The 66,795-nt window shown below is 54.8% G+C and overlaps 4 protein-coding genes and 1 long non-coding RNA gene across 7 annotated transcripts in view; 1 reads left to right on the top strand and 4 right to left on the bottom strand.

The window, feature by feature from the left end:
- FIGLA (folliculogenesis specific bHLH transcription factor) overlaps positions 1 to 1,800 on the bottom strand; it is a 2,853-nt gene extending 1,053 nt beyond the window's left edge. Inside the window, exons 1-2 of the mRNA XM_071417614.1 lie at positions 1,162 to 1,800; positions 476 to 610 (exon numbers count right to left, since the gene is read on the bottom strand). Coding sequence (XP_071273715.1) covers positions 476 to 610; positions 1,162 to 1,800 — 774 coding nt within the window. The remainder of the gene's footprint in view (positions 1 to 475; positions 611 to 1,161) is intronic.
- A 10,950-nt stretch (positions 1,801 to 12,750) lies between these two features.
- Positions 12,751 to 37,737, top strand: LOC139585200 (hexokinase-2). 2 transcript variants are annotated; one of them, XM_071417763.1, is made up of 18 exons: positions 12,751 to 12,962; positions 20,573 to 20,735; positions 25,490 to 25,638; positions 25,746 to 25,865; positions 26,817 to 26,912; positions 27,028 to 27,127; positions 27,495 to 27,678; positions 27,935 to 28,090; positions 28,184 to 28,417; positions 28,784 to 29,088; positions 29,634 to 29,782; positions 30,598 to 30,717; positions 30,805 to 30,900; positions 31,665 to 31,764; positions 31,898 to 32,081; positions 32,324 to 32,479; positions 32,904 to 33,137; positions 33,946 to 37,737. In XM_071417763.1, exons 1-18 carry the CDS (start codon positions 12,900 to 12,902, stop codon positions 34,088 to 34,090), a joined length of 2,754 nt encoding a protein of 917 aa, XP_071273864.1. In that variant the 5' UTR covers positions 12,751 to 12,899; the 3' UTR covers positions 34,091 to 37,737. The 2 variants fall into 2 exon arrangements, with proteins under 2 accessions (XP_071273864.1, XP_071273865.1); XM_071417764.1 differs by lacking the exons at positions 12,751 to 12,962; positions 20,573 to 20,735; positions 25,490 to 25,638; ... (4 more) ...; positions 27,935 to 28,090; positions 28,184 to 28,417 and adding an exon at positions 28,445 to 28,528.
- Positions 25,368 to 28,830, bottom strand: LOC139585237 (uncharacterized). Its single transcript, XR_011676989.1, has 2 exons — positions 28,602 to 28,830; positions 25,368 to 28,555 (listed from the first exon to the last, which is right to left on the bottom strand). It is a non-coding gene; the product is annotated as an uncharacterized lncRNA (long non-coding RNA).
- A 598-nt stretch (positions 37,738 to 38,335) lies between the features above and the next one.
- Positions 38,336 to 53,486, bottom strand: GMCL1 (germ cell-less 1, spermatogenesis associated). 2 transcript variants are annotated; one of them, XM_071417806.1, is made up of 14 exons: positions 53,189 to 53,486; positions 52,709 to 52,832; positions 50,005 to 50,101; positions 49,205 to 49,302; positions 48,614 to 48,726; positions 48,072 to 48,137; positions 47,822 to 47,906; positions 47,557 to 47,647; positions 47,208 to 47,348; positions 45,002 to 45,071; positions 41,788 to 41,863; positions 40,916 to 41,061; positions 40,695 to 40,782; positions 38,336 to 39,637 (listed from the first exon to the last, which is right to left on the bottom strand). In XM_071417806.1, the coding sequence occupies exons 1-14, from the start codon at positions 53,362 to 53,364 to the stop codon at positions 39,509 to 39,511; spliced, it is 1,500 nt and encodes a 499-aa protein (XP_071273907.1). In that variant the 5' UTR covers positions 53,365 to 53,486; the 3' UTR covers positions 38,336 to 39,508. The 2 variants fall into 2 exon arrangements, with proteins under 2 accessions (XP_071273907.1, XP_071273908.1); XM_071417807.1 differs by lacking the exons at positions 52,709 to 52,832; positions 53,189 to 53,486 and adding an exon at positions 50,592 to 50,731.
- An 832-nt stretch (positions 53,487 to 54,318) lies between these two features.
- Positions 54,319 to 65,635, bottom strand: ANXA4 (annexin A4). The gene is made up of 13 exons (XM_071417817.1): positions 65,552 to 65,635; positions 62,144 to 62,197; positions 60,979 to 61,054; positions 60,507 to 60,601; positions 60,135 to 60,248; positions 59,897 to 59,987; positions 58,994 to 59,073; positions 58,470 to 58,526; positions 57,978 to 58,071; positions 57,418 to 57,513; positions 56,930 to 56,988; positions 56,035 to 56,157; positions 54,319 to 55,778 (listed from the first exon to the last, which is right to left on the bottom strand). The coding sequence occupies exons 2-13, from the start codon at positions 62,144 to 62,146 to the stop codon at positions 55,719 to 55,721; spliced, it is 948 nt and encodes a 315-aa protein (XP_071273918.1). The 5' UTR covers positions 62,147 to 62,197; positions 65,552 to 65,635; the 3' UTR covers positions 54,319 to 55,718.
- Between the last annotated feature and the right edge of the window lie 1,160 nt (positions 65,636 to 66,795).

Genomic DNA, 66,795 nt, shown 5'->3' with positions numbered 1-66,795 from the left:
CAGGTTTAGGGCCAGGTTTGGGGGCTCACCTGCAGCACCCCCCGCAGCAGCCGGATGTTTCGGGGGTTCAGGGGCAGGTTTAGGGTCAGGTTTGGGGTCTCACCTGCAGCAGCCGGATGTTTTGGGGGTTCAGGGGCAGGTTTAGGGTCGGGTTTGGGGTCTCACCTGCAGCAGCCGGATGTTTTGGGGGTTCAGGGGCAGGTTTAGGGTCGGGTTTGGGGTCTCACCTGCAGCAGCCGGATGTTTTGGGGGTTCAGGGGCAGGTTTAGGGTCGGGTTTGGGGTCTCACCTGCAGCAGCCGGATGTTTTGGGGGTTCAGGGGCAGGTTTAGGGTCGGGTTTGGGGTCTCACCTGCAGCAGCCGGATGTTTTGGGGGTTCAGGGGCAGGTTCAGGGGCAGGTTCAGGGTCTCACCTACAGCAGCCAGATGTTTCGGGGGTTCAGGGGCAGGTTTAGGGTCGGGTTTGGGGGCTCACCTGCAGCACCCCCCGCAGCAGCCGGATGTACTCCGCCGCCGCCCGCAGCGTGTCCGCCTTGCTGGGCCGGCGGTCCCGCGGCACCAGCGGCACCAGGGAGCGCAGCTGGGAGAAGCCACTGTTGAGGTTCCGGATCTGCGGGGCACAGAGGGACCCGGTCAGAGACCCCAAAGGGGCTCCAAAGGGAGCCCAGAGACCCCCAGGTTACACCTGGATCCCCCAGGCCCAAACTGGGCTCTCTCAAGATTAAACTGGGACCACCCCCAGGGTTCAACTGGGCTCAGCAGGATCAAACCAGACCCACCCATAACCAAAATTGGGGTTCCCCCCCATATTAAATCCCACTCCAGGACTGAACTGCCCCGAAGGATTAAAGTGGGTCCCTCACAGAATCAAACTGGGACCTTTAAACCAGGATTAAACTGGGCTCACCAGGACTAAACATGACCCCCCTCCCCAAATTAAACAGAGACCTCAGAATTAAACCGACCCCAGGACTAAACCAACCCACACAGAATTAAACCAGGCCCTCCTAAAACTCACCTGGGCCCCCCAGGATTAAACCCACCCCAAAAGCAAAGTCCCCCTGTGGCAGCGCCAGTGTCCCCTGGGTGTCCCCCCGATGTGACCCCACCCCGGGCTGTGCTTTGGGGGCTCAGCAGGGTTTGGGTTTTTGGGTGCCTCACCCTCTCCCTCTCCTTGGCGTTGGCCGCCTGCCGCCGCTCCAGCACCTCGGCCGGGTCCCCGGTGGGCTCGTAGCCGCCGTCGGGGCCGCGGCGCAGGCGGACGATGGGGGCCGGCTGGGGCAGGGGCCCGAAGCGCTGCTGCAGGAGCGCCCCCAGCAGCTCGGGGGGCGGCGTGGGCTGCGGGACCCCCGGCGGCTCTGGTGGCTTCGAGACCCCCGAGGGCTCCGGGACCCCCGACGCTTCCAAGGGCTCCGGGATCCCCGGGGGCTCCGGGTCCCCTGAGGGCTCCAGGACCCCTGAGGGCTCCAATGGCTCCAGGTCCCCTGAGGGCTGTGAGACCCCCGAGGGCTCCAATGGCTCCAGGACCCCTGAGGGCTCCAGGACCCCCGGTGGATCTGAGTCCCTTGAGGGCTGTGAGACCCCCAGAGGCTCCAGGGTCCCTGAGGGCTCCAATGGCCTCGGGACCCCCGAGGGCTCTGGGACCCCCGGCGGCTCTGATGGCTTTGAGACCCCTGAAGGCTCCAATGGCTCCAGGACCCCCAGAGGATCCAGGTCCCCTGAGGGCTGTAAAACCCCCGGAGGCTCCAGGGTCCCTGAGGGCTCCAATGGCTCCAGGACCCCCGAGGGCTCTGGGTCCATTGAGGGCTGTGAGACCCCTGAAGGTTCCAGGACCCCCGGCCACCGCCCCCCAGCTCTGTCGGGCTCTCCCACCCCACAAAGGGAACCAAAGCTGCACCCCCTGAGCTGATGCTCAAAAGGGCCCTGAAATACCCGGGGCTAACAAGGCACAGGTGGGACCCATCTGGGCCTGACGAGCTCGGGCTGTGCCCGGGCTCCCTCACCCATTGTCCCTGCCTGTACCCCCCAAATCCTGATCCCTGCCTGTGCCTCAGTTTCCCCATCCACCACCCCAAAATCCCAATCTCTTGCTGTGCCTCAGTTTCCCTGCTCACCACCACAAAATCATAATCTCTTGCTGTGCCTCAGTTTCCCCACTCACCATCCCAACCTGGTACCCACAAAGCCCTGAACCCAAAAAAGGCCCCAAAAGCGCTCTGAGGGATATTTGGGACCGTGATATTTGGGGATATTTTGGGGTCCTGGCACCGAGGGGCACCTGGATAGTTGGGTTTGAGAGATTTCGTGTGCTCCTAAAGCCGCTTTTGGGTGGGAAAGCAGAAAAAAGAGGTTTGATGACAGCGGCCCTGGCTCGGTAGGTGGCAGTGTCAGCCCCTGAGATGCCGCAAAACGCGGCGAGGCTGGAAATAAAATGGTAAAATCGCCCTTTTTTGTCCAAAAAAACTCAGTTCACTTCGGGTTATCGGCCGTGGGGGGATCCTCGTCCCAGCACCGGGGTGGATTTCCCGACCCTGAGCCCTCCGAGGGGCTCAGCCCGCGGTTCCCGGGGGCTCTGGGGCTGCCCTGCCTCAGTTTCCCCACACCTGGGCACCATCCCCAGCTGCTCCGGGATCCCGGAGCTTCCTTCTGTGCCCATTAGGAGAGTGAGAGTGCAGAGCAAACTCCAAAAAAACCCCAAATGACCCTAAAATGAGAGGCACCTGGAAGTTAATGGAAGTTTTCCCTAAGAACTTAGAAAAAACCCAATTTCCTTCTCTTTAATGCCCCTTAATGAGCTTCCCTGTCCCGCAGCAGGCTCGGGATAATCCCATTATTCCTGCCCCGATCTGGGCGCAATTCTGGTGCCTGACAAATTAATCTGAGGGCAGGGAGGTGCAAAGTCACCCCAAAAATGTGCCCGTGCCCAGCTGCTCACCTGGGATCACCCCTGGGAGCTTCTGGGGTGTGGGAAAAGCTGGGAAACGCTCCCGGTTCAACAGAGGGGGATTAAATATTGAAGGGAAAATGAGGGGATTAAATATTGAGGGAAATGGGGTTTGCAGGGGTCACGGTTTTGGGGGTCACAACAATCAGAATTGGGGGTTATTTGGCATCATAGTTTTAAGGGGGTCACAATTATTGGGATTTGGGTTTATTGGGGGACACACTTATTAGGGGTCACTGTTAATAGGGTTTGGGGTTATTGGGGGTTTTAGGGGTTCCAATAGGGGTTCCAATAAGGGTTACATTTTTAGGGGTTACAATCATTAACATTTGGGGTTATTAAGGGACACACTTATTAGGGGTCACTGTTAATAGGGTTTGGGGTTATTAGGGGTTTTAGGGGTTACAGTTTTAGGGGTTACAATAGGGATTACAATTGGGGTTACATTTTTAGGGGTTACAATAATTAGCATTTGGGGTGATTAGGGATCATGGTTTTAAGGGCCCACATTTTTAAGGGTCCCTATTTTTGGGGGTCACTGTTATTAGGAGCCTCATTTTCAGGGGTTCTGCGTTTTAGGGTGACAGTTATGAGGGACAGGGTGATGAGGGGATCCTGCTTAGGGAAAGGAGCTGGGAAAAGGCTGAACCCCGGTGAAACGCCAGCCCAGAACCTGAACGCTGCTCCCCGCCCCTCCAAACCCAATTTCCCTCCCATTTCCCCTCTCCGAGCTCGGGCAGGGCTGGGAGCAGCTCCCCCCCTCCATCCCCGGATGCTCCCCAAATGCGGGGGTCTCAGCCCCCCACCCCAGCGGCCCCTCTGACACCGAGGCTGGGCAGGGCAGGGAAGGTGCCAGGGAAGGTGCCAGGGAAGGTGCCAGGGCTAATCTGGGCCCGGGGCAGCTGTTGGCACGGGATTAAACCCAATCTTTCCTGGCACGGTCCCAAATGCCCCGGGAGAGTTCCGTGCCTGCCAGGGCTGCCAGCCTCGTGCCAGCCTCGTGGTGCCCAGATAAAATAATGAAATATTTTATGGGGAGTGAAATATTCCAAGGGTCTCCCAACTGTCTCGGGAGGGTTTGGTGCCAGCCTCGTGCCAGCCTCGTGGTGCCCGGATGAAATGATGAAATATTTTATGGGGAGTGAATTATTCCAGAGGGGGTTTATGGAGATGTGGCAACGCCTGTGGCACTTCCACCTCTCCATCCTGCTCCTCCCAGGTATCCCGGGGACATCCTTGTGCAGAGATTATTGATCTCCCCCTTGTGCAGGGATTATTGGTCCCCCCCTTGTGCAGGGATTATTGATCCCCTCTTGTGCAGGGATTATTGATCCCCCCCTTGTGCAGGGATTATTGACTCCCCCCCTTGTGCAGGGATTATTGATCTCCCCCTTGTGCAGGGATTACTGATCCCCTCCTTGTGCAGGGATTATTGATCCCCCCCTTGTGCAGGGATGATTTATCCCCTCCTTGTGCAGGGATTATTGATCCCCCCCTTGTGCAGGGATTATTGACTCCCCCCCCTTGTGCAGGGATTATTTTTCCCCCGTTTGTCCGAAGGGCCGGGGGTGGGAGTTGTCCCCGCCGCCCACCGCGATTCCCGGGGGTCCCGGGCCGGTCTCCCCCCGCCGTGCCCGGGTTATGCCTCAGGAGGGGGCACAATAAAGGGATTTATTGGCACCGGGGATTCGGGCATCTCTTGGATCCCCTCCACCCCACCCCTCATCCCGGGGGATATCAAACAACCCTGGCTTGGTTAAATGCAAATATCCGCTAAAACCCCGCTGGGGCTGGCTCAGTCCGGGGCGAGGGCGATGCCCGGCGCTCCTCTCCCGGCGCGGTTCGCTGGTTTCTCCCTCCTGGAGGCTCCCCGGAGGGAAGGGGATGCGGGGGAACAAAGGTGGCTCTGTCCGTGCGGTGAAGGGGCCTTTGTGCGAGCTGCGGCGGCGCGGGGAGGATCCCAGCCCGGAGCTGCCCGAGTTTCCCGTCCCAGGAGGGGAATTTTGGGGGATAGAAGAAGTTTCCGTGGGATGGAGGCGCTGCCAAAGCCCCGGCATGAGGCAGGTGGATGGGGGGAAAGCTCGGGGTGGGGGTCCCTGTGCCAGGGTCTGGGTGAGCCCTGGGCTGTCACTGGTGACCGTGGGATGGGATAATGGGATGGGATAATGGGATGGGATAATGGGATGGGATGGGATAATGGGATGGGATCAGGATGGAGTCCAAGTGGGAACAGGAACCCAGACAGAAATGGGATGGCAGGGATGGGGATGGGAGAAGGTTTGGGATGGGATGGAGATGAAGATGGAGATGGGGACAGAGCAGGGATGAGGATGGGCGCGGGATTGGGGCAGGGATTGGGGCAGGAATGAGGATGGGAGAAGGTTTGGGATGGGATGGAGATGAAGATGCAGATGGGGACAGGGTGGGGATGAGGATGGGCGTGGGATTGGGGCAGAGATGAGAAAGGGACAGGGATCAGGATGGGAACAGGGACAGGGATGAGGATGGGGATGGGACCAAGGCTGGAGCTCAGCTCTGCCCTGCCCCACCAGCTCGCACAGCACCCGACCAAGGGCTGGGGCTGAGCTCAGCACCTGGACAACGATTTAGGTCTGGTCTTAACCTTTAGCCCATCCAGGCGGTTCCTAAATCCAGCCTGGAGCCTGCTGCTCCCAAATCCGAGCTTTACCCTTCTCTCCAGCCCATGCCTCTCTCTGATGGGAAAACCAGGGGCTGCAGCTCCATCCTCCTCCTCCTCCCTGCCAGCAATTCCTGCCTTTCCCATCCCAGACAACCCCCCAGCACGGGCTGCTGGTGCTGCTGGGCCCTCTGGGCTGGATAATCTCCGTCAGAATGAATAAATGAATCGACCTTAACCCTCTGTGCCCTGCAGCTCCTCTCCAGCAGCAGGGACGGGGCCCTGCGTGCCCACTGTCACGTAGGGATGGACCCACGGAGCCACGCGCCGGAGGAGGAGCCAGGCAGCTCCTTTCCCCCTCTTTCCCCCTCTTTGCCCTCTCTTTTGCCCCTCTTTTGTCCCCCATCCGGGTTTTTGGGATTCTCGGGGCTCTCGGAGCTCCTCCTGAGCGCCGGGAGCCGCCGTGGCAGATGCTGCGGATCCCCATTAAGCCCTTTGCCGGGTCAGAGCCTCGGGGGAGGCCACGTGTGCCCGTCCCACGTGTGCCCTCACACGCAGCACACATTTGCACACGCATGAGGAGGCTGCAGCAAGGCTCAGCAGCGGCCTCGTTCCGCCCCAGGGCTCCCAGCCCCTCCACATCCATCCCACCCCTGCTCCTGGGGGCTTCTCCATTTATTGCCTCCTCTGAGAGGGAGCAGAGGGGGCTCCTCAGTCGAGAGGGCTCCTCAGTCGAGAGGGTTCCTCAGTCGAGAGGGTTCCTCAGTCGAGAGGGTTCCTCAGTCGAGCCCTGCTCTGGAATTGGGGCTGGGGGCAGGCGGGGTCGCCCTGCAGGACAGAGCGATGCTCGGTCCATGATCTGGCTGCTCCTCCTCGCCGTGCCCAGGGGTGCCAAGCAGAGGGGTCTGGGGCAGAGGGGCGCCCCGTGGGGCTGCCAGGGTGGGGCAGCGGCAGCCCAGCCCCTCGGCAGAGCATCCCAGCCCAGACAGCTCCGTCAGGGCCGTCCCAGGGCTCCGGGATTACAGCGCTGCTGCTCAAATCCCGTCTCCATCCGCGCCGTGCCCAGCCAATGACCTCGGCGCTGGCACGCAGGGCCTTCCTCCGCGGGGATCAGAGGTGATAAAGCCCTCCCAGACCCTGCTCGGCGCGGCTCTGTCTCAGCAAACCACCGTGGGTGCCACCAGGATGGCGTCCACGCTCGCGGAGAACGGGATGGACGAGGAGAGCTTCGCCCAGGTAAGGGATTTGCACCCTGGACTTGGGATGGGGAGGGAATTTGTGCTCACTGTGCCTGGCTGGGATCTGCGGTGGGTGAAGCACAAAGGGGTGAGAGGGGAGCAGCTGAGGGTGTCAAGGGATCGAGGGAATGACTGATGGCAGGGTGGAGGGGAGTTCCTCAAATCCCCGGCCTCCACCAGGTGGGATAACACCGGAGCAAGGTGGGATGGAATATTTGGGGTGGTTTTCTGCCTGGCAGAGTGAATTGGTGGAAATGCATGTGGCTGGGGTCTCTGAGCCGTGATCATCGTGCCAGGGAGCGAGGGACGTGCCTGTGCTGAGCAGGGATCCCGGGAGAGCCCAGCTCTGCTCCCACATCCCAGGAGAGCTCTGGGCTGGGCTCAGGAATCGCTCTGGCCTTGGGGACTGGGGGGTTTCAACCCTTCCCTGCCCCAGCAGCGCTGTGGCTTTGGGCTGGGATTTGGGGGTCAGGAGGGGGCTCCCAGCCCCTCTCCCCCTGTTCCCTGTGCCTCCCCCAGCCCCGAGGATGGGCTGGCAGCCACATCCACCCGCACGTGGCTCTGCCACGCTGCCGTGGGCACTGCCAGCGCAGCACGGGGCAAGGGTGGCATTCCATCACAGCTGTACCTTCCCCAAATCTGGGGGGAGGATCTCACCTTCCCCATGGGGTGGGCAGGATCTCTCAGGGCTGGGGCAAGCTGGAGGCGTCTGTGGCACAGGAGCACCAGGGTCCAGCTTGCTCACACCCCCAGCGCTGGGAGGAAGGATGAGGGTGCCCTGGGCAGAGGTGGGGAAAAGACCCTGGCACCCTGCGCGTGTGCCTGCCCCAGTTTGGTGGCACCAGGGACGTGGCGTGTCCCACGCCGTGGGACGTGGCAGTGCCCACGGAAAGAGCCCCAGGGAGGCAGGAGAAACCTCCCCTTTCCGCTGGGATTGGGAAAGTGCTGCACACGGGAGCTGCTCATGCCAGCGCTGGCTGACTCAGGGTCCCGTGTCCTGACCGGGACTTTTGACCTCGGAGCTGTGCCAGGTCTGGTGGCACCTGGCACGGCCCCTCTGGGGTGCAGGATGGTGCTCAGCCCTCCCTGCCTTTGGCCCTGGTGGCTTTTGGGGACACCTTTTCTCCTGCCACAGCTCCTGCCAGCTCCAGCATCCAGGCTTTGGGTGCTGGACTGGGACTTTTGGGACTTTCCTGGGACTTTTGGGCCCTTCCTGGGATGTTGGGGACTTTCCTGGGATGTTGAGGACCTTGCTGGGGTGTTGGGGACCTTGCTGGGGTGTTGGGGACAGTGCGGCTCCTGGGAATGGAAGGGGCCAGACATCTCCTCCCGCTGTGGTGTCACGAGGCCGATCCCGTGGAACATCCAATGGATCAGGAGATGTTTGATGGAGCTGGAGGGCTCCTGCACAGCTGCATGAGCTGGCACTGCCCCGAGGGAGGTCTGGTCAGGCCAAGGTCATCTTCACAGTGTGGTGAACAGGACGTGCAGGGCAGGAGCTGGGAGTGCAGGGGGAAAAGGGGATGTGCCAGAGTGGAGGGTCCCCCTCCAGAGGGGGCTGCTTGGGGTGGAGGTGACCCCGAGGCTGGGGTCACCATTACCAGGGGAGAGTGACCACCACGAGGGGACAGCGGCCACAATCCAGGAATGGTGGCAGATGGTTGTCACTGATAGAGAGTGACTGTCACTAAAGGAGGGTGGCCAGCCCCACTGCAGGATGGCCATGGCCATGGAAGGTGACATCACCTGCAGTCCCCCCCTGGCACAGGTCTGGTGACCCCCATGCCCACCCACCCTGGGTGCCACCACCCAGCCAAAGCCCCTTTGGGTGCCTGCTGTCCTGGCTGGTGGCCCTGGTGGCTTTGGGGGTCACACGGGGCTGGGGGAGCAGGGGAAGAGCTGGAGCAGTGTGTCAGTGACACGTGAGGACGCTAAAATTAGGCGGCTCCAGCTAATCTAATTTAATCTCCCCTTTTCCGCCCGTTCCCTGGGGATTAGCCCCAGCAGTGGGGTGGGCAGCCAGGCTGTGGGGCAGCCCAGCCTGGGCACACCCGGGGGAACCCCCCGGCTCTTTTGGGGTGAGGTGTGTGGGGGACAGGGGTTTGGGATGGGCCGGGAACGGCACCAGCACCATGAGATCTGCGGAGGGATGGATGAAGGATGGATCCCAAAGCCAACCCTCACCTCCCTCTGCCTTCATGGGGCAGCTGGGGCTGGGTGAGCCCCGTCCCTGCTGGAGAGGCTGGGGAGAGGCTGGGGAGAGGCTGGGGAGAGGCTCAGCCCGGGGTCACGCGCTCGCTCGTCCTGCGGCTGCCCAAGGAAGGGAGAAAAGTTCTCCGACCGGTTTTGCGCTGCCGGCCCCGTGCAGGGCTGGGGCCAGCCCAGCTCCGGAGGCTTCCGGTGCGTTGGGTGACAGGGCAAAGTCACCAGCTGGTCACCGGTGTCACAGCGGGTTTGTGGGCGCCCCTGCAGCCAATGAAACCTCGTTGGGAAGTATGTGGAGCAGCGCTGCAGCCGTGGTGAATCACGAGGCAGGTGATGCCAGATGAGCTCACGCCTCTCCTGGAGCAGCTCCAGGCCCAGCCCAGCTGCCCCGTGCTGGTTCCCCGTTCCTCTGGAGCCACCCGTGCCTCAGTTTCCCCAGCATGAACGTGGGTTATGGGCTCCCGAGGGTGTCCTGGGGGTCCCCAGGAGCAGCAGCAGCCCGTGGGATGGGGGCTTGCCTGGTCCCAGGGCTCCAGGCTGCTCCGGCCCTGCTCTGGCCGCTGGGCACGGCTCTTCCTCCCGCTCCACGCTGTTATTACTGCACCACTCGTCCTTGAGGAATCACATTCGAGAAATTAGAGCCGGTTCCAGCTCCAATCCCTGCAATCAGCAGCTTCCTTTACCCCAGGAACGCGGCGTTAAATGCCGATGGATTATTACGAGCCCATGTGGAGCTGGGGTGCCTCGAAAGGATTCCCATTGGGAGCTTTATTCCATGAAAAGAATTCCAAAACCAACTGAAAAACCTCAAATTAAAAAAAAAAAAAAAATTTACTTTATTTAGAGAAGCTGGTTGAGCAGAGCCCAGCTCCTCCTGTCCTTCCTTGACTAGGGCGTTATCTGGGGAATCAATGGGGTGTTGGGGACTATTTTCCCTGAATAAACTGATTTTACGGGACAGAAGGATGAGACAGGTCCCTCATTTTGCACAGACAGTCCCTCCCTTCATCCAGCCAGGCTGGCAGCAGATGGGGAAGGCGGACAGATGTGTCCAGCTATTTTTAGGCTCAAACGCTGCTTTAATTTCAACATGACCACGGAGAATTTGCCTTTTCAGGGGTAAAAAAAAAAAAAAAAAAGCTGGATCAGAGGGTGAATTGAAATGTAGGGCCAGTGACAGAGATTAATGGAATATCCTGGGTTGGAAGAGATCCACAAGGATCATTGAGTCCAAACGCTGAAATGCATCGGGTCATGATCTGGGGGTTGAGCTGACAGATTCTTGGTGGGTCTGGCAGGACTGGATCCTGCAGGAAAAGGTGTCTGGTGGCAGCGTTGCCTCGTCCCTGGCTCGGGTTGCTTCTCCCCCTCTTTCCTTTGAAAAAAGGAGTTACAATTCCCTGAGCAGAAACACCAAAACGATGTAAATGGCCGCGTGGAGAGGGCTCCGGAGAGGGGGAAGAGCCGGAGCTGCTCGGGCCGGGTTGGGAAAGCGGCGGGAGCGGGCAGACGGGTTGGGTAACTCCTGCCCCAGGGCTGCCGGGACCGGCTCTGCCGGCAGCGGCGAGCGGAGCCGCTCCGGAGGGCCAGGACGTGCCGCGGCCCTCGTAGGGCTCGGGGCCACCGACGCTGGCTGCGGCCGGGGAATCCCGGATGGAGCAGGGATGGAGCTGGGATGGAACCGGGGATGGTGCAGGGATAGAGCAGGGAAGGAGCTGGGATGGAGCTGGGATGGAGCAGGAATAGAGCTGGGATGGTGCAGGGATGGAGCAGGGATGGAGCAGGGATAGAGGAAGGATGGAGCAGGGATGGAGCTGGGATGGAGCAGGGATAGAGCAGGGATGGAGCAGGGATGGAGCAGGGATGGAGCCGGGAGGGAGCAGGGATGGAGCCGGGATGGAGCTGGGATGGAGCAGGGATGGAGCCGGGGATGGAGCAGGGATAGAGGAAGGATGGAGCAGGGATGGAGCTGGGATGGAGCAGGGATGGAGCCGGGATGGAGCTGGGATAGAGCAGGGAAGGAGCAGGGATGGAGCAGGGATGGAGCAGGGATGGAGCAGGGAAGGAGCAGGGATGGAGCCGGGATGGAGCTGGGATGGAGCAGGGATGGAGCTGGGATGGAGCTGGGATGGAGCAGGGATGGTGCAGGGATGGAGCTGGGATGGAGCTGGGATGGAGCTGGGATGGAGCTGGGATGGAGCCGGGATGGAGCTGGGATGGAGGTGAGATGGAGCTGGGATGGAGCCGGGGATGGTGCAGGCAGAGCCCAGCCGCAGGGCCCTCCCGAGCGACGCTTCCCAAGGTTTTGGGGAGCAGGGGCACCCCCGCCGTCCGTGGCCGCGCACGGGGAGCGGGACACGCGGGCGGAGCGGCAGCGCCACGGGCCGCGCATGATGGATGCGACCTGACGGGTGCACAGGGCCGAGCACGTTCACACGCATGTGACAGGGACAGGGACAGCGCCGGGCACACCGGGCGGGGCGGCGGCGGCGGGCACGGGCTGCGGGGACGGACACGGACACACGGACACACGGACAGAGCCATGGACACACGGACACAGCCACGGACACACGGACACAGCCACGGACACACGGACACAGCCACGGACGCACACACGGACTGCGGGCATGGACAGACACACGGACATGCACACAGGCTGCAGCACACGTGTGATACACCCCGAGCCCCCCATTAGACCCCACTGGACACGCTCACTGCACCAGGGCACCAGCCACGCACCCCGCCCCGCCCCGTGCAGCTCCCCAGTACAAACCAGTGCCCCCCAGTGCCCTCCCAGTTCACCCTTCCACTGCACCCACACCGCAATGCACCGCCCAGTGCACCGCCCAATGCACCGCCCAGCGCACTCCCAGTGCACTCCCAGTGCATTCCCAGTGCATTCCCAATGCACTCCCAGTGCACTCGCAGTCCATTCCCAGTGCACTCCCAGTGCACTCCCAGTGCATTCCCAATGCACTCCCAGTCCATTCCCAATGCACTCCCAGTGCATTCCCAGTGGATTCCCTGCCCCTTCTGTACCCACCCCAATGCACCCCTCCAGTGCACTCCCAGTGTCCCCCCAGTATCACACCAGTGTGCCCCACCAGTGTCCCCCCAGTATCACCCCAATGTCCCTCCCACTGTCACCCCAATGCACCCCCAGTGTCCCCCCCAGTATCACCCCATGGTGCCCCCATTATCACCCCATTGTCTCCCCCAGTGTCCCACCACTATTACCCTAATGTCCCCCCAGTATCACCACAATGTCCCCCCACTGATCCCCTGGTGTCCCCCCATTATCCCCCCATTGTCCCCCCGCTGTCCTCCCAGTGCCCTTCCCCAGTATCACCCCACTGCACCGCCGGTGTCCCCCCATTATCCCCCCATTATGCCCCCATGGTCCCCCCATTGTCCCCCCATTATGCCCCCATGGTCCCCCCATTGTCCCCCCGGGGGACAATGCCACTGCACCCTCGGTGTCCCTCCAGTATCACCCCATTATCCCCTCCATTGTCCCCTCCGGTGTCCCCCCATTGTCTCCCCATTGATCCCCCATTGTCCCCTCCGGTGTCCCCCCATTGATCCCCCATTGTCCCCCCGGTGCCCCCTCACCCCCCCGCGCCGGTGCCAGGCCCCGCCCCCCGCGCGCGCCGGGCACACACCCTCGCCTTTGGGCCAATGGGGGCGCGGCGGCGCGGCCACGTCACGGGAGCGGGGGAAGCTCCTCAATGAGCGCGATTGGCGCGGGGAGCGCGCGGCGCTGCCGGGGCCGCTCCGCTCCGACCGCTCCGAGCCGAGCCGAGCCGAGCCGTGCCGAGCCGAGCCGAGCCGAGCCGAGCCGTGCCGAGCCGTGCCGTGCCGTGCCGCTCCCGCCATGATCGCATCGCACCTCCTCGCTTACTTCTTCACCGAGCTCAACCATGACCAGGCGCAGAAGGTGAGGGGGGGTCCCGTGGGGAGCGGGAAGAGTGGAGAGGGGAGAGGTGAAAAGGGGAAAGTGACGAGGAAAAAGGGGAAAAAAAAAAGAGGGGAAGAGGACAAAATGGGGGGAGAGAAAAAGGGAAGAAAAAGAAAGGAGGGGTAAAAGTAAAAACCAAAAAAAGAGGGGTAAAAGTAAAAACAAAAAAAAAAAGGAGGGAAAAGAAGGGAAGAGTGAAGAGAGAGAAAGAAGAGAGAAAGAAAAGGGAAGGAAAGTGAAAAGGGGAATAAGTGGGGAAGGAAGGAGGATGAGGAAAAAAAGTTAAAAAAATTAGTAAAAGGAAGGAAAAAAAAAAGAAAAAAGCAGAAAAGGAATAAAGGAGAGGAAAGGAGTAGATAGAGCAAAAAGAAAGGGGGAAAGTGGAAAAAAAGAAGGGAAGGCGAAATGGAAAAAAAAAAAAACCAACAACAAAAAAAGGAGAAGAAAACCGAAAAAACTTTTCAAAAGGGAAGAGGAGGCGAGATAAGCGGGCGGCGGAGGGGAAGCGGGGCCGGGCGGGCGGAGGCCCCGGCGCTGCCCGGCCGGGGCCGCGTGCGGTACGTGCCGGGGACCCCGCGTGGCCGGGCGGCGAGGGGGAGGAGGAGGAGGAACGGGAGGAAGGGGAGGAACGGGGGGGTCTCCGCGCCTGTCCCTGCCCGCCGCAGCCGGGACCCCGCGGCCGCCCCGCGCTCCACGTGTCGCCGTTCCCGCCGAGCATCCCCGGCAGCGGCTCCTCCGCTCCCCGCCGGGCCGGGGCACCGGGGCACACACCGAGCCGGGGCACACATCGAGCCGGGCACACACCGAGCCGGGCACACACCGAGCCGGGGCACCGAGCCGGGCACACACCGAGCCGGGCACACACCGGGCCGGGGCACCCAACCGGGGCACCGAGCCGGGACATGCACGGAGCCGGGGCACCGAGCCCCGCGGGCAGCGGGGTCAGCCCGGGCCACCAGCCCGGAGGTGGCACTTGTCCCTAGGGTCCCCTTCCCCACGCGGTGTCCCCAAGGCGCACGTGTGCCCCCGTCCCCGCACTGACAGGGGTGGAAAACGCCCTTTCGTGTCCCGTTCCTTTCGTTTTGGGGGTTCTGGATCCTGGATTTGGGGGTGCTGGATCCTGGATTTGGGGGTGCTGGATCCTTGCTCTGGGGTTCTGGATTTGGGGGTTCTGGATCCCGGATTTGGGGTGCTGGATCCTTGCTCTGGGGTCCGGAGCTCCCCGAGCCCGTTCCCACAGTGGCAGCCCTTGGGATGTTGTTGGTCACCCCCCGTCCCGGAGCTCAGGCACAGGAAAAGCTCGGGTGTTCCTGCTCTCCATGGCCCCGGCCTTTGTCTGGCCAGGACAGCGCTTAGGCCGGGCTTAATAAATTATTCCCGGAGGAGAAATGCTGGGTGGGAGGCTCAGGCCGCTCCTGCAGCGCTCTGCTGGCATCTGGGTATAGGGCAGAGAGGAGCTGCCTGTGATTCCCCGCTCCGGGATTTGCTGGTCCGAGAGTGCGAGGCGGTCGGGATTTGCAAAAATCGCCGTAAAAAAAAAAAAAAAAACCCGAGGGAAATGCTTGGAGAGACAGACCCGGGATAACCCTGGAGATGCTGCTCGCGGGGAAGTGAAACTTGCCACGTTGGCCCTTCAGCGGGGTGAGATCGGAAGGAAACCGAGGCAGAACTTTTAAAAAGAAAAAGAAAAAAGCCAAAAAAAAAAAAAAAAAACCACCCAAAAAACAAAACGAACAAAAAAAAAAAAAAACCCCCCAAAAAAACAACAACAAAAAAAAAACCCACCAAAAAAACCAAACCAAACAAAAAAAAAACCAACCCCAAAAAAGCCCAAAAAACCCCCAAACAAACAAACAAAAAAATCACCCCAAAGCAAAAACAAAAAACCGAAAAAAAAAACCCCACAAAAAAAAACCAACCAGACCCAACCCCAAGCTAAACAAAGTGCAGGGAAAAGTTCCCAGGGCAAAGCGATCCGCAAGGAAATACGGGCTCGGCTTCTCCCTGCTCTCGCCGCTGGCCCCGGGGTTGTGCAACAGCCACATCCAGGGTAGGGACGGGGTTGTGTTGTGTAACCCTGGCAGAAATAGGCCAGCGGCGCAGCTCACGCCTTCCTTATCGGGAATGGCTGGGAATGGTGCAGGGGCAAAGCCGGGATGGGGAATTCTCCTTCCCTACCCCCTGCGAGAAGCCTCAGGAACCGGCTCCGCGCCCCTCGCGCCGCCCAAACCCCAGTTAAAAAAGGTTGAGATGGGAGGGAGGGAGAGAAAAAAAAATATCCGTGAGCTGGGGATGCAGTGGGACACGGCACTGCCCTCCTGGCCGCCTCCACAACTGGATTTTCTGGGATATTTTTAAACAAATTCCCGTGAATCCTCCCGTGAGGCGAAGCTGGGGGAGAGGGGGGAGAAGCCAGCTGTCTGCCCTGGCTGCTTCCACCGGGGCTGGAGAAATCACTCCTGCCTTATAGAGAGCTCCCCAGGCAAAGGGAGAAGCCAGGGAGTCCCCAGCACAGGGGGTGAAATCCTTGGAAAGCTGCAATTTGTTTGGTTGGTCTTCTTATCAACTCCCTGTATCTGGGACAAAAGACTGTAGGTGGTAGCCTGGGATGTGTTTTCCCTTTGGGTCAGGGAGAAAAGGAGCTCAGCTGGGGTAGAAAAGTGCCTTTTCCAATGGCTGTGGTTTGTGTCCACCTCAAGGCCTTGAAAATAGCCTCAAAAATGGGATTTTTTTCCCCATTCTTGCCACGGAGCAGCTTTACCTGCTCTGTCACCTGTCTGGGGGCATATTCCCTCCCTCCCCAGCTCCTGCCCTTTTCCTGCCTGCAAAGTGAGTTGTCCAGACTTATCTAAGCCCCAAGGGATTGTGCAAACTTTAATTAACCTCGGCAGCGTCCTTTGAGATCCCAGCTTGAAAGTTTGCCGCCGCTGCCCTGGGATGTGCCAGCTCACCCCGGCCTTCCTCATCCTCATCCTCATCCTCGTCACTGGGAGGGGGGGGCTGAGCCTCTCCTCTCCCCCATCCCTCCTTCAAAAGGAGAAAAAATGGGGATGGAATTGATTTTCCTGCATTTGGAAAGCAGGGGCAGGTTTTTAGTTAGTTTTTTAGGTGTTTTTTTTTAATTTTTTTTTTTTTTTTTAATTTATTATTCCTTTGCCCAGGGATTAGTTTTACCCAGCTGATTCCTCCCTGCCGGCTGCCTCTGTGGGTGTGGGAGGGGCACCTTTGGCAAATTCCTGGAAAACCGACCCAGCATCTTCCCCCGAGGCTGCCCAGGCCGGGGCAGGAGCCAGGCCAGGCCAGCTCGTCCCACCTTGGGGGAGCCACCCTGGGAGCCACCAGAGCTCCCCAGCCTCAGCTTCCCCTGCACAGGGGACGCTCCCACCATCCCAGGGGGGCCCTGGGGCCAGCGAGGCATCCCAAGGACCTTGTGGGTTTAGCAAGGACCATGAGGGGCAGGGGCAGCAGCAGCTGGATGCCTCCAGCTGCAGAACTGTGGGGCGGAGTGTTCTCCTGGCTGAACTGGGTTTTACTGGGGTAGCTGGATGCCTCCAGCTGCAGAACTGTGGGGCAGAGCATCCCCCTGGCTGAGCTGGGTTTTACTGGGGTAGTTGGATGTCTCCAGCTGCAGAACTGTGGGGCAGAGCATCCCCCTGGCCGAACTGGGTTTTACTGGGGTAGTTCCAGTGCAGAACAGAGGGCAGAGCGTTTTCCCAGCTGAACTGGGTTTTACTGGGGTGGTTCCAGCTGCAGAACAGAGGGCAGAGCATCCCCCTGGCTGAGCTGGGTTTCACTGGGGCTCTGGGGCAGCGGGGTCACCTGAGGATGGGCTGGTGGATGCTCCCTGGTGTCACTTCCTCACCATCAGCACCCGGCTCCACCTCCGGCCTGGATCCAGCTGCTGGCCCGGGGCTGAGGATGAGGAGGAACCGGCCGAGCAGGAAACATCTGACTCACCCAGTGAGGATGACTCCGGCGGGCGTGTGTCATCCCAGGCAGCAGCGAGGGAGGCAGGCAGGGAGGAGGGCACACACGTGGGCTCGGAGCTGTCCTGGAAGGCTGTGGGTGCCAGCAGGGTGGGGGCAGCCCAGCATCACCCCTGTGTCACCGGGGCAAGGGGACGAGCCGGTTCCCTGCCCTGAGTCACCCCGAGGGGTGGGAAATGGGGACAGGCATGGGCAGCACGGCAGGGACTGGGCATGTGGAGCAGGGGGTGAATCCCCCAGGCCTTCCCCCTGCTGCCTCTGCCCGACTTTCCCCAAATCCATCACGTCCCACGGGGATTTGGGGGGTGGTGGAGGGGAGCATCCCCCTCCCAGGGACACAGCATCCCCTCAGACTTGAGGGATTCTTGCACAACAGCATGCTCCAAGTTAAAGGCTGGCATGGGGAGGGAAGTCATTTAAAGGAAATATAATTCCCAGCACAAATTTCCCTGGAGAGAGGGGTGACAGCACATGCTGTGGGTTTGGGGGTGTTGCAGCATTCCCCAGATTTGAACACTGCTCTGTCATCTTGCAGTCAACAAATGTTTGGCTTGGTTGCCAAAAAGGTAAAGAATCTGTCCCAGGAAGCCGCCACCCTCTCCCAGTGCTCTGCTTTTGCTCCAAAATCTGCAGGAATCAGGCACATCCAGCTGAGCACTGCATCGGGAGATGCTGAGGGATGGGGAGCACGTGCTCCTGCCCAGCTTCCTGGCAGCCACGTGGCTCTGGGACAGGGCTCAGATCAAAACGAAAACAAAAGGCAGGCAGCTTCCTCTTCCCAGAACCGGGGTCAGTAGTGGGAAAGACGTTTTGGGACGCACAGGAACAAACCTCCCTTCCCCTTCCCCTTCCCGCTGGTGCCAGGAGGGCTGTGCCCCTCAGCAGCCCAGCCCCGCGTGCCCGGGAGGGGAGGCTGGCAACCCAGGCTGTTTCTCTGGGGTGCTGTGAGCTCGGCTTGGCTCAGCCCGGTGCCCCAGCAGCAGGGTCTGGGCAGGCTGAGGTTTCCCAGCGGTGCAGCCGGGACAGGCGACCCTGGGCTCTGCTCCAGCATCCGGCGTGGCAATGAGCTGAACCTTGGAGACAGCCTTGAGCCAGGGGATGGGGATTTGCTGGGGTTTGCTTCAAAAACGTGGCATTGAGCTCATTACACCCACAGCTGCTCCGTGATCCGCAGCTCTAACGCGGTGTCCTGGGCTGGGGCATTCCTGGTGCTTCCTTCCTTCCTAAATTCCTAAATTCCTAAATCCCTGCCTCCCTCCCTCCCTCTTCAGTTTGTTTGGATTTCCTCGAGGAAACGCTGCTGTTTAGGCTGGAAGCTTTCCAGAAACTCAATTGCCCCCTTCAGGATCCCAACCTAGTGGCTTTGTTTGTTTGGAATTGGCAACCTGACCTAAACTATTCCCTGCACTTCAGAAGCCTTTAAGCAACTGGGAAGGTGTTTTGTGCTGAGAGATGCTCAGGCTCTGGCACTGCAGGCTGAATTCCCCATTTTATCCCATCTTTGTAGCAATTTGAGGGGCTCTCCTGGGATAACCAAGCATGCCACAGGGAGTTTTGGGGAGGCCAGTGGCCGTGGACAATCCTTGGTGGGGCCAGGGTGGATTCAGCGGGGAAGGAGCCCTGCTGTACGCCCTGACCTGCTTTAGCTGCCAAGTGGGGTGAGATCCACCTTGGGAGAAGATGATCCAGGTTTTAAGGGCTTTGGAGATTAGGGGGAGGTGGCCCTGCTGCTCAGGCTGGGGTTATTCTGGTGTGGAGGACATGGGGGACGTGCTGAGCAGGGCCTGCCCTGGGGGAAGCGGCTGAAGCCCAGGGGGTTTCCCTGCACTGGGAATTTTGGGCAGGGGCCTTCCCTGCTCTTCAAGCCAGCTTCCCTGGGGTGAGCACTGTGGGCTCGGGGTGGATGGCGTGGGCTGAGGACCCAGGGCAGGTTCCCCACCCTGGGGCTGGCGTGGAGCAGAGCCCCAGAGCCACCTCCTGAGCAGTAACTGGAGCTTACTGGTGCCAGTGAGCAGAGCCTCGGCACTCGGGAGGGAATTTCCAGCAGGTGAAAGCAAACAGGAGGGCAGGGAGGAGAGGGTTTGACTTCCTGCTGGATAAGGGGAGGCTGGTAAACACCTGGTGCCAGGAAATCTCCAGGTTTCCTTCTCCTTGGCCTTTCCCTCGTGTTCAGCTCCTGGTTTTGGGAAGGAGCTGGGAGCACCAGGAGAAGGGACAGGAGGTTTTACTCAGAGCATCAGGGGATGCAGCATCACTCCTGGAATGCGCTGGGCTGGGCTTTCCTCCATCCCCTGACCTCCCCAGGGGGATCTCAGCTCCCAAATTTCCAACAGAACCCAGGGTGGGGGAACAAAGGATGTGCTGGAGCACCCTGAGCCCGAAGCACAGGCAGGCAAAGCCGCAGCAGGGCTGTTGTGTCCAGCCCAGGGTGGGAGGGCACGTCCCTGAGCCAGGTCAGCCTGGCCCTGGTGCAATTATTTGCCCACAAAATGCCCATTTCCTGCAGCTCAGCCCCATAAAGCGCAGCCCGGGCCCGGTTCCGGTGACCCGGCCTTACGTGCCTGCACACAGGTGAGCACGCGGGGTGGAGCTTTCCTCCTTGACTTCTCAGGGCTTGCAGCTGCCCTTTAATTAGTGCTGAGTGGAGCTAATTGGAGCAGGGCACGGTTTGGGAGCGGGCAGTGTCCGCCTGCCCTGCTCCCTGCTCCGGCCAGGCTGCCCAGTGCTGCTGCTGCTGCCTGGGGAGGAGCCTTTCCACACCTTCCCAAGCAGGACAGGAGGCTTTGATGCCGCTTTTAGAAGCATTCTGCACACCATCAGCTCAAGGGGAGAGCAGTTTCCAGGAACGGGGAGGTGGGGTGGGTTTCTTCCCTCTCCGGCCACGCGCTTGTGTCATCCCAGCCCGGCCTGTGTCACTGCAGCTGCCACCTCTGTCACTGCAGCGGGGTTTGCTCCAGGCTCTGGAGTGGCTCTGGGCTCCTGGGGTGATCTCAGCAGTGCAGAAATGACAGGGCACTGCATTCCTGCCCAGCAAACCCGTGCAGGAGAGGCCCTGGGGGTCAAGGTCAAGGTGTGCTGGTGCCGTGCACTGGGAAGGGCTTTGCACCTGGAGAACCTCCTGAGTCACCCCTGAGCTGGGGCTCCTGTTTGGGTGCCCCTGTTTGGGTGTCTGCAGCTGCCTGAGCGGGCAGGAGCAGCTGTGGGTCAGCACTCCCAGCTGGCAGAGCCTGGGCAGGGATGAGGGTGGCCTTGGGAAGGGGCTGGAGCAGGGCTGGGTGGTGCCTGCCATGAGCAATCCAGCCAAGCTGCTGTGCCCTGCACTTGGGGATGGCTCAGAGCCTGCCCCAGCTCCTTGTGTGCACCCCAGCAGCCTCAGGAGGGGCTGGGCACTGTCCTGAGCTGTCCTGAGCTGTCCTTGCCCCTGTGCCCTGCCCTGTCTTGACTCCTGGGCTTTGTGTCCCTGCAGGTGGACAAGTACCTGTACCACATTCAGCTCTCCAGCTCCTTGTGTCCACTCAGGAGGGGCTGGGCACTGCCCTGAGCTGTCCTGAGCTGCCCTGTCCCCTGTCCCCAGCCTGAGCCCATGTCCTTGTGCCCCTGCAGGTGGACAAGTACCTGTACCACATGCGGCTCTCGGACGAGACCCTGCAGGAGGTGTCCCAGCGCTTTGAGAAGGAGATGGAGAAGGGGCTGGGGGCAGACACCAACCCCACGGCCTCCGTGAAGATGCTGCCCACCTTTGTGAGGTCCACCCCGGATGGGACAGGTACTGCGAGGCCAGAGGGAGGGCTGGGGACACTGTGGCAGGGGTGGCACTGCCATAGCAGGGGTGGCACCGCCACCAGAGCCACCTTCCCTGCTGGGGCTGAGCGTGGGGACAGGCCTGGCTCCCTGCTCCGCGCTGGGGCTGGAGGGGATCCCAGTTCCTGCTGGCAGCAGGGAGCAGAGAGGGAGCAGGAGGGAGGGAAGCCGCCCTGGCGTGCCCTTGCTGGCAGGACAGGGACAGTCACGGGTCCGGCTCATCAGATTTCATGGGCAGCAGTGCCAGCACTGTCTGAGTGCCACAGGGCCCTGGGCACCACAGGGCCCTCACAATGTGGCCTTTCTGCCTCTCCCGAGCTGCCCAGGCCGCGCTCCAGCCGGGCACATCCTCCTCCCCTGCTCCCTCCTGGGATGGTGTTTGCAGGGCTCTGAGGATGAGGGAAGAGATGACAATGTTGACTCCATGTTCCAGAAGGCTTGATTTATTATTTTAACATATAACCATTATTAATATTTTACAATCATTTCATAATAGTACAATATTAATAATATTTTATAAATATTATGGTAAATAATTATACACTACAAATAATTTTATAATATTGTGATATTTTATATTAATAATATTTTATAGAAAACATTATTATTTTATAATTATATATTGTCTGAATATACAATTATATATGATATAATATATAATTTATTATTTTAATATATATAATTAATATATAATATATATTGAAACTATACTGAAAGAAGAAAGGATTTAATCAGAAGGCTGGCTAAGAATAGAATAGAAGAATGATAACAAAGGTTTGTGACTGACTGAGACAGTCCGGACAGCTGGGCTGTGATTGGCCATTAATTAGAAACAACCACATGAGGCCAATCCCAGATGCACCTGTTGCATTCCACAGCAGCAGATAACCATAGTTTACATTCTGTTCCTGAGGCCTCTCAGCTTCTCAGGAGAAAAAGATCCTAAGGAAAGGATTTTTCAGAAAATATCATGGCTACACCCTGGGTAGGGTGACCTGACCCAGCTGTGCCAGGCCTGGGCTGCCCTTTCCATGAAGGAATTTCCCCAACAATTTAAATGTTGTTTGTAATTCAAACTTCCAGTGTGAAGCCATTGCTCTGTCCCACTACAGCCCTGCTAAAAGCGTCTCCACTTCCCTCTGAGCCCCTCTAATCCTCAGAGCATCCCCTGATCCTGGCCCCCAGCTGCACCTACACCCCAAAGCTGGGCCTGGCTGCCTGCCCTGGCATTGAGATTCCCATCTATTTAAATGTTGGAGGATATTTTTAATTACAGGCACGGCCAGGAGCCGCCCCTGGGCACAGGAACTGGTGCAGCCAAAGGTGCTGGGTGCAGGTGGAGTGTGTGTCAGCACTTCCAGCAGCCTGGCCCGCCTTGGGAGAGGGAGCAGCCCCTGCCCATGCCCTTACAGGACAGCTCCTTGGCTCCCTTCCCTGTTTCCAGCCTCTCCAGTGCCCCAGCTGGCATTTCTCACCCGGGGCAGGGGGGAGAGAGGAGCAGCAGTATGGAAAATGTCACATGAGAGGGATGCTGGGGCAGTCACGGCCCTGCAGCTGCCCAGGGGGCTGGAAAATGAGGGAGTTTAGAGCAAATCCCAGGGAAATGGGAGCTGGGGTTCCCTGGACCCAGCTCTGAGTGCCATCAGTGTCCCTTGGGTTTTGGGGAGGGGGGAAATCGGGGCTGGGGGCTTGGTGCCAGATCCCCGGGGAGGATCTCAGTGCCCAGGGCTGTGTCCTTCCTCCTTCCCCCTTTTTAAAGCTCCTGGGCAAAGTCTGGCCTGGGCTGGGCACCCGTGCCAGGTGCCAGGGGCTGCTCCCAGTCCAAGGCTGGGTTATTGCTCTGCTCCTGCCCTGCTGTGCCCCAGGGCTCCCAGACATTCACCCGTGGGATGTCCCTGGGTGGGATTAGACCCCGTTTAATGCCCAGCTCCAGGGGGATGAGAGGGGCTTATGGAAATACAAGGTCACACCTGCAGGCTAAGCCAAAGCCCAGCCCTGGCTCTCAGGGGCTTTGCCACTCCACTGTGGTGATAAGAGGGGGGAATTCTGCTTTGAAAGCAGAAGCTCTTCTAAAATCAACTTTCCTTGCTTTGCCTGGCTCTGGCACCCCCTGGAGCAGCTCCATGCCCTGCTGGCAGCAAGGGGATGGGGAGACAGGTCCCAAATAAGCTTCTCCTTGGGAATTGGGCTGGAAGCCTTGAGGGGGGATCCCTGAGGTGCTGGGACAGGATCCCCCAGACCAGGAGCACACCAGGCTCCCCAGGCACTCATCCCTCACCCTTTGCCAAGAGCAAACAGCCCTTGGGCCCAGGGCTCTGTGTTTGCCCTGCCTGTTTGGCTTGTGGGCTCAGCACCAGGGCTGATACCTTATCACAGACCAGGCAGCCCAAACTGGGGGCAGTGCCCGCACCTGGCACCCACCACGCGCTCCAGGCATGGCTGGGAATGTTCCCAGGGAGCCTTCCCTGCCCTGTTCCTCCTGCAAAGCAATTCCACCCAGGAATTTCCCCCAAACTGCCCCTTTTTTTGGGATCCTGCTGGGTTACCCCCAAGGAGCTGAGACCTTGTGCCCCTCTTTGCTCCTCTTATCCCCAGTGGATTTATCACTCCCCTGAAGTGCTCTCCATGCCCTGCAGGTATTTGTCACCCCCCTGAGGTGTTCTCTGTGCCCTGTTGGTATTGATCAGCCACTGGGGATGCCCATTCTGGGGATGTTTCCAGCTGCAGTCCCTGGGGATGCCCATTCTGGGGCTGTTTCCAGCTGGGATCTCTGGGGATGCCCATTCTGGGGCTGTTTCCAGCTGGGGTCTCTGGGGACGCCCATTCTGGGGCTGTTTCCAGCTGGGGTCTCTGGGGATGCCCATTCTGGGGCTGTTTCCAGCTGGGGTCTCTGGGGATGCCCATTCTGGGGCTGTTTCCAGCTGCAGTCCCTGGGGATGCCCATTCTGGGGCTGTTTCCAGCTGCAGTCCCTGGGGATGCCCATTCTGGGGCTGTTTCCAGCTGGGGTCTCTGGGGGTGCCCATTCTGGGGCTGTTTCCAGCTGGGGTCTCTGGGGGTGCCCATTCTGGGGCTGTTTCCAGCTGGGGTCTCTGGGGGTGCCCATTCTGGGGCTGTTTCCAGCTGGGATCTCTGGGGATGCCCATTCTGGGGCTGTTTCCAGCTGGGGTCTCTGGGGTTGCCCATTCTGGGGCTGTTTCCAGCTGGGGTCTCTGGGGTTGCCCACTCTGGGGCTGTTTCCAGCTGCAGTCCCCGGTGGGTCCGGGGCTGCCTCTCCAGCCCGGGGCTGTTTCCAGCCGCAGTGCCTGGAGGTGCTGCTGGTCTCTGCATACCAATGGCACCGATGGCCCGAGGGTTTTGTTCCCTTTGTGCCTCACAAAGCGGCCCCGGCAGCCAGCGCAGCACATTCGGGGCTCTGAGTGCTGAGAGAGGCTTTGCCCTGCCCCAGAACAGCCAGCTGGGCTCTTTTCCCTGCCCAGAACAGCCAGGGGACAGCCCTGGGGCTGCCCTTGCAGGAGCCTCGTTGGAGCCCTGGGGACTGGGAATTTCAGATTTTCCGTGCTGGCAGGAGAACTCTGCATTGAGCTGAGGCTGTGGGGAAAACTTCCAAAACTGAGTGATAGCACTGGGATTGTGAGTGTGGGGTTTGGATAGAAGTGTGTGATACCACAAAAAAAAAAACCTTTGAGTTTAAGATTTTAGAATATAGGAAAATCTATAAAGCAAGAGGGAGTTTTTAGGGTGGAGGATGGTCCTTCTTCCTCCCCTTCTTCCTCCCCTTCTTCCTCCCCTTTTACCCCTTCCTTTCCCCCTTCTTCTTCTTCTTTTCCTTCTCCTTCTTCTTCTCCTTCACCTCCTTCTCCATGGGTTTGGGTGGTTTTGTGTAATTTTATTAAAAAGTCCCCATTGCAGGCCACAGGTGGCTGGTTATTGGGTTAAAAGTAAAGATAATTTCAGTGTCATTTCTTAATTGGACAGTTTATCCTTAAAAGGCCTTGGAGAGGGAGAGACAGGGCTCCATTTTTAGTTTGTTGGAGTGAAGTGCTGCAGAGCTCAGGGTTTGTGAGAGTGTGACAGAGATAAGAGCCAATAAACATCTGAGTCCCAACAAGAAACTCTGCCTTGCACGTTTAACCCCGGCCCTGGCCAAAAAAGAAGCAAAGACTCCACAGCAGCTCTCCCTGGAGAAGGCAGCAGCGAGGCCCCAGAACTTTGGGATTTTCTCCCTCCCTGGTTTCCCGCAGCCACGTTCCAGGAGCGTGTGGCATTCCTGGGGCAGGGAGGGAGCCTGGGCTGGGCTGAGGGGTTTTAGCACAGCAAAAACCAGGCTGAGGAGCTCCCGCAGCTGCCATCAGGGTTTAACCCCTTGGGAGGGAGGTTTAGGAGCCTCCAGGAGCATCAGTGGGGTCGGGAATGGCTCTGCTGCCTTCTCCTGATGATGGAGCCTGAGGCTGGAGCTCATCTTCCCTCAGATCCCTGCTGGTCTGGGATTTCTGGGTGGGATTCATGCCCCAAAGCATCAGTGATGGTCAAAATATTGATCCTCTGTGCGGGCAGGGAATGCAGCGACTGCTCCAATAAAACACCGAAACAATAGAATAATGGATAAAATCCTGAAATATACTCAAAGCCTGACCTTTCCCTGGTGCCTGGGAGGGGGTGGCGAGCTCAGGGCTCTGTGCACAGAGGAATGAACGGGCTGTCCTTGTCCTGACCCACAGAGGACGGCGATTTCCTGGCCCTGGACCTGGGGGGCACCAACTTCCGAGTGCTGCGGGTGAAGGTGTCGGACAACGGGCTGCGCAAGGTGGAGATGGAGAACCAGATCTACGCCATCCCCGAGGAGCTGATGAGGGGCAGCGGGGTCCAGGTGGGCTCCTGGGGGGCTCCTGGGAATCCTGGCAGCCAGCGCTGGGCACGAGGGATGTGGCACCCCCTCACAGTGGGGCCTTTTGTCACTCTCTGCCTTTTCTCCAGCTTTTTGACCACATTGCTGAGTGTTTGGCCAACTTCCTGGACAAGCTGCAAATCAAAGACAAGAAGCTCCCCCTGGGCTTCACCTTCTCCTTCCCATGTCACCAGACCAAGCTGGACGAGGTGGGTCCCTTTCTCCTGGGATCTGCAGGGGCTGGGGGTGATGCTGCCTCTCTGTCTCCCCTCTAGGAAGGGCAGGGGGTGGTTCCATGGAGCTCAGCAGCCCCAGCACATCCCCATATCCTCCCTCCCAGCACTCCATGGAGCCCCAGTGGCTCCGGGGGGATTAATGCTCTCCTCCTGCAGGCCCGGGGATGGGGAAATGCAGAAATGCAGGAGGAAGGGTCCGTGCCCCCTGGCCCCGCTTGGGGTCACAGCGCTCAGTGCCTCAGTTTCCCCAGCTCTAAGGCTGGGCCGGTGTCTGCCTCCCTAAGGGGCTGTGGCCATAGGGTTGGAGATTTCAAATCTTTGAAACTGAGTTCTTTTCCTCCCCCCAGGGCTCAGCTCAGCCCCCGGCCAGGTGCCCCTGGCCACAGGGGACTGCGAGCCCCCCACCCCACAGGGCTCATTCCAAAGGCACAGAGAGCCCCCCACCCCACAGGGCTGGCTCAGGGGTTGTTCTGTAGGTACAGGGAAGCCCTCACCCCACAGGGCTGGGTCAAGGAGCATTCCATAGGCACAGCCAGCCATCCGCCCCTCAGGGATGGGTCAAGGAGCATTCCATAGGCACAGCCAGTCATCCACCCCTCAGGGATGGGTCAAGGAGCATTCCATAGGCACAGCCAGCCATCCACCCCTCAGGGATGGGTCAAGGAGCATTCCTTGGGCTCGTGAACAAGTTTTGCTGCAGGGCTCAATCAAAGCCAGTCATGGGAAGCACGTTCCTGCTGCTGGGGCAGCAACGAGCAGCTCACATGTTGTTTGGTGGCCATAAACTTTATCTGGCACGGAAGCTGCGGCTGATAGCGCAGCTGGTGAGCTGATAACGGGGGGCTCCCCCCCTGCAGGGCCACATGTGCCCCGTGCCGGGAGCCAGGGGTCACCTCCAAGCCTCCTCTTGCTGTTCCCCTGCAGAGCATCCTCGTGACGTGGACCAAGGGGTTCAAGTGCAGCAGCGTGGAGGGCAGGGACGTGGTGTCCCTGCTGCGCAGGTCCATCAAGAAAAGAGGGGTAAGAGCCTGGGCTGGGGGCACACGGCTCCTGGCCGGGACACCTGGGCTCCCTGGAGGTGTTCTGGCCAGTTTTGTCTCTGTTGGGTCAGCCTCTCTCCTTTCCACCACGTCAGGACTTTGACATCGACATCGTGGCCGTGGTGAACGACACCGTGGGCACTATGATGACCTGTGGCTACGATGACCACAACTGTGAAGTTGGCCTCATTGTTGGTGAGCTGCAGCAAGGAGAAAGATGTTCTGGGGGTGTTTCCTGGGCTCCAGCAGAGCCAGAGGGAGATCCTGCTTCTTGCAGGCCTCAGGGTCTCTGGGGGCAAAAAGAGAGGGGGGATATCAGTGCTGGAAAAACCAGCATTGCCCAGAGTTTGTGTGCTTTGGTGTGTTGGGCTGTGGCCAAAGGGAAATTGGGAATAATGGGGATGGGGGATAATGGGAATGAGCAATAATGGGAATGGGGGATAATGGGAATAAGGGATAATGGGAATGGGGAATAATGGGAATGGGGGATAATGGGAATAAGCAATAATGGGAGTGAGGAAAGGCAGTGTCCCTGCTCACCCTGTGCCCCTGCTTGGCCCAGGAACTGGAACCAACGCCTGCTACATGGAGGAGATGAGGCACATCGACCTGGTGGAGGGGGACGAGGGCAGGATGTGCATCAACATGGAGTGGGGAGCCTTTGGTGACGATGGGGTGCTCAACGACATCCGCACCGAGTTCGACCGCGAGATCGACATGGGCTCGCTCAACCCTGGCAAACAATTGTGAGCACATTCTTGGCTCGGGCTCGGGGTTTGCTCTGCATTGTCCATCCTCCCACAGTTACTGGGACCGGGGAGGTCAGCCCAGCTAACTGGGTCAGCGTGTCCTCTGTCACTGGTGCAGAGAGGGGCTGTGTCCCAGAGCGGGGCTGTGTCCCAAAGCAGGGCTGTGTCCCAAAGCGGGGCTGTACTAAGCCAGGACTGTCCTAAACCAGCCCAAACCATTCCCTGATTCCACCCCATGCCTCCCCACGGGCAGGTTTGAGAAGATGATCAGCGGGATGTACATGGGGGAGCTGGTCAGGCTCATCCTGGTGAAGATGGCCAAGGACGGGCTGCTCTTTGGGGGAAGGCTCACGCCAGATCTGCTCACCACAGGTCACTTTGAGACCAGATTTGTGTCTGCCATTGAGAAGTAAGTAGGACCTGGGGGTTTCCTGTGTCCCAGCCCGGGCTGCCACTCACAGAAGCTGCGCTGCCAGGTACGAACTCCCTTTTTGTGTTCCAGGGAGAAGGAGGGGCTGCAGAAAGCCCACGAGATCCTGAGCAAGCTGGGGCTGGAGCCGTCGCACGAGGACTGCGTGGCCACGCTGCGCATCTGCCAGATCGTGTCCACGCGCTCGGCCGCGCTCTGCGGGGCCACGCTGGCCGCGGTGCTGCGCCGCATCCGCGACAACAAGGGCGGTGACAAGCTGCGCTCCACCGTGGGCGTGGATGGATCTGTGTACAAGAAACACCCTCAGTGAGTGTGGGACAGGGCCTGGGGACAGGGACAGGGGGCTGGGGACAGGGACAGGGCCAGGCTGCGCTCCACCATGGGCATGGATGGATCTGTGTACAAGAAACACCCTCAGTGAGTGTGGGACAGGGACAGCAGGGGCTGGGGACAGGGACAGGGATGGGGATGAGGACAGGGATCTGGGGACAGGGACAGGGCCATGGATTCTGGGGTGCTGGGGACAGGGACAGAGAGGGATCTGCTGCTGCCAGCAGTGCGCACAGCTCGGCACAAGAGAAGCGCCCCCAAATGTCCCCTCGGGCCCCTCTTTTGGACCCCAGGGTGTCCCCAGAGGGTCACACTGAGGTCCCCTCTCCTCCTCCTGCCCAGCTTTGCCCGCCGCCTCCACAAGACCGTGCGGAAGCTGCTGCCCGACTGCGAGATTCGCTTCATCCGCTCCGAGGACGGCAGCGGCAAAGGGGCGGCCATGGTGACCGCCGTGGCCTACAGGCTGGCTGCACAGCACCAGGCCCGCCAGAAGATCCTGGAGCCCCTCAAGCTGAGCCACGAGCAGCTGCTGGAGGTGAAGGAGAGGATGAGGATAGAGATGGAGAAAGGGCTGGGCAAGGAGACGCACGCGGAGGCGACGGTGAAGATGCTGCCCACCTACGTGTGCTCCACTCCCGATGGAACAGGTGATGTGTCCTGTGTAAAGCCCCTGTGCGTGAGCCTGTGCAGGTCCTGCATCCTTGGGAGGGGTTGGATCCTCTGCTGTGGCCAGTTTCTCTTTGTGGTGGGAGTGGCACAAACCTCCAGTTTGGTACTGGGCAGAGCACTGAGCCTCTGGGGCGTTCTGCACCTGATTTAACACAAAGCCTGGCCACAAATCCTGCCACAGCATTCCCTCCACCCTCATCCTGGGTTGTGCTCTTGGCTCTTCCTGTGGCTTGGCGAGTGCCTGGCCTTGGCTTGAAGCTGGTGCTGAGGGCCAGGAGCTGGACTTCAGTGATCCCCATGGGTCCCTTCCAACTCAGGTTTATGATTTGAAGCCTCACCATCACCGAGTGTGGAGCAAACCTCTCCATCCTCCTCCTACCTGCAGCCCCTGTTCCTGCCTATCCCCAGTCATGTCTGCATTTCCGTCCCTCTCCCTGGAGGAGGGCAGGTCCCTGTCTGCTCCGTGCCCTGCCCTGGATGCCCCGTGCTGGGATCTCTCCTGATGATCCTTCTTGGCTTGCAGAAAAGGGAGATTTCCTGGCCCTGGACCTGGGAGGAACCAACTTCCGCGTGCTGCTGGTGCGCGTCAGGAACGGGATGCGGCGCGGGGTGGAGATGCACAACAAGATCTACTCCATCCCCGTGGAGATCATGCAGGGCACGGGAGAGGAGGTCAGTGTGGGCAAACGGAGAGGGGAAGGGGCCTCTTCCCTGGGCTGGCTGCAGCAGGGCTGACCACGGAGCTGGTTTTGCCTTTGCAGGGAGAAAAACCAGGAGTGGGGAGGGCTGGTGCTCTCCTGGCCTTAGAACAGCCAGCTGTGCCCAAGGCTCTGGAGTTTGGGAAGCTGGAGCCTGGTTTTTAGGTTAGAAATGGTGTTATTCCCAGACATGAGTGAGCCTCCCTGAATCCCACACACTCCACAAGGGCAGATAAGCATCATCCCCATTTCCCAGATAGGGAAACCACAACACAAGCAGTGAGATGTTTGGAAAGTTTTGCAAAGCCCTCCAGGCAGTGCTTGGGGACTGGGAGTATCCCAGCAGACTGGGCTGGAGGGCCCTGGGGATCCCTTGCAGAGGGACTGGGTTCCTGTGTCCCCTCCCTGCTGGCCCCCAGCCCTCCAGGGACCCGTGGGTGGAGATGATGCAGGGATTGGCCGCGCTGTGGGTGGGGAAGAGGGAGAGCTGAGCTTTTTGGGGTTGCTCACCTCCCACGTCCTGCTCTGTTCCAAGTCCTGGGAGCAGTTTGAACACTCCAGGGACCCGTGGGTGGAGATGATGCAGGGATTGGCCGCGCTGTGGGTGGGGAAGAGGGAGAGCTGAGCTTTTTGGGGTTGCTCACCTCCCACGTCCTGCTCTGTTCCAAGTCCTGGGAGCAGTTTGAACACTCCAGCAGGCCTGGGAATGGGTCAGAATCCCCAGAAATTTGGCTTCCAGCTGGGCTCTGGCTGTGGTGGTAACTGCTCTCTTTGGCTTTGCTCGTCCAGCTCTTTGACCACATTGTCCACTGCATCTCGGATTTCCTGGAGTACATGGGGATGAAGGGTGTGTCGCTGCCGCTGGGATTCACCTTCTCCTTCCCTTGCCAGCAGAACAACCTGGATGAGGTAACCCCACCCTCCTGGCAGCTTCCCTGGCTGTGCCTCCCACCTGCTCCTCAGGGGGACTCACTGGGGGCTTTTTCCCCACACCAGGGAATTCTCCTGAAGTGGACAAAAGGTTTCAAGGCGACGGGCTGCGAGGGAGAGGACGTGGTGGGGCTGCTGAAGGAGGCCATTCACAGGAGAGAGGTGAGCAGCCACAGGGCTGGGAGAAGCTGGGCTGCTCCCACATCCTGGCTCTCTTTGGCATCATTAATTGGCCTGTAAAACAAATTACTGGGCTGAGCTCAGCGTAATGAGTGTCGGAATTCTCACAGCCGCCCTTACTCATCACTTGAGGTTGGATTTTCAGACCCTGGAGCTACGGGCTGGCTCCTGGCCAGGGCTGGAGCAGACTTGTCTGGCCCTGAGCTCAGGAGACACCGGCGCAGTTCCTCAGCACAGACCACCCCGAGCTCCTGCCCGGGGGCTGCTCCTGGCAGGGCTGACCCGGCTGCAGGTGTCTGAGCTCTACCTGCAGGCAGCTGGGGCTGGGGCAAGGCCGTGGTGCCTCTGTGTCCATGGAGGTGGATGGTCATGGAGGACAAGGGAGAATGGTTTTAAACTAAAAGAGGAGAGTTTGGTTGGATGTTAGGGAGGAATTCCTCCCTGTGAGGGTGGGCAGGCCCTGGCACAGGGTGCCCAGAGCAGCTGGGGCTGCCCCTGGATCCCTGGCAGTGTCCCAGGCCAGGTTGGACAGGGTTTGGAGCAGCCTGGGACAGTGGGAGGTGTCCCTGCCATGGCAGGGGGAGAATGGGATGAGCTTTAAGGACCTTTCCAGACCATTCCACGATTCTGTGACTCTGTGACTGCCACACTCACCAGCCAGCCAGGTCCTTTCCCAGCCATGGGAGCAGACTCAGCAGGAATTCCAAACCCTCCAGGAATAACTCCTGCAATCCATCCCTCTGCAGGAATTTGACCTGGACGTGGTGGCAGTGGTCAATGACACTGTTGGCACCATGATGACCTGTGGCTATGAGGATCCCTTCTGTGAAGTTGGGCTGATTGTTGGTGAGAACTGAACGTTCCCTGTGCAGCTCCTGCTCCGTGGTGCCCCCCCTGCCCTGCCCTGCCCTGCCCTGCCCTGCCCTGGGGGGCACAGGAGGGGTCCCAGGTGTCCCCCTGATCCCGCTCCTCTCCGCAGGCACGGGCAGCAACGCCTGCTACATGGAGGAGATGAGGAACGTGGAGCTGGTGGAAGGGGACGAGGGCAGGATGTGTGTGAACATGGAGTGGGGGGCCTTTGGGGACAGCGGCTGCCTGGATGACATCCGGACGGAGTTCGACGTGGCCGTGGATGAGCTGTCCCTCAACCCTGGCAAGCAGAGGTGGGTGGTGGCTCTGGGGGGCTGGAAGGGGCCCAGTGGGGCTGAGGGCTGAGCAGTTCTGCCCCAGCAGCTCCTTGGTGGATCCAGGGCATGATGAGCAGGACACGGAGGTGTCCCTTGTCCCCTGCCCGGGGTGGGGGCCGTGCTGCTGAGGGGATTGTACAGAGGGCAGAGCTGGAATCCCCAGCCAGCCCCAGTGTCCCTTCCTGTGCTGATGCCCAGCCTCATCCTCTCCTGCCCAGGTATGAGAAGATGATCAGTGGGATGTACCTGGGGGAAATCGTCCGCAACATCCTGATGGACTTCACCAAGAAAGGGCTGCTCTTCAGGGGACGGATCTCGGAGAGGCTGAAGACCAGAGGGATCTTTGAGACCAAGTTCCTGTCCCAGATAGAGAGGTGAGCGAGCACCAGCTGCCAGTCAGTCAGAGCAGGGATGGGATGTGGGGGACGTGCCCCCGTGCTTGGTGTGGAGCCAGGGCAATACAGGATGGTGCCCCACAGATAAATCAGCAGAGCCCACGTGGTTGGTTGTGTGCAGAGACAAGGAGAGGCTGCCTGGGGCTGGCAGCACAGATAACTCTTTATCCACTGCCCTGGGCAGGGTTGCAGGGGTGTCACACTCTGCTGGCTTTGTCCTGAAACAGCCTCCCCAATCAGGATGTGACACCAGGCCACGTCCAGGTCTGAAAGCTGAGGTTTTGGGGGGCTGTAGGGCCACCCCCAGGCACTGCTGGGCAGGATGAGGATGAGGATGAGGAAGGGGAGGCTGCACGTCCCAGCCGCTCCCTCCTGACGCTGCCCCCACCCCGTGTCCCCGCAGCGACTGCCTGGCCCTGCTGCAGGTGCGCTCCATCCTGCAGCACCTGGGCCTGGAGTCCACGTGCGACGACAGCATCATCGTCAAGGAGGTGTGCACGGTGGTGGCGCGGCGCGCGGCCCAGCTCTGCGGTGCCGGCATGGCCGCCGTGGTGGACAAGATCCGCGAGAACCGCGGCCTGGACTTCCTCAAGGTCACCGTGGGCGTGGACGGGACACTCTACAAGCTGCACCCTCAGTGAGTGCCTCTGGCTGTGCTCCCCGGGCAGGTGGGGGCTCGGTTCAGGGGGTAATGGGGGAGGATTGAGGTGTTCTGGGGGCTTGAGGGATGCCAGGAGCTCAGCTGCTCCCTTAGGGACAGGGGCTCCTCCAGTGCCACTGGGCCTGACCCAGACGTGGTGACCAGGCTCAGCCAGGGCTCCAGGTCATGGGGATGGGTCATGGAGGTTCATGGCCACACAAATGGCCCATGCCAGAGCTGGCCAGCTGGTGCTGCTGGGCACTGGAGCTCAGACAGGGACTAAGGCACTGAGCTGAGCCTAAATAGGGCTCAGGAGCCCATGGGCCAAGGGAGGCACTGAAAACTCTCCCCAGGTGGGGCTGGTCAGGGCTGTTGAGGCTCAGTAGTGCTCCCAGGGCTTGGTGGGCCTTGAGATGGGGCTGGGTTTAGTCCTGAGTGAAGGCACAGCACGGTCGTGTTGTAACCATGGGCCTGGGCTGAAGTGTGGACACTTGGGCTTTCTAAGCTTCATCCCTGACCATCCATCCATCCATCCATCCATCCATCCATCATCCATCCATCCATCCATCCATCCATCATCCATCCATCCATCATCCATCCACCCATCCATCCATCCATCCATCCATCCATCCATCCATCCATCCATCATCCATCCATCCATCCATCCACCCATCCACCCACCCGTCCCTCCCCTCGGGGTCTGCGTTGCTCTTCGAGGCTCTGTGAAGGCACATTAGGGGTTGGGACTGACCCCTTCACCCTGTGGCTGGTCAACTCAGAGCCTCTCCCTCTCCTTGCCCCGCAGCTTCTCCACGGTGCTGCAGGAGACAGTGAAGGAGCTGTCCCCCAAGTGTGAAGTGACCTTCCTGCAGTCGGAGGACGGCAGCGGCAAAGGCGCCGCGCTGATCACGGCCGTGGCCTGCCGCATCCGCGAGGCCGGCCAGCGGTAGAGGGAAGCAGGTTTGCCCCAGAGCTTGGTTTCAGCAGAACAGGACGTTTCCTCACCCAGCCCCTCCCTCCTCCCTCTGCACACACTCACACTCCCCCTCCCCTCCAAGCAGACTCGTAGCTTTACTCGTTCTCCAGGGCACCACGGCGGGACTGGAGACGCTGCCGTGGGCTCTGTACCAAGTGTTGTCGTAGGAGTTTCCTTGCATGCCATAAAACCAGCTGTCGAGTAAAGCTCACAGTGTCCTTTGGCTTCTCCCTGCATTCCCAGGTGGAGCTGGAGCTGTCCCACCTCCGTCACACCCCAGCTCTCCTCCCGCCACTGGCCCTCCCCTAGCAGCAGTAGGGATAACACTCGGATAATTCAGACACTGCATTGTCACTTTAACAGAACCTATTTATGTGTGTCGGAGCCGTAGCTGTCCGTGCTGTAGAAGCAAACCTCTAAGATTGGGCTAAAGACCTCCACTCGTCTTTTACCCTGATCAAGGCTGTATTATTTCCATGAAAGTCATGGTAACTCTTAAAGCACAGGGTGCAGAGTTCCACGGGCGTGGCTGTGGCTGCACTGGAGGTACCGCGTGCCTCCCTTGGTGAGCGGCCCCAGAGGAGCTGCAGGGCCCCTCAGCCACCCCAGCAGAGCACGTGCCTGGAAATAATTGGGGACTCAGGGTCTGATCCCATTTCCTGACCTCTCCCCCGCAATAGTGTGTAGGAATGTGGCGTGTGTAGGGTCGTGTTCCCCCCGGGCACCTCCAGCCCTTCCCTGGTGCACGCGTGGGCTCCAGGAGCCACGGGTCAGTTCTGCCCTGCCAAGCCCCACACCCGTGGCCGTGTCTGCCCTTGGCGTGCAGAGTCTGGTTTGCTTTGTGTCTGTGAAATAGTTCTGCGGCTGCAGCCTTTAGGTGGCACCTGATTTATACACTGTATATTTATGTTTTAAGAGATCTGATGTCTTTTTATGTACATAGTCTTGGGGGGGGTTGTATCACTTAGTTTTAATGTCACCTTTTCATGTTGTTGAAGAAGAGTACAGAGTAATTATTTTCTTTTTTTTTTTTTTTTCTTCTGTCATGTAATTTTTTTTTTTAATTTAAAATTTTCTTGGGGTAGACTGGAGAAAGAGACCCAAATACCTGAGGAACTGTTGTACAAGAGGTTTGGGCATTCTGACTTTATCACCAGGACAAAAGGGAAAGCAGCAGGAAGCCAGGGCGTGCAGGGGCCCTGCGGTGATGCTGGTGGCTTCAGGCTGGGTTTAACCTCAGCAGAGGTTTTGTTTTGTCCCCTGCCCTCCCCAGCTGTGCTCTGGAAGGTCACATCCATGGGGGTGTGACACAGCCAGGGCCCTGCAGGTGCCCCTGTGCCCGCAGCATCACCTGTGTGCCATGGCCCAGTGCAGGGATCCGTTTTTGCCAACAGGAAACTCTGGATGAACTAAAAGCTGCAGTGAGAGGAGGCAGACAGAAGGTGGGGGGGATTTTCTGTAAATATTTAGCAGAAGTTAATGAAATTTCAGTGATGTAAAAAAAAAAAATATATAACTAATAAACCCCACAAACAGCCCTTCAGATTGGAGGATAGAGTTTTGTCTATTTTTATGTATATTTTTATACTGCTTGGGGTAACCTCATTACCAAAAGTCTCTCTTTGTGTTGGGGGTAAAGTTCAGTAGCACAATTTTAAAGGAAAATTACTCTTTTGGGCATTTTAAATGCTTATTTTTTTATAAGCCTCAAGACAATTATAACAAATAAAACCTGTGTATAGAAATGATGTAAGAAACCAAGTTTAGTGGAAGTTTTAGAAGCTGTCAAATAAATCTTTGAAGGATGATACAGAAATCCTCTAATCTGGTACCAAGCAGTTTTGTGTGATTTTTTTTTCCTCAGAAAACCAGCATTTTGCCTACTGAAAAATCAAAACAGAAATCTTTTTAGCTGCTGCACTGTGCAGAGTTGCATTAGTGGCTGTTTTTACTCTTAGCCAGCTGTGCCCCTGCTGAAATCCATAGTGTTTTCATCTGTTAGTGAGTGCAATTGTACAGTTTTGGGGGCAGAATGGAAAGGGTGGGGACCTGAGCAGCCTGGCCTGGAGCAGGGGCAGCACAGTCCCCTCACCTGCCTGGGCTGAAGGAGGGGCTGCAGCTCACAGGGGTGAGGAGGAGGAGGAGGAGGAGGATCACCCTTGTGGGTGTTGGATTTTCGGCTGGGCTTGGTCAGAGGGACTCCCCCTGGCTCCCCAGGGCTCCCCCAAGGCTGGGAAGCTTCTGCTTAGGCTCAGAATCAGGCAGGCTCTGCAATGCTCCTGGTTCAAAGCGTTGCAGGACAGCTGTGGGTGCAGGCCCACCCTCCCTGGGGCTGCAGGGGGGTCTGGGGAGCCCCTGGAGGGGTTGGGGAGCCCCTGGAGGGTTGGGGAGCCCCTGGAGGGGTTTGGGATCCCCAGGGGGACCAGCCCTGCAGGGGTTGGATGCCCAGCCCAGCTGGAAGCAGAACCTCACGCCAAAAACGTCGCCATGGGATGTTCTGTGAATGTGTTTAAAATGAAGAAGGGAAGATTAAATCCTAATTACTGATATGAAGGGAAGATCAAATGATTATCTGTGGGGACAGACAGACAGACTGCTCAGCCTGATTTGTCTTCCCTGCAGCAAGAAGTGCTGCTTTGTGGGTTTAGGATGTTTTGTTTTGCTTGGTTGTTCCCATCTGGATGCATTTTCTTTGCTTTCCGGGGTGCTGGAACGTTCCCTGGCCACGCAGGCAGCAGGGAGCAGAGTCTCTGCCCTTCCCTCCCTGGCCCATCTCCCCTCCTTGGTACTTTGGACAGGATTTTATTGGGCTTCTAAAATATGTGTACATCTATATAAACACAATCAGCAAATTACTGAGACTTGTAAGCAGAATTTGCCTGTTTCCTTCCTGGAGCCCAGGCTGGCAGGGAGAAGCTCCATGGCCTGAGGGTATCAGTGGGGCACAGATCCTGGCCTGGCAGCAGCTCAGGTGCAGTTTGACCCGAGATAACTCGGTGCCTCCTCTCCTCCCTTATCAGGCAATCCAAACCCATCTGGCTGTCACAGAGATAAGGGGGTGAAAGGTCCAAGTGCACAGCAGGGGAGAGGTGCAGAACGGTGCCAAGTGCACTGTGCGGGGGCTGTGGGTACAAGATTACAACAAAATAACCTGGAATTTGGGGAGCCCTCAGCCCAGTCCCCTCCAGACAAGGAAAATGCCTGCTTTGGGCAGATCAGTCGCTTGCTCTGTCATAAAAATGGCAAAAAGAGGCAATTCCTGTCTCAAGGTAAATTGGAGAGAGGAGAATTCTTTCTCTTGTGACATCCCTGACCAGCCTGAAATCCTTCTGGCCTGAAGCAAAGAAAATGCACCTGGATGTGGGCCTGGCTCCGTGCGGGCAGGGGAGTCCTAAAGCCAAAGACTGTGTGGCTGCTGGCAGAAACGAGTGCTGTAGATTCACCTGATGTTGTTCTCTCGTGTTTACAATATTTATTTTAGCAATTGACTGCAATGATATTATATATAGGCTTCCTTATTTTTGTACTTTTCATACCTGAGTGTGGTGTTGTACTGCTCAGCTCCCCTCGGCCACCACTGCTGCTCCTCAGTGACAATAAAGCAGAGAAAAACAACCACCACCCACTGCTGGGCTCAGTGTCGTGTGTCTGGGCCCCTGAGCTGCCCTGTGCCCCCCAGCCCACCCCAAATCCCTGCTGCTGTCCCCATGGCCAGGAGGGCACAGGGACAGCCAGGACAGCCAGGGGTCAAGGGAAGGGGCTGCTGCCTGGCAAGCAAATACCAAGATGAGGTTCCTGCTCCACACCCTGGTGACACTGGGGGGGTCCCAGCTGGGGGGAGCCCTGGGGTTCAGAGGGCAGAGCAGGATCAGGCCCTGGCAGGGGTGCATGGCCCTGCCCAGCTCAGGTTTTGCTGTGCTGCACAAAACCACCTGGCTTTGAGGTACCTGCTCCCTCTGCCACTAACAGCTGCCCCTGCTGCTTTCCATGGAATCAATCTGAGGAGTGTGCACTTCTAATTAAAACCAGAGTTAAGTACCTAAATACAGTTAATTCTATAAATAATTCCATGCTGCAGCAGCTGAACAGCTGAAAATGCTTCTGCTCTCTGCTGCCAAAGCTGTGACACAACCCAAGATCACAGTGAGGTGCTGAATCCACAGGGTGAATCCAGCACAAAAAGCTATTCCCAGCAGGAAAGGACACACATGGACAAATATTCCACTTGAAATCATTTACTGACACGTTGCCATGTTTTTCTATCTCGCTCAGCATATTTTTACCCTTGTTATAAAGTACAAATGGTTTTATCTTTTTCTGACATTAAAAAAATAGGCTAACGAGGCAAAAATTCCCAGTTTGAATCAAAAAATCCTGCTCTAAGAATTGAGAATTGTAAGAGACAAACATAAAACCCAACAAAGACTGAACAGAGTGTACCATGACACGACTCATCCATCACACCAAGTGGAGAGGAATCTCTTGTTCCCAGCTCTGCCTTTGGATCCTGTGACCTTGCTGAACTGATGTGAAATTGGTGTTACACATACAACTCAAAAGGCACTCGAAAGTCACAAGTTCCTGAGCTAACATGGGATGTATTCCCAAGGTAACAGCTAAAACAAGCCACAGAAAATGTTTAAAAACTGGTATTTGGTTTGTGTGAGTAGAGTCAGCACTCAGCAGACTCCAGCTGAGAGCTGCTGCTGCTGCTGACAGGACTCAAGTAATGGTGAGGACATTGGAGTATTTGCTGTACATGGAAAAGATAATTCATTTATGAACATTCCTATTAGTAAATTAACCTGCTAAAAGACAGAGAATTATTGGCTGCAGTGTTAGAACAACACCAAGAATGAAATGTGTGTGTGTGAGCTGCAAAAAAAGGCTTAAACCCACCAGGTGGGAAAGGCTGTGCAGTTAAATAACCAAAGTTGAGATGCCACATTTACAGAGATTATTTGGCCCTAAGAGAAAAGGACCAGGAAAAAAAGCAAAATATGGATCTGGTATTTACAGATCAGTTATTTAAAAACCCAACAAATAATACAACCAAAACCAACACTAACAAAACCCACACAAGCTACAACGTGTGCTCAGAGTCCAACAGGTAATTTCCTAAGTTGTGATCCACACAAATTCCCTATTTCCAATTTGGCTCAGTTTTCACCCAGAAAAGCCCAAGTGTGACAACGCTTCTCAAATGTGGAATGGCTCCTGCCTGACGATGCAGAACAGAAATAAAATTTTAAAAAATTAAAAAGGATGACTGGTTTTGGCCTACCTAATGTCAGAGCTGCATAGGAGAGCACTAAGGCCAGGGCTGCTGCCACAGTGTAAGGCCTGGAGCAGCAGCCAGGGTGGAGGGGCTGCCCCAGGCCCCAGGGAGGTCTCAGGGTTCCAGATGATCCAGCTGGGCCTCGCTGTCTGCCCTCTTCTCTGGGGATGTGTACAGGAAGTTGCAGCAGATGTACAGGGGGAAGGTCAGGAGTCTGCTGTCCAAATTCATCACGATCTGCTCCTGGAGCACACACAGGATATTTGTGTGGGGAGGGGGAGCAGAAAGCACAATGCTGACACAGCACCCACTCTGCACAGCTTCAGGGCTACAGACTGAAATCAGAATATAAACACAGAGCCAAGACAGCTCCCCTTCAGCTCAGGTTTATAAGACTGACACATTCTCAGCCTGCCCACAGAGCTCCCATCCCTGTGCAGCACAGGAACAGCCACAGGGGAATGCTGGAGCAAACTTCCCCTCCAGCATGCTGGGGAGAAAGGGACAGTTTTCAGATTTGGGAGATTCCACCAACCAGGTATTCCATAACTGAAAGCAAACTTCAGTTTGTGGGTAGGAATTTTTTTTGGTTCCACTCTAGGAACGGGTTTTAGGGAAGCAAAATTGAAACTTCAACCTCGTGAGGATGCAAAACAACTGAAACTTCAAAACTGAAACTTCACCCTCCAGTGAGGATGGCACTGACAAGAAAAGGTTTTCTGTGTTCTCATCACCTTTGTATCACTGCTGGCTGGGATTTGAGAAACTTGATTAACAAGTCCCACACACGCATCACTAAATCCTGCAATGGGTGGAAAAGGGCACTTGCTCTAAGAAAACTCCATTCCTCTCTGGGGCTTTCTTCAATTTATTTAGTAGAGTAATAAATTCAACCCTTAAACAACTTGCAGACATTCTTTTAACTCCTCAGTTTATGAGAGTCTTCACATTCTGAATTTGCCTCTAAATGAGCAGTCTGATGGCCAGATTATGCAGAGGGTGATGCCAGCAGTGCTGAAGAGCAGCTGAACACGACACTGGCAGCAGACAGCAGCACCACAGGCACTCATTTCACTAATATGGGAACTAATTTCATATTATCAACACTCATGAAACCCACATTACCTTACTCTAGATCCACTTCACAAATTAGCTTAATTACCCACTACTTCTAACAGGAATGCCTGAGATTCCACATAAGCAACGCCAACAGGAAGAGCAACTCCCCTTCAAAAGCACCGGTGACCTCTCGGCATTTTTTTCATGCCTTGAACTGCAGCACTCAAGCCCACAGACACACCTGGTCCTTCTCCAGGGTGAGGATCTGGTACCCCGTTGTCCTGCTGCAAATCATCTTCCCGCTGCAGTCGAACGAGGCCAGGCGCAACCTGGGGGCGCAAGAGCGAGGCCATTTCAGCCTCCCCAGTTTCAGCGCCTCCCTGGAGGAGGAGGCAGGGCGGGGAACATGCTGTGACAGAACCAGCAGGGCTGGCGGCAGGGAGGGAGCTGGGCCAGGCCCACCTGAAGGCGATGCTGCGGCGGGGCTGCAGGCTGACGGAGCCGCTGCACGGCTGGTTCAGCGTGTTGCGCTTGAAGATGATGTAGCGGTTGGTGTAGGTCACCAGCAGGTCCAGGCCGAAGTTAAAGCCGGTCCAGCGCCAGCAGTACTGCAGGACAGGGACACACACACACAGGGGGACACACACACACACAGGGGGACACACAGAGCCTGAGGATGGGCTGTGACACGCAGCACAGGGCCCACGCCAGCTCCACAGGAGGGGCCACTCCGGAGCTGCACCGGGGCGCTCAGGGACCCCTGCCAGCACCTCCTGGGACACAGAACTCGGTGGGGACAACTGGGCACGGCAGGGGACTGCGTGTGTGACAGCAGCTGAGGGTCAGCTGCCTCCCAGACAGGCAGGACACACGTCACAGCAGTGGGTATCAAATACCAGCACTGGGTAATGGGGCTGATCTGTGAGCCACAGCCATGCCTGGAGCACACCTTGGGCGATGTGACCTCAATGGGAAAAGTGAATGTTCCCAGTTCATTTCACAAGACCTGTTACCTAAAGTCACCAAGGGGCCCTAGCTCTGAATGTTACACATTTTATCTAGAGAACTTCCTTCTCCAGCTGATAAGTGATCAGAGCTCTGTTTAACTGCCTGGACTAACAGTTTTCCCAGTCTCACAGCACAAGAGCACAATGAAACTCCAGTTCCTTGCTCCTTGCTGAGACAGGACTTCCATCTCTCTGGGGAGAAAAAAAATGGTGTCTTTCTCCATGACATCCTTTGATGCAGTTTGCCAATGAGGATTTAGATGATTTGGAAATGCCTGACTTGTCTCAGCCATGCCAGCCCTGCAGTTTGCCACGTGCCACACTTACATCACCATCCTTGGCCAGTTTGCGACCACACCTCATGCTGTTGCCTTCCAGTTCCTCCTTATTGATTTCTTGAGGCCTGAAAAAAACCCAAACCAGCATCTTTAAGGACACTTCAACAGCTTTGTATGATACCCTAATGTGGGGAAGATGAACAGACTGGAATAAACTTGTCTGACCACACAACGATGGAATACCCTGAGGTGGAAGGGACTCACAACTGACCCTTTGAGCAGAGGCATGACTTGATGAGCTCTCAGAGCCTCTTCCATCCCAAACTGTCCCATAAACTACAAAACTGCAATATAAACCAGGCTGTGACACCTCAGTTAGGCAAGACTTCTACAAAAAAACTTCTCCAGATAAAATGATAGCTTTTGCAATGCAATACATTCTCGCAGCCTTGTAAAAACCCAAGTGTTTTTTAAACACAGCAGGCTGACTTCTCAGACACAACCAGAGACAAGTGCTGGGGCACAGCTGCAGGGCTCTGCACAAGAGCAGTGCTATGAAGCAGCAGCCACGAGACACTGGGAGAGGTTTCTCAAGGGGCTGGTTATGCAACTTGACTAAAAAAAACCACTTCCCCCCAGTGCTCATAAAACAACCCACTTCCCCTCAGTGCTCAAGAAATGAGAGCTCCTGGGACGCAGAGCCCTTGGCTGTGTCATCCCACAGCAAGAGCAGCTCCTCTCACCCACCACTTGCCCCGTGTCCAGCACGTAGAACAGCCTTGCAGAGCCAGCACGAGTGAGATCAGCCCTGATTTTCCACACTTGTGTTACTCACTTTGCTCCACTCACCATGACAGCATTAACCCAACACCCACTGCCAGAAAGCGTCCAAGTTGCACCAGGCTGAGGGCTGGCCGTGAACTTTATTAATCCCAGTGACATCAATCCCCACAGCCTCAACTGCAAAGCCACAAGACCCAGCAGGGCCCTCCAAGGCAGAAGAGATGCGGCCTCTGTTCTCCTCCTCTTGCTCACTCCACAGCAACTCACAGCTAAATCTTTTATAAGCTCAGCCCAGGTCTCTCTGTAAAACCCAATCCTGGGAGGTGAAGTGTTCCAAGAACAGGTTATGCATACAACTCATCACACTTGAACAAATTCACCCAGGAACCTCCCGTGTGCTTTTCCACATCTTCCAGCTGAACTGGTTCTGTGGCTGACCTAAATGCAGTAATGGTGATAAAGGATTTATTTCTGTTTAATTAGTGACAAATTTCACAAACATTAGTCCATAATGCTCAGAGTGACATTAACATTCCCCTCTCCATCCCTCGAGCAGCCTCAGACAATGCAGAACTTCAGCTTGAACCACTTCCACCAGCTGCCACACAGTGAACAGTGGAGCCATTCTGCTTCCTTCTTACACACTGCCAAAGAGCAGAAGTGATTCCAGTCCCAGGCTTGAAAGATCTGTCTGGCTTCTGCCACAAAACACATGTTTAATTTAAAAAAAAAGTGATCCACTTTAACACAAGTAAACCCTGAGCAGCTACAGTTCAAAGCCACAAACTCCACTCCTAACACTAAAAAATTCTCCAGTTCTGAAGAGTGAATAAGATGTTTAATCCTTTTAAATGCAAACTCAAAGCAGAAGGGAAACACTTTCTTCTCCTCTCTCTAAAGGCACATGACAGTTTCCAGGCAGTGCCATTTCCATGCTGGCAGTGCTGGAAGAAGCAGGTGCAATTCTGCCCTGCACCAGGTGGGATATGGAAATAGAGCCTTACTTCAGCTCCGAGGAGTCAGATCCATGTCTTGCTCTGATTCCTAAGTCTGCCTCCTTACCCCTAAGGGAAAACATGTGTTTGATGCTGACACGGGCAGGAGGTGTGAGAGGAAGAGCAGCAGAGCTGGATAAACCATGGGCTTATAAAACCTGAATTCTTTTCCTGCAGCTACACGTTGGTCAAATGGCCAAAACATTTGCACTAACACAAAGGAACAGCTGCATGTCTGCCCTTCTGAGGCTGAGACCTTTGCTTTTCACTGTCTTAAAAGAAATAATCAACCCATACTGCAAAAGAGAAAACTAAACTAGCAAAAAAAAAAAAAAAAAAAAAAAAAAAAAAAAAAAAAAAAAAAAAAAAAGTGGAAAAATACTGTGCCCATTCCGAGAGCCATTGAAATCCTCAGCTGTAGCTGAATTTTGAAATTGCTCTTTTCCAAGCTGGATGACCCCCATCATCCTCACTCTGTGGGAGCTCCTTTTCCAGAAGCATGTGTATGTAGTGGCTGACAGTTCCAATGCTCCCACTGCACTGAACTACCAAAACACACCAAAATTAGCAAATACTGCATCTGGTGACTCACTTCCCTATGGAGCCTGTTTCCCCACGAGCCAGGAGGTGACTCTGCTCTCAGCCACAGCCCCAGCAGCGCTGCAAAAGCCTTCCCAAGAGAGCAGCATCAGAAACAGGGCCCAGCCACCCAAAATCCACCTGCAGGAGCTGAATGTGAGAGCCTCAACTCTGCACCTTAGCTCCACCACTTCCCAAAGCACTGCTGCCTGAGAGAACAACTTCCTAAAGATCTTGGCTATTGTTCAGAGCAGAGTTTGGGGCCTTTCTGAAGCTGCTGTTACAACCCAACCCGTCCCTGCCCACAGTGTCACCTGCTGGGTGACAGGACAAAGGAGCAAGCCAGCCTGCTGGGTCTGGGGAGGTGACAGGCATTCTGCAGCTGCCTGCCTTGGCTTTTTTCCTCCTCAAAGCACTCTAGGAGCCAGCAGAGGAGACAAAGGCAGGACCAACTCCCCCAGCTACATTTGGCCATCGTTTTGGTGCTGAATCCAGGACCTGCCTCACTGCAGCACGGCCAAGAGCAAACAGAAGGGAGAGGAACAGTTTGACGGCCAAAGCATCCTTAAAATGGAAGGCTCAGAAATCCCCCTTTCCCAGCCTCAGCACAGATTTCCAGGTGAAGTGCTGTTGAGAAGCATTAACCCACATGAAGGAAAGTACAGAACTCGTGTCCCCCACCCAGCATTTCCCTCTGGTCCCACCAGATCAGTTTTCCAGAGTTCTGCTGGTTGAGGGAGGGGAGAGCAGCCAGCCCAGGGGAACAGAGAGCTCCACAGAGCTCAAAAGCACTGAAGTGTGCTTCCCCCCTCCTCTTAATGTGAACTCCAAAATAATTCATGTCAGAATTTCTGTGAGAGGAAGGTTTCCAATTTAAGAGAGAAATAAAGCCTGTAATATACCTACCCAATGTCATTGTCTTGTTCTGCTCTGAGCATGGCAAACCACTGCTGTTTGTAAACAGAGGACAGCCATTCTAAAATTAAAAAAAAAAAAAAAAGAGCTTGGTGTTGTCTTTGGAGCTGGGAAAGGGATGGTCATATACATCATAGACAGAGAAATAAAATCAGATAGAAATAATGAAGTTACACTTATGAACTGGACAAGTGTATGCACCCCACCCCTGTCACTCCCTGCACTCTCCAGCTCCCAGCCCCGAGCACAGGGACAAACATCCACAGCTAACAGGGACAAACATCCACAGCTAGCAGCAGTCACTCCAGACTGTGCTCATCTCCCCAACACCCACTGCTGCCACAAGTGATGCAACTCCACGTTTTCTCAGCACACACAGCTCTGCTCAGCCAAGGAGCTGTTAACAAGCTCTGGGGAGAGGGTGCTGTGCTCTGAACCCCCCGGGAACTCTCCGTAAGCTAAAGAAGAAGAAAACACAATCAAGGGATAAAAGAAAACAGTGACTTAACACAAATATGGCAAAACAAACACGAGTTGTACCCTGCTAAGAATAAACATAAATCATGTCTTCCTTGGAGAACACACAAAGATTTTATTGGCTGTGTAAATTTAATGTTGCAACCAAGAGATAAAACAGAACAAAACTCAGTAGTTTGCCAGGCAGTTACACAAAAGGGATCCCAACATCACAGGGTGTAAGAAGTTCTTAGTCAAGATAACAAATGGGGCAAGGGGGCAAGGTCAGAAATGAGAGCCACCTCTGGGAAATGGGCTGGGTGAGAGAACAGGGAGAGCCAACGTGACCAAAACCAACGCAGGAAGCTGGTGAATGGGACAGAAGGGAGGAGAGGCCAGGCCATGGATGGGAAACTTCAAACCAGCCTTTGTCCCACTGACTCTAGAGTGAAAGTACAGACTGTGATAGGAGAAACTGGGCATCAACCAAAGTACAACTGAAAATAAAAAATCAATTAAGGAAACCTGCACAGGCAAGGAACAGAGAATGGATGTGCTAGAAGGGAAGGAAGAAATATCAGGAGGGAGAGCATCTTCTCTATTTGTGTATTGCAGGTATCCATTTCCTACCTCACATTTCAGCTGCAGCTCATCTGCTGATTTATGGAAAGGGAAAGCACAGCTGAGGAAATGCTCACAAGCCACCAATAAAACAGAACAACAAACACCGTGCCCACACAGACACACACATTGTGTATTCCTGTCTCCTGCACCTTTTCTGCACAAAGATCAGGCTGCTGGGAACTCCTAACACAGAATTTCAGTTCTCCCCTCCCAGGACCTACACACCAGAGTATAAAAATAAATAAATAATCACAGTACTACTTTAAACTACTCAGTGTGATTTGCTTCTCGACCTCCTTGAGAACAGTATCATGTGGAATAACCTTCCAGCAGAGCACAAACCACCCAGCACAGGCCCTGCCTGCAGCCCCTCGGGTACAAAGCATCCCCTCCAGTACTGAATGCTGGCAGCCACCAGCCTGCTCCAAAGTGCAGCCCAGGATTTATCTCACCCTGCTTGTAAATGAGGAGCCAAAGTTCTGATCTCAACACAGCTGCACCCTGGCATGGGCAGATTACAGGGGCAGGAAGGACCAAACTGTGACAGCACCTCCCAGCACAGAGATCCCAGCACAGAGATCCTCCTGCATGCAGCACGTGCCCTGTGTCCCCTTTCCTTACATCACAGGCCCTTTGTCCCCTATCCCTGTCACCACAGTGCCACCCTGTGTCCCCTTCCCTGCACCACATGGCCTGTGTCCCTTTTCCCTGTCACTACAGTGCCACCCAGCTGCCCTGTGTCCCCTTTCCCTGCCCTGTGTCCCTTTTCCCTGCCCTGTGCCCCCTTTCCCTGCCCTGTGCCCCTTTTCCCTGTCACTACAGTGCCACCCAGCTGCCCTGTGCCCCCTTTCCCTGCCCTGTGCCCCTTTTCCCTGTCACTACAGTGCCACCCAGCTGCCCTGTGTCCCTTTTCCCTGCCCTGTGCCCCTTTTCCCTGCCCTGTGCCCCCTTTCCCTGTCACCACAGTGCCACCCAGCTGCCCTGTGCTCCAGACCCCTCCCCAGCTCAGTCCCTCTGGGACATGCCCAGCCCCTCCCTGTCTCTCCCGGGCTGAAGAAGCCGAAGGCAGGAGCAGAGGCGAGGCCCCAGCTGGCCCAGCCCTCCCTCCCTCACTCACCTGAGGGCAGCAGGGCGTCCCTCTCCACGATCCTGGCCGAGGCCAGGTCACTGATGATGTACTGCAGCCTCAGGTGAGCGAACACGGGCGCGAAGGCGCTGCCCTGCGCTGACTCCAGGAAGGCAACGTCGCCCCCAAACTCTGCAACACAGCACCCACACCGTGGTTTGCCTCCCCAAATCCCTCCCAGACCCTGCTTGTACTGCAGGTTTTACTTATTGGCTAGAGAGAGTTATTAGGGGGAATAGTGTCTTTTATTTTATGATGGTTATTGAATGGCTTTTGGCATTAAAATGGAGAAATTATTGGTGTTCAAAGCCCAAGCCAAGGGCTGGCCAGCTCCCCCTACCTCTCCTGCGCTCAGCAAACCAGGCATCAGCCTCAGTCAGCACCTGCTTGAAAGACCCATTCCAAGAAGGCACGAGCTGGAGGAACATCCACTGGGCAAAACAAACAAATTCTAGTGAGTCAGCTGAAGGTTTCAGGTAAGAAATCTGCATGCTAATAAGAGACACTTCCACAGTGCACTCATTTCTATAGAAGTTCTGCTATTCTATTAAATATTTCCAGTCAACCCCACAAAGGTTGCACTGCACTGAGCCCCAGGCCAGTACCTTTTTGAGAGCAGTGTACACATCCATCTCCACCTGCAGCACAAACAGGTTGGAGGAGCTGATCAGCTGCTTCATGAGGTTTATGCTGGAAAAAATCAATTGTAACAGGTCAGTGAGACACAGAAGATAAAAAAGAGAAGGGGAGGCAGGGAACAGGCAAGCAGCAATGGCCAGAAAGTGATCTGCAGTGGGCTCCAGCCTTGGGCAGGGACTGTCCTTCATCCCTGCCAGGCAAGTGCAGCCCCAGTACCTGAGCTCCTTGAAGAGTCCAACACTCTGGTGAGTCATCAGATTGTTCAAGAGCCACTCAAGGCACCTGCAAGGAAAGCAAGGAGTTAGGACCTCTGCTTGCTCCTTCTCTGTGTCAACATTGCTGCAACAGCTGCTCCCTCAGTAAATTTGCAGACAACACTAAGCTGGGTGGGATTGTGGATCTGGTGGAAGGCAGAAGGGCTCTGCAGAAGGAGCTGGACAGACTCAATCGATTCAGATTAGGACTTGATTTTTTTTCCCTGTTTGGGTGGTCAGGCATTGGAATAGATTCACATCTCCACCCTGGAGGTGTGAATCTGGCTCTGGATTATGTGGTTTAGTGGTTTCAGTGGAAGTGCTGGGTGGGTGGCTGGACTGGATGATGTTAAGGTCTCTTCCAACTTAGATGTTCTAAGATTCTATTCTAAAGACATATTAAAGCAATTAACCTGGTCATTATGTAAGTACTGTGTGTAAATTCACTGTTAATTGGCAATTCACTGTTAATTGGCAAGGCAGTTTGGAGACAGTAATTCTTACTTTTTCTTCACGGAGTCCAGCCCATATGTCCCTGCAGAATTGTAATAACCACACACAGTTTGGGCAGTGATGGTTTCCTTCATTGTTTCACCACATTGCTGGATTAAGCCATCCTGCAGGGAGGAGAAAACACACAGACATTCTGAGTGTTCACTTCCCAACAGGAAATGTCACACACTGTGCTGTTCACACAGATTTTGATGCCTGAGCTATCCCCCAAGTCCCACAGTGACTGGTGCTACACTGTTCAAACCATTTAAACCATCATTCCTCAGAAACTCAGATGTTCCTAAAGAGTATTTCCCATGAAAGGAAAGGGTACTGAATGCCTTCAGGGTATAGCAAGCGAGCTCCAAAACCTATTTAATCTACTTGTAGGTATCTCTCACAAATCACTTAATCTCACACCTCAACCTTAGTCACAGCATTTTTCAATAAACCCACTGCTTTGTGTTTGGCTTTTTCCCCAGTCAGCCCAAAAAGCTGATTCATTCCTCTGGGTGAAAACGGCCACGCGGGCGAGGATCCCCCGAGCTGCTGTGATCCTTTCAGGTGGAGCCAGAGCAGGGCACCGAGGCGTTTCTGACTCACCAGCTGCAGCATGCAGGCTGCCGCCAGCAGGGCCACCACGCGGCTGGGGTTGATCAGCACATCGTCTCTGTAGAGCGAGCCAAAGGCCACCTGCAGGGCTGCAGAGGGAACACGAGGCACAGGCAGACACTAAACACAGCCTTAAACACAGCCCTGAAGTCCCCGAACACAACCAAACCCCCGCTGCACGCATTCTCTGTGTCCCGGTGCTGGTTCTCGATCTACAGCGACTGACCGGACTGAAAACACAGCACGGGGTGACTGCCACACACATCTCTCATGGAAAATCCTTCCCTTGGGATTCTTCCTCCTGAGAGGCTGAGAGGCCTCAGGAACAGAATGTAACCAATGGTTATCTGCTGCTGTGGAATGCAACAGGTGCAGCTGGCATTGGGCTCATGTGGTTGTTTCTAATTAATGGCCAATCACAGCCCAGCTGGCTCGGACAGAGAGTCCAAGGCACAAACCTTTGTTATCATTCTTTCTTTTTCTATTCTTAGCTGGGCTTCTGATGAAATCCTTTCTTCTATTCTTTTAGTATAGCTTTAATGTAATATATATCATAAAATAATAAATCAGCCTTGTGAAACATGGAGTCAGATCCTGTCTCTTCCCTCATCCTCAGCCCCTGTGAACACGGTCACAGCTCTGAGCTCCCAGGACTTAAACTCTCCAGCACCCCTGAGAGTTAAAAAACTGCACAAAGAGAAGCTGAACCTCATGAGCCTTCTCTGAACATCACCAGGTTTAACTTAAGCTCTCCCTTCAGGGTTTTGTTAAAATAAAAGGCTCCCACTTACCTTCTACATCAATATTTTGATCAGGAATCTCCAGCTCTATGACATTCATGCTGGATTCTTTCCAAGAGCCACTGAACATACTGGAAAAGTAGCCTGACTGTATGAAGGAAGAGAGAAAAAAGAACTCAACTAAGAGATTTCATCCCACTTAGAACTGCCAAAAGCAGCACCAAACACGGTTAATATTTACCTTTATGCAGAACAAAATATATTAAGGGAGCTTTCACAAGCTAAAAGGTTCTGACAGACTCGAGGGGCTGACTGTAGCTGCTGGTTCTGACACTCAAAATGCCTACAGGAAAGTTTGGGCTACGTGTGTGTAACCAGAATAAGGAAAGAGTTTGAAAAGGCCAGAAAAGCTACACAAGCTCTTTTTCCCACAAACCACATCACCAGTGGGGACAGAATTAGTCCAAAAACGAAGTCCTTAAGGTTACTGGCAAACAACAAATCCTGCAGGCATTAGGGAATGCCAGTTAGGGGTGAAAAAAAAATAAAAAAAAGGCATGCAAGACATACAAATTACTGTACAAGGCTGCAGCCTCATACCAAGGACACAGACACACACACCATTTACGGCAATATACCTTTATTATTAAGTGAAAAGCACATAAAACTAGAATTTGAGGTTTCCATCCAAAGGAAGGGAAAGATAATGCTCTACTAGGGTTCCTGATTTTCCTTCCCAGCAGCAGATGTGCCCATTATGAGATGCTATCAATGAAGTTTACCTGAGAGATCAAAAAAATAAAGTCTATTTGTACAGCACCGCATTCCCTGACCTCTTCCCTCAGCATTTCAGCACAGGGCAGCAAATAACACCAAACCCACTTTTGATTTCATTTGACCAGGTCAGTATTTCTGTACCCTTGGTGTATCCCTAACTCTGAAACCCACAACCTGCTCCTATCCAAGCCAGGGCCTCACTCAGATATCTCTGTCCTCCTCATGAGGCTGCCTCAGAGATCCCCTCCCCAGGTTCATAAGGATTTATCGTTTTTATAACAGCATCATGAGAAAGAAATGCCCCATTTCTGAGAGCTGCTGTGAGCAGCACCTGACTGTCCTTCCTGGAACCTGAGGCAGAGCCTGGGGAGAGCAGGGACAGCCAGGCTGAGTCTGCTTGGGGGCACACAGTGGCATTAAGAGTCATTCACATGGAGTTATTCCTGACCTCCACTTTACCTCCAGTAACACAACTGCAATGCAGGAGTGTGTCTGGAACAGAACCTGCCTGAGGAGAATGGTCAACTGCCCCTAAAGCTCATGTCCCAAAACCACTGCTCCTACAAGGGCTCTACAGACAAGGTCACAACTTTCAAAGCCCTCCACACAGCTGCACCCACAGAAGGGATTTCACACCCAATTTCAGTCACCAACACCTGCTAAGGCCTCAGGAAAAGCTTCACCAACCTGAGCAACTTGAGACACAGCAACAACAGAGCCACAGTGACAGGAAACAGCAGCCACAGCAGTGCTGTGCCCACCCTGCACCTCCCAGGCTGCCTGTCCCCATCCCCTCAGTGCCATCTCTGCTCCTGTCACACACCCCACAGCCCCTCAGTGCTCCCACTCTGCCTCACACAAAGGACTCTCCTGCCTGCTGTTCATGTTTGTTAAAAGGTTCTCACACTCCAAAAAGAAAAGGCTTTTTTCCTACAAGAAGGCAAAGGAACACTCCCCTTGCTGGGACCACTCAAGTGTTTGCTGAAGCTGCTCAGGAATTCGGGCACTGACACAGCAACAGCCACAAAAAAACCCAGAATTGGCTCTTCCTGTCACTTGTTGCACCAGAGAAAGCGCAGCCACACGTGGAGCAGCTCCCAGTGCCACAGTGTCACAGCCCTGCTCTGGCTCCCACTGCAGCTGACACACGAGTGCCCTCCTGTCCAGGCACAGCACCTGAGGCCTTCACACCAACCCTGCCAAGGCCAGAACCCCTGAAAGACACAGGCACAAGTGAATTTGGTGTTTGAGGGCACAGCCAGGGCTCCTCCCTGTGACACAGCACAGACAGGGAAGCCACCAGCAGCTCTGAGCTCCCACAACACAGACATAAAGGACTGCACCTCAACATGAGCCCAACAGGAAATGTTTGTGGAAACAGCATCCTTTCTGGGCTATGCACTGGGGTTTATTGCTTTTCAGAGCTCCTGAGAAAACGTTGCTCCTGCAGCAGCAGGGATGCTCCAAGGAACCCTTTTGTGATTTGTAACAATCACCTAACGCCTGCAGACACCCAGCAGCAGCAATTTCCCTGCAGGACAATAAAACTGAGCTGGGGCACCACAAACTCCTTCTGGAATCCCTCCTTTGCCCTGCAAGAACATTCACATCACAGGAGTCTCTCAGCCACTTGTTCAGCAAACAAGAACATGTTCTCAGGACATCAAAGACAACTATCAGGACTGTTTTCACAGACAATGCACCAAGATTAGGAATAAAATAAATTAAACAACATAACTAAGCGGTATGAGAAACAAAAAAAATTTTGAAATATGAACCTACAGCTCTGCTTCCCAAGAGGAACTCCTGCTGCTAACAGGAGCTGGGTAACTGTTAACATCTACAGAAAGAGTTAAAGTCCTAAATATAAAGTGGAAAAAAAAAAAAAAAGAAAGATCACCAGTCATACTTCAGAGTTCTCAGACATCCTTTTATTAGAAACTCAGTTCCTACTGGGAGTTAGAAAGGAGCCACTTACCTGACACAAATAAATCTTGTGCAAGTTCCACTCCTCTCCCAGAGCACAGATTTTGATATCACTGTTCTCCCCATTCAAAAACAGTGTCTGATAAATATATTTTGACGTGCTTTTCAATTTTTTCCTAGTAAAAACAAAACAACAGACCACAAACAGTGAGACACACCCCTAAGATTCTCCGGTTACAGCAGCAACAGTCGCTCCACAGCGCTCGGCGGGTCGGTCCTGCCCAGCCCGGCCCGGCTGCCGTGTCCCCCGTGGCCTTCCCCCGACCCGGGGCGCCCCATGAGGCCTCACCCCGACACCTCTCCCCGGCGGGCTGCGAGGGGCGGCCGGGCCGGGCCCTGCGGTGTCCCCAGGGAGCTGCGACCCGGCCCGGCCCCGCATCCCCCCGGCCCCGCATCCCCTCAGCCCGGCCCCGCATCCCTCCAGCTCCTCTCAGCCCGGCCCCGCAGCTCCCCCAGCGCCCGTCCCTCAGACCTGCGGCCCCGGAGGTGCAGCAGCCGCTCCTCCCGCTCGGCCTCGCCGTCGCTGTCGCTGTCGCCGGTTCCCTCGGCCCCGCCGCGCTTCCTCTTGCCGCCCTTGCCCGCGGCCGCCGCCTCGCCCCGCGGCAGCCCGGCCTTCCGCCGCAGCACGCGGCTGCCCAGCGAGCCCATGGCCGCTCCACCGCCTCATGGGGCCGGAGCGCAGCGGGGCCGGAGCGGCGGCGGCGCCTCAGCAGCCCCGGCCGGCGGCGGCCGCGGCCCCGCAGCTCCGCGGCCCCGCAGCTCCGCGCCTGCGCGGGCGGGCCCGGCCGGGCCGCGGTGACGCGGGCGGGACTGCCCCGCCAGGACTGCAGTTAATGCGTTAAATTGAATTCTGCTCTGCTTTTCTTAATCATAATGTTCTTAATTATCAGCTATAGATATAGATATATATATATCTATATATATCTCTATCTATCTATCTACACTCATAACCTATGTATGTCTATATAGATAGGTGATTATTAAGAAATATAAATATATATTTAAGAAATATGAAGAAATCTATTTAAGAAATATATTAGGAAATATATATTTCTTTTATATATATATAATATAACATATATTATATATTATAAATATTTATTTTTATATTATATATTTTTATATTATATATAGTATATATCTATATATTTAAGAATAAAGCACTACATTATATCTATATCTATATCTATCTATCTAGCTTTATTCTTAAATTACTCTTAGCCAGCGTTTAGCAAAGTTCCCATAAGCTGCTTTAGTAGAAAGCTCGGGAACCTTACTGAAACTTACTGAAACTTACTGAAACTTACTGAAACATAAACAAACTCTGATGGAGTTCAATGAACAAAACCTGGGAAAGAAACGTATTGTTGAGGTTGGACATCTGGACTGGAGAATGTGTGGACGACAAGGACAATTTCCAGAAACCAGAAGATAAAGCAGAGACACAGACTGAGTTTATGCGTTGGGAAGTCCTTACCGGAGGAAAAGGATACAAAGAAGACTAAAAACATGGATGAATTAGCATAAGAAGCAGCACTGCAGCCACTCCCCATCCAGAAGCTCGTTGTGTCCCCTCCCAGAACACACCATCGCAACGGGAAATACAGAAACAAATTCTTTATTCATTTTCCAACACTCTGAAACCCAACCTGAGCCAAGGCACTGAAACCCACCCCAGGCAGTACCTCTGCAGCTGCTGTGCTGGGCTTTCCCCTTCAGAAGAACCGGATAAAGCTCTGCCTCCTCTGCTGGCAAAACTCAGGAATGTGTCTCTAAAGGCAGCCCAGATAATAAGAAGAAAATTATTTTATTGGAGGCCACAGAGGCATCTCCCAATCCAGCCGGTTTTAGAGGAAAAGGAGGGATGGAATTGGGGTGTAGCCACCCCAGCATTGGAGCTTTGCCAATGCAGCCTCAGGATGATCCTTCAGAACAGGATTATTCACCAGCGGTAAAAAATACATTGCTAAGCCAAAGCAGGGTCCCATTTTTGGAGTGCAAACAGTGAGCAGTGTGCAGGGTCTGGGGGAGAAGTCTCTGCTGGGGACACCCACGTGAGGCCCAGCACAAACACGGGTCCCCTTTGGGACTGTGACATGGGGCAGGTGCCACTCAGTGTGGGAGATGTGGGCAGCTGTCCCAGGTGGCTCTGGGCAGCCACCTCAGGGACATTTGGGGACGTGTCCCAGGAAAATCTGGGGAGCTGCCCCAGCACCAGGCAGGTGATGTGGGGTTTGGGGACAGGTCATTCCTTAAAAGGCACAATTCCAATGACATCACTTTATCCACAGCAGGGTTTATAATATAACCCATATTATTTATACTCTCATGATCCAGCAGACAGACCAAAAACACAGGGCTGCTCTAACCAGGGCACCAAAAGGTTTTTCTCATGTCACCAGTGACAATTTCCCACCTACAGGCCTACAGGCAATATATACACACAGCACAGCCAGGCTGTTAATGCTCCACACTAACAGAGGCAAGTTAACATGTAAACGTGTTTGTATTTTAGATATTTGGTTTCTTTGTGTTTTAATTCTGCTGAAAAACTGGAGCAAACCCAGTTCTGCAGTCTCCATGTACCAATGAGGTTGGCTTTTCCCTGTGCAGCCTCTCACTCTCAGGTTTGCTTTAGTTGATTGATGCATTTTGCTGGTGAGCACAACAGCAGAGGGGCAGCTGCTCAGGAAACAACTTTTATACCTTTGGTTACAGCATTCTGTGCAAGTTGGGCTTCACCAGCCCAGTTAGTAGGCAAATGGGTGTTCCAAGCATAAAAGTGTATCAAAAGGGTTGACCAGAATGGCCACTATCTAACCAGAACATGAACTAACCTAGGTCAATAATCAGAGTAATTAATGAGGCATTGGAGAAAAAAAGAAAAAAAAAGAAAGAAATCTTTATCATGATTGGGCTCGATGATCTTAAAGGTGTTTTCCAACCTAAATCATTCTGTTATCAGCTGCTTCCCATCACCCAGCAGGTTCCCCAGGCCTCCTTTAATCCTCCCCACCACACAGCCTGAGCAGAACCTTCCTGTAGTCCCCTGAGCAGTCTCCCTAGAGAGAGCAGAAAAAGGGAACACCATTAGTTTTGCAGCTCCATGGCAAGCAGGATTCCTTTCACCATAAATGACTTATTGCAGTGTTTGTATCCTCTTTGACAACTTAATAACCAGGAACATTCAGGAAGATTTTCAGTGCATAAATGTAAAGTCTCCTTAATTCCACCTCCTCTACAATCCTCAGCTGTTGTTTTGAGGGTCTCCTTGGTGCTGCTTAGCAAACCCAGGTGTGTGTAAGACTCCGAGCTCACCTTAATGAAGGAGTGGAGTGATTTTCCATACATGGCCAGGAACTCCCTCCTGATGTAGAGCATGTCTACCTCAGCACGGGACACCATCACCCGGATCAGCGTGCTGTCATCAGTGCCCAGGCCCTGAGGGGACACAGCAGCAGCTGGGGACACAAGGGACACGCAGGGACAGGCACCGAGCCTTGGCCTGCCCTGCAACCCACTCCTGACGGGACCATTTGTGCATTAATGCAGGCATCCATTGCCAGCTCTGAGCCTCCTGAAGGAAAAGAGCTCCACAGAAAACCTCTGAGATTCCTGAAGGAAAAGAGCTCCACAGAAAAACTCTGAGATTCCTGAAGGAAAAGAGCTCCACAGAAAACCTCTGAGCCTCCTGAAGGAAAAGAGCTCCATATAAAACCTCTGAGCTTCTTTAAGGAAAAGAGCTCCACAGAAAACCTCTGAGCTTCCTGAAGGAAAAGAGCTCCATAGAAAACCTCTGAGCTTCCTGAAGGAAAAGAGCTCCACAGAAAACCTCTGAGATTCCTGAAGGAAAAGAGCTCCACAGAAAAACTCTGAGATTCCTGAAGGAAAAGAGCTCCACAGAAAACCTCTGAGCCTCCTGAAGGAAAAGAGCTCCATATAAAACCTCTGAGCTTCTTTAAGGAAAAGAGCTCCACAGAAAACCTCTGAGCTTCCTGAAGGAAAAGAGCTCCATAGAAAACCTCTGAGCTTCCTGAAGGAAAAGAGCTCCACAGAAAACCTCTGAGATTCCTGAAGGAAAAGAGCTCCACAGAAAACCTCAGACCTCTTTCTTTTTTCCCCCCAATTAACACAGTTTCTTTTTGTCTAATTGCTGTCATGCTGTTGACTTAAGCATGGAGAGGCAGGGGGGAAAATAGCAAAATCTCTTTACCTTCATAGATTTGTACAATCTTTCAGCAAAATAAGCAGGTTTATTCCTCATGCACTTTACTGTAAGGGAGACAAGAACAAGATAATTAAAATCAATAAACACTGAAGGATAAAGTCTTCCAAACCCTTCCAGCACTTTCTCAGTGCAGATATTTATTCTGTAAAAATGCAACTCAACAAGCACAGTGCAGACATCAGAGTCAGTGACCTGCTGTCAATTGATGTGTCCATGCACAGCAATAAAATATTTTTAAGGATTTAAAACTTCCACACAGCAAATGCCCTCTGCCAAAGCATCCCTTGGCAGAGAAATATAAAGCACAGAGCCTTCTTACCAGGCCTTTGCATCTGCAAAGATTAAAACACTGTGGCTTGTAAAACAGTGAAAAAGAATGTGCCTCCTGAAGCTGTGCAAACAGTCAGGGCAAGAGACAGTATCTTTAATTATTTAATTAGTTTGTAGACAAAGATTAAAAGCAGGGAACTCACCCACAGCTAACAGAGCATCCTCAAGGTCTCCTGACATCTCGGATTTAATGCTGTCTGTGATGTCCTTATTAGCAATCACTCTGTACACATCAAAAACTAGGGGGAAGAGTTGGATAAAAGAGCCCAGTGAGCTGCTTCAGTGTGTACCCCCCGAGGATCACTTTGCAAGATCAAGCTCCTCAGAGCCTGTACAAACACTGCACCATTACCCTGACATTGTAACTAAATCAGGGCTGCCCCTCAGAAATAATTCATTTTAATTATCAGCTGTCTTGCTAATTAGCCTACCACTGCTGCAAGGATTTTCCAGAACTGCTCTTTAATGCAGACAGTTTCCATGCTTAGCTCTGTCCCATGGGAGACACACTTCATTATCTCCAATTCACAGGCTAGAGGAAGTTGGATGGGTGTTTTACTCAACTCCCATTTTGGATCAACTGGCCCTGAGAGTATCTGTTGTCTCAGGAAGGGATCACAACCAGTTAATGAACAAGTAAAAAGCTCCTACAAAGCACTGTCCTCAAAGCAGGGAAAAGCCCAGGACACCAGAGAGGTCCTACCTCTGAGCAGGTGGCACCTGTTCCTTGTGCAGAGGATGGACGTGAACTGCACCTCATCTGTTCCCCATTTCTTCTCCCCAGCTTCATACAGGGCCTGCAAGACATGAACAAAGCGGGGTTAACTGAGGACACCAGGTGTATATAATGAGATTTTTACTCATAGAACCATTTGGGCTGGCAAAGCCCTCTGAGGTCACTGAGTTCACCACTAACTCATGTCCCCAAGTGCCACATTTGCATGGCTGTTGAATCCCCTCAGGGATGGGGACTCCACCCCTGCCTGGACAGACTGTGCCAGAGCTGGACAACTCTTTTGGGGGAAAAATATTTCCTAATATCCAATCAAGTCTTCACCTGGGGCACTGCTGACTAGCACAACTTCAGGTTTACTCATCTACCTTGAGAAAAAGAGGTCTATAAACAGCAGGGATTCACCACACATCACAAATACAAACCCAGACAGTTCTTACCAGGGAGCAAATTGCTACACACCTGAGCATCTTGTTGAGCAAGGGCCTCATCCACAAATGTTCCCTCATCTCTGTTGCCCTGCAGTAATACAAGGATGAAAAACTCATTTCAACAGAGCAACTAATGGAAGTAAGTCCTGCTAATTCCCCATTCAAAACCAGTTACTGGAGATGTATAATGGGACTCTTAACATTGAGTAATGGGTTACAAATACAGCAAAACATAATTCAGATGTGATTGTTACTTTTTTTTTTGGAACAGGCAGCCATCCACTTTAATAGAAAGAGCATATGGCATTAAGGCATGGCAGAGTAAAGCTGCCCTCCCTGCAGAAGCTGGGGTGAAGTGCTGGCAAGGTGAAATACAAGGGAAGTGAAACAGCAGCCAGCCTGAAGCACCTCTGTGGGAAATGGATTTATAGGAAATTCTCCAAGCCTGGCAGAAGGCTCACAAAGTGTGCATCTGTATGCAAACGTTGAGGTAAGAAATGAGTGAGGGATGCCCAGCAGATGTTGACCCCTGTTACTGCCCTGCCCTGGACTCACCGTGGCCAGGGACACGAGGACCCTGCGGAACAGGGAGGATGTGTCAGAGACAATGTCGTCCTCCAGGGTGGAGCCGTACTCTGCCAGAGCACACACACACACACACAGAGCACATCTGTTACCAACAGCTCACAGGATACAGGATTTGCTGCACAGAGCACATCTGTTACCAACAGCTCACAGGATATGGGATTTGCTGCACAGAGCACATCTGTTACCAACAGCTCACAGGATACAGGATTTGCTGCACAGAGCACATCTGTTACCAACAGCTCACAGGATATGGGATTTGCTGCACAGAGCACATCTGTTACCAACAGCTCACAGGATACGGGATTTCTGACTGGGAACAGACCCACAAGCATCAGCAAGTCCAGCTCCTGGGCCTGCACAGAACCATCCTCAGGCGTTCCACCATGGCCCAACACTCCTTGAGCTCCATCAGGATTGCTGCTGGGACCACTGTTCTACGGAGCCTGTTCCAGTGCCCAGCCACCCTCGGGGTGAAGAACCTTTTTCTAACATCCTAAACTGTCCCCAGGATTTGAATTACCTCAGCAGTGCAGCACAGGGGGACAGGCATGTCCTGCTGGCCACACTGTGACTAGGACAAGCCAGGATGCCCTTGCCCTTCTTGGCTTTCATCACAGCAATCCAGCCATCATATTGAGTGCTGCAGGGCAAAATTCAGAAGCACAGCCAGGATAAAACTGGCAAAAGATGCACCATGCATAGACCTCCGGCTGACAGACATAACCACCCCAGCCCATGACATCAACTCAATTCCTGGGTGTAATTCTAGTCCCTGGTGCTGGCAGACCCTTGTCCTGCCTCTCCACACAGCCCTGCACACACACAGAGGTGGCTTTTGAGCCAGTGAGGAATTGCAGAGCAGCTACATACGGAGTTTGTAGTTCTCGTTGATGTGCCGAATCTCGGCGTTGGTGCGAGAAGCCAGGATTTCAATCAGGCAGCCTTCATCTGTCCCTGCTCCCTAGGGAATCACAGAGACAACACTGTGACAGCCAGGACTCCTGTTTATTAGCTATGGCTTAATAAGAAATTAATAATTCATATCCAATTATGGTATTGCATACTGAATTGACCGTAAGTCTTGCGACATAAAAAAGGATTTCCAAACCTTTAGAGCCCTCCTCAGTTCATGCACGTCATACATGATGGTAGGAGTCATCAAACCAATGATCACCCTTTCAAAATTCCCACTCAGCTCAGACTTCAAGTCATCAATCAAATCCTAGCAATCAGAAAGAGAAGAAAGGAGAAAAAGACAGGGCCTTTGAGAAGAGGAAGAACTCGTTCAATGCTTTTTTTGGGTGAACAGTTACTCTGAAGTGAACAAGAACAAAAAATCTTGGCCAAGGAAAGCTTGTGCTCAGTGCCAATCCTGTTCTTGTGGAGACTGGGATGTTCTTCACATTTCACCCAAGTGGTACAACCAAAAAATCCCCATCTCCCAACTAGAGGCACACACTGATCTCTGCAGAGCACCTACCCTGCCAATAGTGCTTTTATAGGTGATCAGAACTTGCTGACGTTGGGAAACGTTCAGTTTGGTCAAGGTCTCAATGATGGCGTCCTCATCCGTGCCTGGAAGGAACCAAACAGAACCAGTCAAGCTGCTTGTAGCAGAACCAGAGGCTTGCTCTGGCCCTGCCCAGGGTGTGCCACTGGCCACACAACCTTACACACGTCCTTGCACAACCTGGGTCTCATCTGTGCACGAGGGCCTCAGCCCAGCAGCACCACAGCACAGACAGAGAAAACAAGAGCCTGGCTGAAGATGTTTCTGTGGCCAAGACTTGGATTTCCAAGGGGTTCAAGTTGCCCGATTCCCTCCAGTGCCCTCACAAGGCAGTGAGGTGATGCAAATGGCTGAACTTCCCCTCCAAAAAAACCACCAGCAAAAACCTTCCCAACCAGCAGAGCTAAAAAAGAAAGTTCAGCAGTGGAGGGAGACAACTTACCAAGGCCCTTCATGGCCTTCCTTAGTGCCTGTGCTTCTTGCTCAGCACTGAAAGCTGAGACACCCTTGACTGTTGCCTAAAGCCAAAGGAGAGGAGTTATGAAAAGCAGTCACAAAGTGAGACATTCACAGAGTAGAGCTGAATTAAAAAAAAAAAAAAAGACAATTCAAAAGATGCAACCATCTCTTTGGGAAAGTGACAGCAAGTAAAGTCTACCCTCCAAACATGAGTGATTTTATACCAGGTTCCATCCATTCCAAAAATGAAATGGTTTGTTCCAGCAGGACTTCCCAGCCACATAAGAAATAAGCTACAGGGACACAACTGAAAAGAGAAAATACCTTAATGTGGCTGCCCATGCAGAATCTGTTTTCCAGCTAAATAAGGGCACTGCCAGACATCTCTGTTCAGTGCAGCTTCTTCCCAGCAGTTTTCCATGTAAATCACAGAAGAAGCTGTTCCCAGCAAAGCCCCATTCCTGACTTCTCTAAGAGCAGTCAAGGACCATCATTTTGCTAAATAACACACCAGGAAGTGCAGTGTTTTACCCTAAATGGTGACTCACAAACAGATTTCTCCTGCCTTTGGTCTAGTGCAATTTCTGGGGAAATACACTTTTCTTGCAAAGCTCCTCATGTTCCCAAGAAAATCAGCAGTGGTAAAAGTACCACTTAACATTCAATGGGCAAAAAGTGTTTCCCTGGCCCTGGAAGTGTTCCAGGCCTGGCTGGATGGGGTTTGGAGCAGCCTGGGACAGTGGGAGGTGTCCCTGCCCATGGCTGGAGATGGAACTGGATGATGTTTAAAGTTCCTTTCAACCCAAACCATTCCAAGATTCTGTAATAACAACCATAGAAATGGCTGCCTTGTAGGCTCAACCTGGAAAGAATAATATGCCTAGGAAGCTTATCTGGAGAAATTAATGTTCTTTGAATTATTTGAATATCTGATCTGGTTTTCCATTAACTCCCCAAAGGCAAAAGCCTGTATGTGTGGGTCATTCTCCTCTAGAATGAGGAAGCAGAGAGAAGTGATAAATTCACCCCCATGAAGGGCAGACAGTGACTGTTCTTCCTGCTGTGTCCTTATCTGAGCTCCACTCCCACGTTTATCAGGCCAGAGCAAAGGCTTGGCACAGCCTGGCACAGCAAACACACTCACTCACCATCCTGCTCAGATCTGCTCAATCTGTTATTGTCTGTGTCCAGGGCACTGACAGCTGCAATAATAAAACACAGGGAGTGTTAGTTTTCTAGCAAATTATTAATAGAATACACCTTCCCTCGAAGGTTAATGAGGCTGGTTAATAACCATCTAATTCTTTGAGAAATAAAGCAGCATTGAGCAGCCCAAGTGAACACCCAGGGCAGCTTCCCAGAGTGTCCAGCCCTGCTTTGATCACACAGCACAGGGCCAGGGCCAGGCTGGGAGGGATGTGATTAGCACTGCTAATTTAATGGCATTCTCTATTGCCTGTCTGACAGCCTGGCTGAGGCTATGAGGAGAGGCAGACAGTGATGTCCTGGGGCAAAGAAAATAGACTTGATTCCCATGTTCTCCAAAATACATGGCTTTGACCTTGGCAGGTGAGAGCCTGAGGGTGAGCAGGGTGAGGGTGAGCAGGGTGAGGATGAGCAGGGTGAGGATGAGGATGAGCAGGGTGAGGATGAGCAGGGTGAGGGTGAGCAGGGTGAGAATGAAGCAGGCAGAGGACAGAGCAGGGTAAGGATGGAGCAGGGTGAGGGTGAGCAGGGTGAGGGTGAGCAGGGTGAGGATGGAGCAGGGTGAGGATGAGCAGGGTGAGGATGAAGCTGGGTGAGGAATAAGCAGGCTGAGATTGCCCACACAGCCCTAACCCTTCATGGATCCTGCCTGGGAGGCAGAGACACCCTGGTGTAGGTGAGCACACAAAGGATAACCTCACCTCAGCACTGGGCAGGAGAATGACTTTCCCTCTCATCTTAATAGGACATTTTATATTCAACATCCTCTCAGTTTGGTGCATTGTGTCCTTCCTTGTAGGGCTGTAGTTTTAACTGACAAAACCCTCCCAAACCCCCAAAGCTTCCCTGCCATCTGCCCAGGGTTTTTAGTTCTGTTCACAGTTTTGTTTGCAATCAGAGAGCCTTTGCATGAGCACACCCAACTTTTCCTGAGTCCCTGATCCCTTGGCAGGCTGTACCAGGACAAGGTTCACTTCCTCTGCATCGCAGCAGAGGAGTTGGAAAGGCAGACTCAAAGAGATACCTACGTACAGTAGGGTTGAATTCATAAAAAATAAACTCAAAAGATGCAAACACGGTGACAGCAAGTCAAGTCCACCCACCAAATGTGTGGTTTTATTCCAGGGTTGCGCAAGTTCTCCCATGAAAGTCCTGAAGCAGAAGCAGAGGTGCCAGCAGTGAATGACATCTCTCCCCAATTCTCCTCGTGGTGCTCTCCACAGCCCAGACAGTTGTGCAAGACCAGGAGTGTTTGCTCCTGCTCCACACGACTCCCACAGACCAGGAATGCACAGGGCGAGCTGCTCAGGCCCTAGGTAGGAGCTGCTCAGGCCAGGTAACTCTCCTGGGTGCACCTCTACCTCACTGCACCCTCTGCAATCAGGCAACACACATCAATTATTAGTGCTGAGTGTGCTTTCTTTCATTGATCATAAATTCCAGCTATCACGGTATGACCTAGACCTCAGAAAAGTCAGCTTTGCTCTTCTCTAATCTTTCTACGGAAGTCAAAAGCCAATTTTATTTGCTTTAGTCAGATGGGCTCCAAATTTCACTGCTGTTTTTGTGATGGAGCTGGTCTGTACACAGAAGCAGGAATATCAGACAGGCTGGTTTAGCAAGTCAATTAGAGGGCAAAATAAAGGTCAAGGGAAAGGGAAGCAGGGAAATTCTGAGCTGGCAGAAGGAAACCAAAGCATGAGGAGAGGCTGCATGTACTGCACTCAAGGCATAATCCTCTCACAACATCCATTAATAGCAGAAATACCCTGCTGAATATTGACTGCAAGACTCTGATTTCTTCATCCTGGGCACACCACTGGGAATTGAAAGAGCAGAGCACTGGCAAGGCAGCAGTGCAAAGCCACTGCTCAGTCTGCAAGCACTGGTTTGCTCCTGGTGCATTTCTGTGTGAGATGAGCACTGAGGTTACAGGTGGGAGAGCTCAGCCAGGCTGTCCCGCAGTGCCCCTGTAACCCCCTCACAGCTGAAGGGCTCTGCAGGAGCTGCTCATGCTGGGGCTTCCGATGAATGAAACTCTCCTAAGCCACCCTTTGGCAAGCAGAGAGAGAGGGAATTGCTCAGCAGATTTGCCAGCGCTCAGCAGCTTAACACAATTCCTGGTGTGCAGCACAGTCAGGGAAAAACAGCTCCAGGACAGGAACAATACTTCACTCTGTGTTTTGAAGAATTAAACTGTGCATGCAAGAGTCAGCCAGCCAGTGCTATGGTCCTGATGTTATTTGCTTCACCCCAGAATAAAGGCCTGGTACAATAAAGCTGGCAGAGAACAAGCTCAAAACACCGTGCCCAGGTGACAGAGTGCAAGTGTAAGAGGCATCCCTCCCATTACTCAATGTTTTTTCCATGGATGATCTTTCCCTGGCAGGATTTATCAGCTAAACAGCCAGTTTTAAGTCCATATCAAACATTGTCTAAAAGCTGAATAAACCTGATTTATCAGGAAAGTGCTGACACTATGACATGTGCTGGCCAGTTCAAGTTTGGGCTTGCACACAGTCAGGTTTTCCTGACTATGCTCGGAGCACACACACAGGAACAACCAAGGAAAGTTCCAACAGCTTAAGAGGATATAAACACAGGCGTTTCCCCTCCCAGTCTGAGCTCGCAGCGTTGCCAGTCCTACACCTCGGCTCTGGATGGAAACCCACCGCTTGGCGACCCTTTTCCTTGTGAGGCAAACCCTGGACCTGTCCGACGAGTTCCCACGTTGGGTGCACGTTTACCCAAACACGACCCACGCCCAGCGCCGGATGAGCTTTTCCAGAGCTCGGTGATAGCTCGGGGATTGCTCGGGGATTGCTCGGGGATTGCTCGGGGATTGCCTGCTTGTTCCGGTGTGCGGGACGAGCCCCCCGGGCTGTGCCGGGGCTGGTGCTGTGCCCGGGCTGGGGCTGGGGCTCGCCGCAGGGTCGGACCCCGAGTTCGCAGCCAGGACAGGATCTGCCACGAGCCCCGAGACAGCTGAGCTATCCCAGCGCCTCCCACACAATGACCTTTATCTGTCCACCGCCCTCAGAAGGAATAAAACCGCGATTCTTACCGCTTTGTAAGCCCCATTCAGCCTGTGCGCGCCCCCCGAGCCGTGCCCTCGGCACCCACCAGGAACCAAAGCCCGCACTCGCTGTGCCCGGGGAAGGTCAGCCCTTCCTCCATCCCAAACCGCCCCCTGTCCTCGCTCAGCCCGGCCCGGGCTGCCCCAGCCCCGCGGCAGCGCTGGCATCGCCCGCCCGGGGCCGAGCGCTGCAAAGGGCGATCGGCGCCTTCCGGGCAGCGCCAGCCGGGCAGCCCCGTGCCCACGCCACGGAGAACGCCTGGCACTCACTCACCTGCTGTCCCGCGGGTCCCTGGCACGGGCGGGCAGAGCTGCGGTGGCTGTCCCGGGTGGCCAAGTCCCCGCCCTGGCGACACGCGGCAGTGACGTGCGGGAGCTCCCGCCCTGCCCTGCCCATCCCTGAGCCCTTGGGTGCGATCCAGAGCGGGGAGAAGCTCCCGGGAAGCCTCCCTCGCCCCGCACGTTCGGGATGCAACCCCAAAGTGTACTTTAGGGGTTACGCGGAGGGCTGGCGGCTTGGGATGGATTCCCTGTCCAAGTCCCGGAGCAGAGCGGCTGTGCCTGCAGGCTCCGGTCTCTCACTCCTGCCTGCAGCAGGGCACGGCCGAGGGGGGAGCGATGGCAACGGCGCCGCGGGGCACACGGGCAGCAAAACCCTCGAGCGAGAAATCCCGTTCCTCCCCCGGTGTTGTCTGTGGGGATTCCTGATCTGTATCGTGCCTCCCGTGCTCCCACAGCACCTCTCTGGCTCTTCAACACCTTCACTCCTTGTCTAAGAACTCTGCATCGCAAACAGCCATGGTTTCAGTTAGGATGGGTCTTTGCACAACAATTATTCATTTTGCCCCTATAAATGGCAGTGCCCTCAAGCCAAACCCCTTCAGGCAAAGGGACTTCAGTTTTACCCTTCCAGGGTCAGCCATGGACATGGTCACAGGGCTGACAGAGGGAAGTCAGCCTTGCAATAGAGATTCCTTGTCTTCAAGTGTTATCCTCAGCACCTTAGGTCTCCTCTGATGCCAAACGTGCTGTTATTATCATGGGTAAGCCAAGCCTCTCAGCTTTTTCCAGCTCACAGGACAGCTCTGTCTCATCCCTGTGCCTCTCTGGCCATGCTCCTTTGCTGGAAGGGACCTAAATTTAGCAGCCTGGATGTGGGCAGGCTGTGCCTCAGTGAGCATGTCTGTGTGGGTTATTTATTACAGCTCCTGCTGCAGCTCAGCTCCCAAAGCAGCTCCACAGAGCCCAGCACCTACTGCTGATGCAAGGGGATGGACCAGGGGAGCAGAAAAGCCAGGCTCAAGCCTCAAGCCCTCTCCTTGTGCACTGCAGAGCCTCTTTCCTTGCAGAATCTGGCACCTGACCCTGACCAGGATTCGGTGTGGACCAGCCCATACAAACTCTTGCTGAGGAGAAACTTTTCTCTTTCCTACATCTGTGAAAGTTTCCATTCTCAGCCCTTCCTCTCACGTCAGCAGTCCCTGCTTTGGGCCCATTTTAATCCCCCAGCAGAATTGC

The sequence above is a fragment of the Agelaius tricolor genome, unplaced genomic scaffold (assembly GCF_023055355.1).
Source record: "Agelaius tricolor isolate 1412-34295 unplaced genomic scaffold, bAgeTri1.0.p SCAF_70, whole genome shotgun sequence".
Classification (NCBI taxonomy): Eukaryota; Metazoa; Chordata; class Aves; order Passeriformes; family Icteridae; genus Agelaius; species Agelaius tricolor.
Note: the sequence above shows the minus strand (reverse complement) of the source record. Positions and strands in the feature narration are given on the sequence as shown.

What these genes read in the sequence shown, in the direction of transcription:
- ANXA4 (XM_071417817.1), bottom strand. An exon ending in CAGGTGCCACCTGCTCAGAG is followed by an intron (nt 57,514 to 57,977) that starts GTAGGACCTCTC and finishes TCTTCCCCCTAG; the next exon opens with TTTTTGATGTGTACAGAGTG. An exon ending in GGATGCTCTGTTAGCTGTGG is followed by an intron (nt 56,989 to 57,417) that starts GTGAGTTCCCTG and finishes TCTCCCTTACAG; the next exon opens with TAAAGTGCATGAGGAATAAA.
- LOC139585200 (XM_071417763.1), top strand. Translation starts at nt 12,900, where the DNA reads ATGATCGCATCGCACCTCCTCGCTTACTTCTTCACCGAGCTCAACCAT. An exon ending in TTTGTGTCTGCCATTGAGAA is followed by an intron (nt 28,091 to 28,183) that starts GTAAGTAGGACC and finishes TTTGTGTTCCAG; the next exon opens with GGAGAAGGAGGGGCTGCAGA. An exon ending in TGAAGTTGGGCTGATTGTTG is followed by an intron (nt 31,765 to 31,897) that starts GTGAGAACTGAA and finishes TCCTCTCCGCAG; the next exon opens with GCACGGGCAGCAACGCCTGC.
- GMCL1 (XM_071417806.1), bottom strand. Translation starts at nt 53,364, where the DNA reads ATGGGCTCGCTGGGCAGCCGCGTGCTGCGGCGGAAGGCCGGGCTGCCG. An exon ending in GTTTGCTGAGCGCAGGAGAG is followed by an intron (nt 47,349 to 47,556) that starts GTAGGGGGAGCT and finishes GCTGTGTTGCAG; the next exon opens with AGTTTGGGGGCGACGTTGCC. An exon ending in CGCCGCAGCATCGCCTTCAG is followed by an intron (nt 40,783 to 40,915) that starts GTGGGCCTGGCC and finishes TTGCGCCCCCAG; the next exon opens with GTTGCGCCTGGCCTCGTTCG.